The 72089-nt window shown below is 39.0% G+C and overlaps 1 protein-coding gene and 1 long non-coding RNA gene across 2 annotated transcripts in view; both read right to left on the reverse strand.

Moving 5' to 3' along the window:
- LOC146628234 (uncharacterized) overlaps positions 1-900 on the reverse strand; it is a 2428-nt gene extending 1528 nt beyond the window's left edge. Inside the window, exon 1 of the long non-coding RNA XR_014906336.1 lies at positions 601-900. This is a non-coding gene — a long non-coding RNA (uncharacterized LOC146628234). The remainder of the gene's footprint in view (positions 1-600) is intronic.
- A 33405-nt stretch (positions 901-34305) lies between these two features.
- lingo1a (leucine rich repeat and Ig domain containing 1a) lies at positions 34306-36168 on the reverse strand. Its single transcript, XM_085357665.1, has one exon. The coding sequence runs from the start codon at positions 36151-36153 to the stop codon at positions 34306-34308; it is 1848 nt and encodes a 615-aa protein (XP_085213791.1). The 5' UTR covers positions 36154-36168.
- Positions 36169-72089: the final 35921 nt, after the last annotated feature.

Below are 72089 nucleotides of genomic sequence, written 5' to 3' on the forward strand. Positions count from 1 at the left end.
GTCCTAGCTAGCCTGCATTGGCTGCCCATAAAGTACCGTATTCAATTTAAAATATTACTCCTTACTTTCAAAACTATTAATAAATTAGCGCCAAGTTATCTTAGTGAACTTCTCAAACCACATACTCCTGCTAGAACACTCAGATCTGCCACTCAACTACTTCTGACCCAACCCAGATCTCGACTGAAGTCCCGGGGTGACCGTGCGTTTGCTCTGGCTGCCCCGGTACTGTGGAATACCCTTCCTCTCGACCTCCGCGCATCTGACTCCATTGCACTGTTCAAATCACGATTAAAAACCCACTTATTCAATCTTGCCTTTCCCTCTAGTTAATATTTCTTTTATGATTTTATATCATGCACTTCTATGCTCATTTAAATTCTTGTTTGCTCTGTACCTGTTGCTTTCCTATGTATTAGTGACAGTTATCTGTTTGCATATTTAGTACTTGCTTTGGTCCTATTTCTATTATCCTCCTCCTATACTCTATTTTACTTGTTAAGCACCTTGGCATACCCTTGGTTTTTAAGTGTGCTTTATAAATAAAGTTTATTATTATTATTATTATTAACTCGTTAGAGGTTAATTTCTCCAGCTTACCGATAACAAAAGTTTTAGTCCGTCTGCTCTGTTCGGCTGTAGAAGCAAGAGACTGAAAACTTGGGAGCTGGTACTAAGGAGGGACAAGAGCTGCCTAGAGCTTCACCGATTGGCTGACATGTGAGGAGTGGAGTAAAACAATAGGCTCTCATCAGAGCTCATCAACCCTCTGAGAAACTTAACCCTTGTTTGACCAGAGCATATCATATATAATCTGCATCCCTTCTATGTTTAAATAATTATTTTGATCTCATTTCACTTTCATTAACCGGGACAGTAAGAACAGAACAATGAACATTAAATGTTTTAATTTTTCTTCTCTTTCTGTTTGAGATGATTTTAGGAACTGGGTTACACTGAGAACTGCAGTGACACATGTTAGGCGTTAGTGTGGCTGGTGGGACAACAATTTCATCCAAGGCTGTGGGTTTACCTACAAGAGCCATGTGGAGATTCATTTTTATCAGCTGAAGAAAATGAGAGTGGTGGGTGGTCAGAGTATGATGGCAAAGTGAGGACTGGGAATGTATTTCTTTAAACATCGCCTTGACACGGTGCATATGATAGATGTAGAGTCTTGCATTCTGGAAAACATGGGGGCTGCAGAGTGCGTAATGTGTTTTGTGTGTGAGAAGTAATGGAGCTAAAACAATGATGAATTCAAGCTTCCGATCTATATTTTCTTCATCTGTTTGCACTGGAATCTATACATTCCTTATGTATACTTTCCATTTCCTGGAAAGAATAAAGTACATTTTTAAATGGGTGTAACTATGTTATTGACAGTCGACTTGTTCTCTTCACAGGAAGATATCAATATTCATTTCCATGTCCCTGCACCTTGCTGCTGGCAGAACCATGCTTAGGGCTCATTTGTGACTCTGAGGGCTAATGACACAGGTTGCTGTGATACTGAGAAAATGCCTGCTGGCCACAAACGAAGAGTGATGGAGCTTATACAAAGGTATCTGACTCTCCCACGTGAATCCATTAATTCTGAAATATATGTATTTTAACATATTTTAAGATTTTTCTTGCCATTCTTTGTAAATGTCCCCTACATATTAACTCATTCACTGCCATTGACGTCTATAGCCGTCAATTGCAGTGAATGAGTTAATTTCTTTTCATCTGACACATTTGCTGGAAAGCTAGCAAAACATTTGCTCATATGAAATGTGTAAATCAAACATTTTCTGTTTGTTTTCCTCTTCCAGCTGCAAAGTGCAGAGCACCTACTGAGAATGAAAATTAAACCTCTCATTAATCTAGTAATAAGAAAAAAAGAATAATGTAGGATTTGCTATTGTTGCACTGGGACATCGGCTGGAAATATTACAATAAAAATGGTAAATAACACTGTTTGTTATGCCTTTTGTTTAAGATGCAATAGATGCAATATTATGTAAGCATAAAAAGTCCTAAAAAATAATAATAAGTAACTGAAATGGCAAAAAGTAATTTGACAGTTACTAAATTTTTAGGATGTGTGGTTTTTTTTAGTCCATGAAAGTCCTTATAGTTAAGTGACTTCAAACAAGCTGGTATATAGATGAAGCTGATGCACTCTTCATAGGTTTATTTTGATAAAGAGTGGTGATTGTACAAGACATGTTGCAAATATAATGAGCAAAAGTCTCTCCATGTGGGCTGCATAGCAATAAGCATGTGTGTTTGGTTTGTCTATGATCAAGGCACGTGTTCATGATCAGAAAACACTTGAAGAAGAACATATTAACCAGAGCACCCACATTTAGCAAAGTGCGCCTGCTTTGGAAATGTAATGTCAGAATTATATGATCAATATCATTAAAAGGAAAAAACATTTGATCCTCAATTCTAATTGTTTCAAAATACATTTTGGGGACATTATACCCTAACTGGATTTTATGAAACTGGGTTGGTGTTGGCAGTCAGCCCATGAAGACATCCGACTTTTATCTTTTTGTCTCCTGACCTTGAAAAAGCCATATTAGGTGAGCTCTTTGAAATAGCTTTTGGAGAGTGGCATTAAACTCCCCTCCCTCGCCACCCTAGAAAAGCGCTGGTCTGATCCCCTTGTGTTATCCAGCGGAAGGCAGATAGTGACTCCCTGACAACATTGAGACTCAATTGCCTGTGCTTATTATCCTTTGGCATAGAAACATCTCACGTCTTGGTTGCTGCACACGCTGACCTCTATTCCATCACTTAACTGCTGATGATAAGATGGAGAAGGCTGGAGCTGACTTATTCATGTTCAACCAATCGAAGGTGAATACACAGCATGTTGGAGATCCCGGGTCAATCATGTTGACATGTGTCAGTTGTTCAATGAATTTAAACCGTATTGGTGAAGGTTAGTTCTACATATTAAAGTGGCAACATCTTTTTCACATCTGTTTCAGTAGAAAATTTGCATTATGGGAGACAAATGCTCTTTGTCGATGACAAAGGCTTTTTTTTATATTGTTAAGCACTTTTACATTGATAATAAATCTACCTATACCTTTGGAATAATGACTACGTGTACAATTAAACATTCAGTATTCTGGAGTAAAGGTTAGAGGTGTAAGGTTTGTTGAGGCAACGATGTACAGTAAATAATCTACCTGTAAACCAGTCATTCTTATCAGGGTAGCCTTTAAATACAGAGTGTAAAACAGTCTCACATATTAATTTTGAGATTGTTTACACTGTGAAACCATATGGCAAACCAGATTTCAAGTACAGTGGTCCCTCGCTATAACGCGGTTCACCTTTCGCGGCCTCGGATTTTTGTTTTGTGCAATTTTGCATGATTTTTTTTAAAAAGTTTAATTTAATTTTTTATTTTACAGTGCATTGTGTTCTGCGTCCTGATTGGCTGTAGACCATTGTCAATCAATCTTGTGCCATGTCTCTTGTCCAGTACAGAATGCATTCAGCTTGTCAAATTTACACTCAACAAAAATATAAATGCAACACCTTTGTTACTGCTCCCATTCCCCATGGGATGGACGTAGAGACCTAAAATTCATTCCAGATACACAATATAACCATCCCTCCCAAACAGTGGTCACAAATCAGTCCAAATGTGTGGTAGTGGGCACATCTGCCATATTGAGATAATCCATCCCACCTCACAGGTGTGCCACATCAGGATGCTGATCTGACATCATGAGTAGTGCACAGGTGTACCTCAGACTGCCCACAACAAAAGGCCACCCAGGAATGTGCAGTTTTGTCTCACAGCAAAATGCCACAGATGCCACAAGCAATGAGGGAGCGTGCAATTGGCATGCTGACAGCAGGAATCTCAACCAGATCTGTCGCCCGTGCATTGAATGTTCATTTCTCAACCATAAGCCGTCTCCACAGGCGTTTCAGAGAATATGGCAGCACATCCAACCGACCTCACAACCGCAGACCTCGTGTAACCACACCAGCCCAGGACCTCCACATCCAGCAGGTTCACCTCCAAGATCGTCTGAGACCAGCCACCCAGACAGCTGCTGGAACAATTGGTTTGCACAACCAAACAATTTCTGCACAAACTGTCAGAAACCGTCTCAGGGACGCTCAACTGCATGCCCGTCGTCCTCATCGGGGTCTTGACCTGACTCCAGCTCGTCGCCGTAACAGACTTGTGTGGGCAAATGCTCACATTCGATGGCGTCTGGCACGTTGGAGAGGTGTGCGCTTCACGGATGAATCATGGTTCACATTGTTCAGGGCAGATGGCAGCTGAGAATGTCCCAGTTCTTGCATGGCCAGCATACTCACCGGACATGTCACCCATTGAGCATGTTCGGGATGTGCTTGACCGGCGTATACGACAGCGTGTACCAGTTCCCACGAATATCCAACAACCTCGCACAGCCATTGAAGTGGAGTGGACCAACATTCCACAGGCCACAATTGACAATCTGATAGACTCCATGCGACGATGTGTTGCACTGCATGAGGCAAATGGTGGTCACACCAGATACTGACCGGTTCTGGGTCCCCAGACCCCCAATAGCGCAAAAAACTGCACATTCCAGGGTGGCCTTTTGTTGTGGGCAGTCTGAGGTACACCTGTGCACTACTCATGATGTCAGATCAGCATCCTGATGTGGCACACCTGTGAGGTGGGATGGATTATCTCAATATGGCAGATGTGCCCACTACCACACATTTGGACTGATTTGTGACCACTGTTTGAGAGGGATGGTTATATTGTGTATCTGGACTGAATTTTAGGTCTCTACGTCCATCCCATGGGGAATGGGAGCAGTAACAAAGGTGTTGCGTTTATATTTTTGTTGAGTGTACATAAATCTTCAATCGCCTCAGTTGAGGTCAGTGTTCATGATTCAGAAGAAAGAAACTTGGCAAAAATGGCATTTATGGGAGTGTCCCAAGGAGAAAACTGCTGCTAAGCATTTAAGTGAGACAAATATGCAAAGAACTAAGAAATCAAGAGAAAGCCAAATACTTTTTTAACACCACTGTACATATAATTCCTTCTGCCAGTAAAAGACATAATAACCACCAATGTTCTGCTCCCCCATAATGGAAAATGTTGCCTTTTGCTAACACTGAATACCACTGCAGTCTAATTGTAGTCATACAATTCTGTCTTGCCATTTAGCAGAAACATGTTCACTGGGTACCAGCTTGCTTTTTCAGTGCTTTACTTGAAGCAGTAGCACAAGCCAAAGAAAAGAACGGGTTTCAGAGTAGAACAGTGACTTTGTCACATTTTATGTGAAGGCTTCTAAGGAGGTGAGTAAGGACAGATATCGGCAACCTCCGCTATCAAAAGAGCCATTTTTGAACAATTTTTACCAAAATACTTGCCTGAGAATATTCGACTCTTGCAAGAATAATCATAAGAAGAATAAAAAAAAAACTTCACAGTAATTGTGATTAATTACACGCGTAGCCCAATAGTTTTAAAACTAAATATCTGCCAAACTGAATAGCTTCAGTTTCAGGAACGGGGGAAATGGGAGTCAGCGGGGGAGCTGAGTAAAGGGAACCATCTCCTGGGTCTGGGTGTGGATTGCCCCTCTGGGGATGTTAGTGCCCAGACCCATATATTACATGGGGAGTGTGAGTCTGTGTACAGCATTCATCTCTGTGTGTCTCAATGTTGGGCAAGTGTGTGAATATTGCATATGTGTGCATGGGGGTGGGAATGCATGTTTGTGTCTGTGTGTGTTTGTTTGTCTATGTCCATGTGTCAGGTCAGGTCTTAGACGCCACCTCTCTTAGAAGAGATCTCAGGCTCTCTTCCCACCACACTCCCTGCCAGTGGGTGGTGCCCCCACCTGCCGTTGTAATGGTGGTTCTCGATGTCTGGGGCTGGGTGCTCGGGTGTGTAGTGGCTCACTCCTGGAGGCTGCTTGGGAGGGACTGGCTCCCCTAGTTCTGTCGGGCCCTTGCTCTGCAGGGGAGTCCTCAGGTCTCAGGGCCCAGGGCTCGGTCTGCTCTCGCATAGCCGGCTGCGAGCGGAGCCTGTGGGTTTTGAACCGTGGCCGCTGGGGAACCACCATCCTGGGGTCTCCTCGACTCTTTTCTAGGTGGGTACCACCATTGCCCTGCAGTGCCTCTCCTGGGGCTGTCATGCTCTAGGGGACCACTGGATGTCTGTGGCCCGGGTCTACTCCATGCCTTCTTCATATCCTGGGGGGCTCTTCACACCTAAATGAAAACCTTATGAACACAAATGCGCTCACACACACAGGTGTGCACATAAATATTCACACAGTTGTCCAGACAGGTACTCACAAATGGACACTTTCTTGTTCGACTGCTGCCTTTAAAGATGTGTCATGTATCAATAATACCGTGTGATGCTCAGTAACATTTAATATTTATTATTTACTGTTGCTTATGCTTATGTTGGTTGTTGCTATTGTCTCCCTGCTGGGTTTTTTTTTTTTTTTTGCTTGTTTTTTAATTCACCCCAAACTTCTCATTCTTTCTTCTTTACGGTCCCCTGGTCTTGTCTTTTCTGATTGTAATAAAAATAATATAATAAATAATAAAATAATAAAAAATAAAATAAAAATAATAATAATAATAATAAAAAAATCCTTAAAAATCTAATAAATTATGACTATCAAGTGGACCAGTATATCAAATGCCATAATGGTCTACTGGGGAAAGTTAATCTGTTGGGCATTTTCTTGGCCTTCAGACAACAAATCTGATTGCTACACTGCTGTCCTTACCTGGATGATTGGGCATGTATCAAGACATTAGAGAAATGATAAATAGTTTATGGTCACATTTATCTTTCTTTCTTTCTTTCTTTCTTTCTTTCTTTTTTTATACCGCAGCTCTTTTGCACTTGGGTTTAAGGCTTAAACCCAAGTGCAAAGCTAATACAAATACATGTATTTTCCCTCTAAAACAGTTCCCACACTGCTAGTGTTGGTGTTGTGCATGTGTGTGTGCGCTTATGTGTTTATGTTGGAGGTCTGCTGTAATAAAATTGTAATCCTCTCCTCCTTATTGCCACCTAACTATAGTGCAATTGGAGAAATCTTTCAAGGTGTTATATTGCAGACACTAAAGAATAACCAGAGTTGCGAGGGCTGTTACTCAGGCTGCATAAAGTTCACCATTTGCACCATAAAGCTTTATTCACAAAGTGAGCCAGCAGAAATTTCAGTCCAAATCCTGAGGGAACTACTAAGAATGGAGCTCAGAATCCAATCAGAGGAAGGAGAGAACTAAGTGAACTGATCGCGCTCTACCTGTTCAGTCCTTGTACATTATTGACAGTGCACTATGCTGTATCGTAATCCAGTCAAAGAGAAAAGAAAATGTAATTTTGGTCCACAGCGTCTTGGTAAACAATCCAGTAGCTTTAGCAAAATAATTCATTTCCCAGGTGGGAATTTCTTTGTTGTTCTGGTCCATTCAAAACAAATAGTTTGCGCTCAATAGAAATGTCCATGCACATTTAATATCGTTCTGTTATTTATTTTGGGTTAGGCAGTCTACCTGGATTCACTTTTCTAAAAAAAAAAGGTCTTAAGGGTTTTTTTTTTGTTTTTTTGGCAGTTAACATCCATTTCTCATTGGCCTGACAGTTTAGCATGAACAGTAAGGTAACATGACTAATATAATAATTTATATTAGTCTCTTATGGCAACAGTGACAATAGAGTTGAATACAGTTTCATTTCAACTATGTTGTCTTTGAGATACCATATGCAACTGCTCATGTTTCTAATTCTATTTATAGACTTAAATAAGAGAAAAATGCTCGACCAAGGATTAAACAGAAAGATAATCTCATCTAACAACGCGCATCATAGAGAGGCTTTACTAATAATCCACAGACTCCAAAGTCTTATGTAGCTCTTTTGCTCCAGCTAGCTTTGTGAGCTTCATATTTTCATGTAATAAAAAAAACCCCAATACTCATATTCAAAATGGATCCTCGAATACATGAGATTTATTTCACTATCTCAGGAAATATGTTTTCCTTTAAATGACTGTTGGCTCGACTATCTGGTTTCGCTTCACAAGAGCCTAATGTTGATAAATGATGCTGTCTTGTCAAGGTGGTTTATTTATGGTTAGACTACTGTGCCTGTTGTGTGCTCAGCTCAGTGATTTGATGGTTTGACCCACCTCCACCATCTTACATTTCAGCTCTCCTACTCATTCTGTGTCTGCTTGCCAGAAGCAACTCTGCCTGCCTCAATAACATACTAATAACTTCTTTGTACCTTTGCTGAACTTCTGTGTAGAATAATTGATTATCTTCATGACATTTTACTGACGTTTTGGGTTTTTTTATAATATTGAAGCAAATAAAATATAGAGAAGTGAGGAATGGAATAGGCGGGTCAATAGTAGACTGTAAATACCTCAGTCATTTTATTCTCTTTCTGAACCCCCAACAAAAACTGCAGGAAGCCCTTCCTCCAACTTGAGCCCTCCCTTTGTGCATAGTGTTTATTAAATCATAGCGCACATGGATGCTTTATTAAATGAGAAAATATTGAAATTCAGACATTCCTCTCCAGTTCAGTTTGTTCTCACACTCCTCTGCTCTTAAATTGATTTCACGCTCTATGGCTATATGCATGGGAAATAATGTGCAGCATTATTAACCAGGAGAAGGGGAGGAGAAAATCACAGGGGAGGACAGGAGGCTCTGACTAAGTATTTGGGCCCCAAATAAATGCTGCCAGTCTGTCATCTAAAGCTGAATCCAAATCTAAACTAGGTATTCAGCCCAAATTAGCATTGTTCACTTGATGCCATACTTCTCCTCAGAACTGAACTATCAGGGCTTGGTGTTTGTTTTGGGATGGCTTTGTTGGCCTTCTTAGCCTTTTGTGCCTGCCCCCGTCTGGACCAAATTGATTTTTAGTCCTCTCTCTGAAGATGCAATTGCTCGGGAAAGTCATTATAATAATGGTAAATTACACGAGCACAATTGTGCTGCCAGCTCATATTCATTTTCCGCAGTCCTAGCTACTGCAAGCTCTGTGCATCTACAATTAGTTCAAGTCATGCACACTTTTTGGTGCTCAGAGAAAATACTCAATAGTAATTGTGTAACTGTCCTTAAAGCCTACACTGCACGCTCCATTTCCTAGTTTTGTAAGATAAACATATTGGATCATTTTAAAACTAAAACAATTAAAAAGTCTTTTCAATAGTCACTAATAACACATTCTGTACTCCTTGAACTATTTTATTTTGCTAAACCGAGGAAAAAATACAGTTTTTTTAAATGTATAAACAGATTCCTTATTTAGTATGTACCATAGTGTATGTAGTTATTAATGCTAACAGACTGTTATTGTTCTGGTTCTTATTGTTCACCTCAGAAATGTTGCTGCTAAATATCTAACTCTAGTGTCTTTTTGCGTCATTTTTAGTCATTTGAGAAGTGTGATTGGTCACTCCAGAGAACACACCTCCACCAGTGGCGGTGTGCTTTACACCACTACATCTGATTTTTTGCATTGAGCTTGGTGATATAGGCCTTGGGTGCAACTGCTCGGCCACTGAAACCAATTCCATGAAGCTCACTGTGCATTGTTCTTGACCTAACCTGAAGACCACAAGTGTGTAGCAACTTGGGCGAAGTGGGCTTGTTACACAGGTGATATCTTATTATGGTATCACGCTGGAATTCACTGAGCTCCTAAAATGTTTATAGAAAAAGTCTGTGTGCCTATGTGCTTGATGTTATACACCTGTGGCCATGGAAGGCAGAAATAAATGGTAAATGGCCTGTATTTGTATAGCGCTTTACTAGTCCCTAAGGACCCCAAAGCGCTTTACACATCCAGTCATCCACCCATTCACACACTGGTGATGGCAAGCTACATTGTAGCCGCAGCCACCCTGGGGCACGCTGACAGAGGTGAGGCTGCCGAACACTGGCGCCACCGGGCCCTCTGACCACTACCAGTAGGCAATGGGTGAAGTGTCTTGCCCAAGGACACAACGACCGAGACTGTCCAAGCTGGGGCTCGAACCAGCAACCTTCCGATTACAAGGCGAACTCCCAACTCTTGAGCCACGATCGCCCCCAAAAATGGAAAGCATAAGGATTGGACCTATTGGTCCAGCACATCCCACAGATGCTCAATTGGATCAAGATCTGGTAAGCTATGTACATAAATAGCTTACATGTATGTACATAGCTTACTGGATCTTGATCCAATTGAGCATCTGTGGGATGTGCTGAACCAACACGTCCAATCCGTGGAGGCCCCACCTCGCAACGTACTGGACTTAAAGACTCTGTTGCTCACGTCTTGGTGCCAGATACCACAGCACACCTTGAAGGTTTGAGTGGAGTCCATGCCTTGATGAGCCAGGAATGTTTTGGCAGCTAAAGCAAGACCAACACAATATTAGACAGGTGGTTAGTGTATTTCCACATGGTTTTTTTTTTTAAAGATTCCTGAATCAGCAACGACTCCACAGTACATAAACTAATCCATCTGTCAAGGCCCTTCTGCTTTTGATTCAGTTCACATATCTCTGCCTGTCAATCTGTCAATCTTTGATGCACTGTTGGCTCTAAATAATTTTTCACAACAGTGAACAGAACATAAACTGAAAGATGGAAAGCGTGAGTAATGAAGAAGAATAACGGACACGATGTGGTCAGCCACAAATAAACGGCAAATAAACAAAATAATAAAATAAATAAACACACACCAAACCTTACAAGCTGGCTCGTGATGACACAGAAAGTGCTTTTTAATCTAATAGAGAGCTTTTGAGCAGTGAATTAATGCGTGTATGGAGTGGAGGTAGTAATCCTCAGTCTGGCATAAGCTGGTGCTCTGAGTCCTCCTACGCCGCTACAGGGTGACACAGAGTTCTCTCCGCAAATTCTCTTTCACTCTTTGGCTTGTTAGCCATGTATGAGAATATTTGTAAACAGTACTGAGCGGACCCACTGTGTCTGGTCAAATGCTACATAATATTTGTTGAACTCTTCATTGGCCTCTCCAGTATTTGACCATGTGTCATCTTCACTGCTAACACTGCTTCTTTAAAGAATAGATCTTGTGGTAAATTTGTGAGCAAATGGACTCAGTTTAGTGAACTGACCTTAAAACACCATGATATTGCATGCCTTGCTCAATGGCATGTTGATAATGATAGTTTGTGTAATGCTAGATGCTCTGCAGACACTAGCTCACATATTTGGCATGCATCACTGTCACCACCCGCGTCATCATATAAATGTTTCACCTAACATACTCTCAGTTGCACATTTCCGTTTGCCTAGATTCCAATCTGAGGAAGTGGAATTCCATGTTTTTCTTCTTTTCAGTTTTTTTAAACACGGTAATTTCCATCACTGAGTGACTCACTCTGTCCAGGACGCATGGCGGCTGAGGACAGAGTCACAGAATATCTCTCAGGGGAATTGGAGATTGCTTTGGAGGGTACTGAGTGACTCTCCAGAGCCAGCGACTGCATTCTTGCACCGATGCAGATATCTCAGCTGCTTTGCTCAATGCTCTCCTGTGTCTTGCTGTTCTCTCACTTTGTCAAACTGTTGCATCCCAGGAGACAAGCAAAGTCTGCCTTTGCAGACTCTACCCTATTCTAATATACTCTCTTATTTCACAAAAAGGAAGAAGCAAAAAAAAAGGTCATTTCCAATAATAACACAAACAATCAAACAAACAAAATTATCATTAATTTGAAACTGCTTTACATTGTTCTTAAACGAAGAACAAAGATACCATGTCAGTCATCTTGTCTGTGCAATGTGTACCCATACAGTTGATGGACACAACAAACTAACTAAACCTTTAAATATTTATGGGTGCACATCTAAATGGTACCCGTGAGTCAAAGCAAACAAAAAACATGCAAACTTTTTATTGCTGGATTGCAGTAAAATGCCATTCCACAAGTTACTGCGCTTGTAAATCAAATACACAGACTCAGTCTTATAAGCCAATGTGTATTCTTTTGGTACTACAGTCTTTGAACTGCTTCATTTAACTTAATCGAATGACCTATTTACTTGTCTCTTCAGTACCAGAACCAGTATTACAACAACAGTGCAGCTGTTTGCAGTTTTAATCACACTGTTGTTTTCAGGTAAGTGCTCACCTAAGTTTATTTGTATGTAATGCATGTGCACTATGTCAAATTTATTTATTGCTTCTTTTTTGCACATATTTAAACTACAGACAGCAGGACCTGCATGGGGATCAATACATTTTAGCAGTAAATATGCACACATTTCAAAGACAGACAATATTGCAACTGAATGTTTTAAGTGTCCTGTTTTCAATAATCTTCTATGTAAATCTCAAATTAATCCATCTTTTGCTCGTTTCCAGAGGCAATAGTTTTTATCACATCCAATTTCACATCTTATCCACCGTTTCACAGAAATTAGTGACAGATAAGGTGTCTCAGATCACTCAGTAGGCTGAGAAACACACACCTTTCCAGTAACATGTAAAAATATTGCCTCAAGCCAGATTCATGAGAAAATTTCAGTGTTTTCATGCTTCTTGGTGAGAAAAGAATGGTAGCACCTAGAAAGACCAAGAAATGGTGAATCTCTTTGAAAGTTATTACAATGCACAGAAAGCATGCATAGCTTATTATCTGACAAACGTTTCAGCTTTGAACTATGGTTTCAGCTTTGAACTATGGTTTCAGCAACAGCGATTGAGGAAAGACTGTTAAATATTTAAGATATGTTTCTTTTTTGAAATGAGGATAAACACAGTTATTGACTGGAGTTGAGGTTTCAGTGGTACAGAGAAACTGTGCTGTACCGTACTGATCACATCATACCAAAGAAAATGTTTTGTCAGATCCTACAGATAAGTAGTGTTTACTTCTTTGGATTCAAAGAAGGGACTCATGTTTATACATGTATTTGCTTTTTAAGACTGAAAACACCATGCCTCTCACACCTAAGCAGACACACATAGAAGAGATATCTTCGTACAAGGTGCCAAGTGGGAATAAACCACTGGTATATTAGTAATAGGGAAAAGAAAGAGGTCATGCTAAATATACACTACAATTTTTTAGATTTTTGTGTACACAACATGTAGCATATAGGAGATTTTTGTCTTCTAGCCTTCACCACTCTGTGTAAAATAATTTCTTTGTCTTTGTCCTAGCTGAAAGACAATTGTCTCATTATAGATTAGATTACTCAGATGCCCACAATCTTTTAACCCTCCGGTTATAAGCTATAAGCTAGTCTACTATGTAGAGACTGTGGCCAATTACTTGTTATTTTAGTCATAAATCCATGTTCATGTTAAATCCATGTTAAATCCAAAACAAATTTCCCACGTGTGGGACTAATAAAGGTTATCTTATCTTATCTTATCTTATCTTGTTGGTGATTTTTAGGGCTACTTGAGCAGAAAGCAGAAAGACAGGATTTTCTTAGAACGAGTCAAAGAAAACTGAAGTAAAGGTGAACTACTAGTACCAAAATTGCATATCATAAAGTAGTTTTTCATAACTAACCATACCTAATTTTATTCATGATAAAGATTTTTAATATATCGTAGTTTTAAATCCATTTTCTCTGCCTGTCCTGTTCTGAGCCACAAGGGAACCAGAACCTATCCTGGATGTCGTAAGGCAAAATGCAGGATAAACCCTGGACAGTTCAACAGACTGCTGCAGTAATTAACACAGAGAGACAGGCAATCATTCTTGAGACAGCCATTCTAGAAATACCAATTAACTGAACCCATGCATATCTGTGGGAGGAAGCTGGAATACCCAGAGACAACACAGGAAGGTCCCAGTAGGCCAGTGGATTCAAACCAGGAATCCACTTCTGAGACAACAGTGCTAAGCACCACATCACTCTGATATTCAGGTTTTTGTTTTGTTTTTTAAATTACAGTTAATATATATAAAAGGTATTATCTCACATTTCCGTTCATATTTTTCTGTTGTATAAAGTCCAAAAGCTAAAATGACAGTTGAGCATGTTATGATGGCGTACATATTTGAACATGTGCAGTCAAAATATGAGCCGCATCTTCGTGTTTATCATACATTCTGGGTGTTCAGTTTCTGCTGAAACTAATTAATTGTTGGAATGAAGAAAGCCATATGCACAGTCTGAAGGGTTATTGCAGTGTTGTGTTATGGTGTTGGACAGGTTTGCATGTTGACTTGTTTGGCTGATGTATCAAACATGTATTTCTCTGACGGGGCTAAAGCAACTGAGATTTTTGAACGCTTTGCTTAATTAAGCATCAACTCATATTCAGTTTAGATCAGTTTCACTAACATAGCATTTTTTCAGTTAATCCTACTGAGGGGCAGATGGTCAGATGATTGGTGAGCTGAATGAGTCCAGACACAAACTAAGCAGAGGCACATTTCAAATCAGTGTTAGCCAAGATCACAATAAAAGATCATGTATGGAAAGCAGTATATTCCTTCAAAACATAATGCCTTAATACCAGTGTTGGGACTAACGCGTTATTAAGTAACGCGTTACAGTAACTACGTTATTATTGTGGTAACGAGCACGGTAACTAGTTATTATGCCAAAACCGGGAACGCGTTACTCGTTACTGGGATTTAGATAGGCTCGTTATTCGTTACTTCGTGTGGTGGCTATCGCGGTCGGAGCGGATGAAACCAGGACATGTCCTTACTGAATCATCAGAGCTGTGATGGAGAAACAGGTTTACCTTTTAGGTGACATGAATGAGTTGAAGGGAAGTTATGAACTGTTTCTGAGAGACAAATAACACCAGGATCCTTTTCTAAGTAGCTGACAGCTGGTAACTGTGCAGGGGCGGGTCTAGCAAAGTGTTGCCAGGGGGGCATGTAGGGAATTAAAAGGGAAAGGGGGGCACAAGGAAATACTTTCTTATTCTCATTTAAAATGTCTCACTTTTAAAAAAATAATTATCTGCGTCTTACAACAAACGATTGATAGATTGATACATATATACCATCAGAACAGTGTACATCACTGTCACAACAGCCTTTGTTTTCATTCAAAGGCTTTATGATTTTTCCTATAATGGTGGGCCAGTCTCTAGTCAAAATACCCGGGCTAATTTTCTGTCCCAGTCCAGCCCTGTATGCAGCTCATCTGCAGTCTGGTGTTACCTACATCTTCCTATTCAGAAGGCAGAATTTCCGAGTTCTGAGTACAATCGAAAGCACCACGACTGCAGTTTTTGTGTTGGATGTAAAAAGCGAGGATAGAATGGCTAGGATAGAATCAGGCGTGGGATTTCTCTCGTAGAAATGTGCACATTATTTTTTCCTTTCTATTGGTAGGTGGCACAGTGCACTTGTGGCAAGTAAGCAAGCTAGAAGACTGGCAATCTTGCTGGGTATCCAGTTACGGAAGCAAAACATTAACAAGAGAATTCTGAGTTAAACCAAAGTTACTTTCCCTAGTAACTAGTTACTCTGAAAGTAACGAGTAACTTGAAGTAACTGAGTTACTTTTGATAGAAGTAACTAGTAATGTAAAGTTACTAATTTAAAGTAACTTACCCAACACTGCTTAATACACTGTTGTTAGACAGGCTGATTAATTTGCGTTGACTATTCAGAACCTCCAGAAATCAGAGAAACAGAGATTTGATAGATATGATGAATACACCCCTATTAAAATAATTAGCCATTTGCCAGCATGCCAAAAATCAAACCAGTTGTATTTTGAGTTGACCTTTTGTTGTAAATTCAGCTTCTTTGGCTTTGCTGTTGGCACTATTTGTCAAACACAAATAAACAGAAAAGTCTAAATTTGATGCAAACCTTTTTAATTTGACTGAGAGAGTAAACTCATACAGCCCCACCCTCTTTATTTTATCTCCTGTTCTCAACTCAGATCTCTCAATATGCAATACATACTTTACATACATTGTCACTGTACAGATCTCTTGTATGTATGTGTATATATATATATATATATGTATTTTATGACTATTGTTCCTTTTATTAATTGTGTTTTTTGTAAGGTGACCTTGGGTTTCTGAAAGGCGCCCTCAAATAAAATGTATTATTATTATTATTATTATTATATGTACCACCGGCAGATAGGGGAGGCCGATATCCAGAAATCCAGTGGCTGGACAAAGCTGGACTGAAGGACAGCACAAAGGCACTAATCATGGCAGCACAAGAACAAGAGGCTGGGGTCTATCACACCAGGCAAGACCCCAGGTCCAGGCTGTGTAAAGATGCCCCTGAGACAATCCAGCACATAACAGCAGGGTGCAAGATGCTACCAGGCAGGGCATACAGGGAACGCCATAACCAAGTGGCCGGCATAGTGTACAGGAACATCTGTGCCGAATATGGCCTGGAAGTTCCGAGGTCAAAATGGTAGATGCCCCCAAGGGTGGTGGAGAATGACCGAGCTAAGATCCTGTGGGACTTCCAGATACAGACGGACAAAATGGTGCTGGCTAACCAACCGGACATAGTGGTGGTAGATAAACAGAAGAAGACGGCCGTAGTGATCGATGTAGCGGTTCCGAATGACAGCAATATCAGGAAAAAGGAACACGAGAAGCTGGAGAAATACATAGGGCTCAGAGAAGAGCTCGAGAGGATGTGGAGGGTGAAGGTGACGGTGGTCCCCGTGGTAATCGGAGCACTAGGTGCGGTGACTCCCAAGCTATCCCGGGAATAACATCGGAGATCTCTGTCCAGAAGAGCGCAGTCCTGGGAACAGCGAAGATACTGCGCAGGACCCTCAAGCTCCCAGGCATCTGGTAGAGGACCCGAGCTTGAAGGATAAACCGCCCGCAGGGGCGTGCTGGGTGTTTTTTTTGTTTTGTTTTTTTATATATATATATATGATGATACAGCCACTGGCTTTATAATGTCTCATGACACCCAGTTCTTACTTTCTTTATATTAAAGTCAGGTTTGAGGCTCTGGTAAAACATAGGTCAATTGCTTTTCAAAGTAGGAAAATGAAAATATGAAATATGTACAACACATTGATGCTTGTTCTAGGGCAGATCAAGGTTATTTATGCGCTGTCTTTCTGTGGCTGTGCTTGCATCTATGCTGTAGTTGAATTTACAAATCTGCATAAACATGAACTGAAGAGCCAATCTTTATGAATGCTAAGTTTGTCTGTGAAGGTTCTCAGTCATCCAGGTCATCATAGTCAAAGGAGCTTGCAAAGAAAAGCGTCTGGACTTCTTTAAGTTACTTGAAGACGTTTCACCTCTCATCCGAGAAGCTTCTTCAGTTCTAAGGTCAAATGGTGGAGAGTCCCAGATATAAACCTAGTGGGAGTAACCCCCCACAGAGGGACAAAAGGACCCCCTGATGATCCTCTAATCGCCTGAGCCAAGGTGGGCGTGGGTCCCAATCAGCCAGAGTTTCGGGTGTGTTCATTGTGAAACCTGGCCCCACCTTATCATGCGAATTCCTGAAGTCAGATGGCCCAGGATGTGAGTGGGCGTTAAGGCTTCTGGGAAGGGATCTCATGCTAAGTTTGCAATGTCATCTTAATAAATGCTTTGTAAGACAAAAAAATGCAACAGTTGCAACAGTAACACTATGCTGTATGAATGCTGTTTCACCTAATATATATTTTCAGTTTTAACTTTACATGTGATGTATTGTACAGCTTTCAAAATTAATGCCGTCATTTACACTTGTATTTATATTTGTTTATTTACTAATTGCAGCTGTGACAAAACTTATCATGTGACAAAACAAGAGAAATGAAATGATCGACACTATTATCTAGCATGAAGTCCTAAACATACAAAGGTAACAGAAAAATATGTAGCTTATTCTGAGTTAATTAGCAACCTCAGAACCAAGAGTGATGAGGTTGCATCACTCTGGAAAGCTGAGTGAATGTTGACCCCAGCCCAGCAGTCAGACCCTGAATGTGGGACCGTACCCTGCTTTGTTTTGTTAAATGGTAGTCGATGTCATTTTACAGAAAGCGCAAAAGTAATGTAAAGAGTATTATAATAAATTATTTTCTTCTGAGAGTAATCAATAATAATAATACATTAAATTTTTTGAGTAATGACCCCAAAACTGAGTACAACAAATTGGTTAAATATCTCTAACATATGCACTAATGTAATGTCTTTGATATGGTGACTTTCAAAGCCAAGCCAATGAGAACCAAATGAGAATCCGTAAGGAATCTAATTGATAAGTGATAACCATAATGTAATTGGAATTGCTAAATTCTTATCAATTCCCATCCCTATTTATGGCTGCTTTCTTGAACTTGGGCAGGAACAGGATTTTTTTTACCTTTCTGGTTTTAATTTGTTTGTTTTTCTTTGGTTTTTTAGTTTTCCTTTTTACCATCCATCGAACTTTTGCTGCTTGTCCAGGTTGCTGGGGCAGCAGTCTAGATGGATGACATAATCCCTCCATCATGTCCTGGATCTTCTGTGGGACCTCCTGCCAGTTGGACATGCCCAAAACACCTCACTTAGGAGGGGCCCAAGAGGGAAAACTAATCACCTCAGTTGACTCCTGGATGTGGGAAACTCTAAGCCCCTTCTGAGTGACCCTATCTCTAAGGGAGAGTTCAGGCACCCTTTGGAAGAAGCTCATTTCTTTTGCTTTTATCTGCAACATTATTCTTTTGGTCACTACCCACAGCTTGTGGTCACAGGAGTAAGAGAAAAGGAGATTGACAAACTGACAATTTTGCTTTCGGACTCAGCTCTCTCTTTACCACATCAAAGCGCTTGTCCACATTACTGCAGATACTGCACCAGCCTATTCATCAATCCCACATCCCCATACATGTGAACAAGACCCCAAGGTCCTTAAAGCCTTCCACTTGGGGCAGCAACTCATTTCCAAAGGAGTGGACACGCAACCCTATTATGATTGAGAACCACTGCATCTTGATGCTAATGTTAGTTCTCATTGTTGCTTCACACTAAACTGCAAACGTCACCAGTGCAATCTGGAGGTCAAGCCGACCGAATCACATCATCTGCAAAAAACAGAAATGGGTCTTCCCCAAGTGCCATGTATGCCCTGCCTGCTAACATCTTGCACCCTGCTGTTATGTGCTGGATTTTCTCAGGGGCATCTTTACACAGCCTGCACCTGGGATCTTGTCTGGTGTGGTAGACTACAGCTTGTTCCTGTGCTGCCATGATTAGTGCCTCCGCTCTATCTTTCAGTCCAGCTTTGTCCAGCCACTGGTAGGATTTCTGGATGCTTGCCACTTCCTATATCTGCTGATGGTACATACCGAATTGAGGTGAAACCCTCCATGCATGGTCAGGAGCTTCCTTGTCTTGATGTCAGTGGCTTCCATCTGCTGCTTTGGCCAGCCTATTATCCCAGCAGGGTACCTGATCCCGGGAAGGGCGTGGGTGTTGATAGCCTGGATCTTGTTCTTACCGTTCAGCTGACTCCTCAGGATTTGCCTGACCCTCTGCCGATACTTGGTGTTTGCTTTCCTAGCAACCTCTTCATGGTTCCCATTTGCCTGTGCCAGGTACTTGTAGCTGTCCTGAATATCTGTAATGTTGCCTTCTGCTAGTGTGATCCCCTCAGCTCTGTCTACCTAGCCAGTCTTGTCAATGATCTCACTGTGGGGTTCAGGCCTATGCAGAACAGCAGTGGGGACAGAGAATCTCCTTTTTAGATCCCACACTTGATGGTGACTTGTGCTATGGGCTTGAAGTTGGCCTCTGCTTTTTTAACACTATGTGACATAATAGACATTTAACTAAATTATTTCACTTATCTAGGTATGTTTGTTTCAATGTTTTTAGCATTTTTAGTTTTTAAACACTTGTTACTGTGTTACTCATTCTTCCATTTACTTTACATTTACAGTATCTTATTTTGGAAAACTTTTTAGGGCACAAGCACAATTAATTGGATAGTCCTACATCATTTTATTTGGCCTCAACTTCAGAGCAAATGCATTTACCTTGCAAAGATTAGTTTTGAATGACGCTTATATAACACATAGCCAAAGCAATCAGACCTTTCCCCATAGCTTCCTGCAACTCATTTCTTTGAGCAAGTTTAATTATCTTTAATAGCAAAGTCGGCCTCTGCATATCTGGTAAGAAACAAGGTCCATACCTCATAAATTCATTATACTGCTGGGCCTGGGTAGGAGGTAGTGCTTAAGGCAAGTAAGCTGCCTGTGTCACTTATAGAAAAGCACAGAATGAAGTTAGCTGTGGTATTTTGTTTTGATTGGACTGCAAAGAAAATTATAAATTGAGACAGAAATACTTAATTGTAATCAACCTGTATAATAACCATTCACACCCTGAGGGATGGACGTGTTTTTAGATATATCCTGATTTGATTAGATTTTTTCCTTAACTGTATTTGTGACTATGCGACTGTCATGAAGCATCTCTGTCTTTGTAATCACAAATATCTTGCATGCACCAATAGAGATTGACAGACCACGTGACTTTCGCGCATTGCATGCCGGTAACTCGTGGCAAAACAATCCAAGTACCTGCATCAAATGCAAGCATTTGCAGCACCGCAAAACGTTCATTCTTCGGTTCCAATAAATTCTTGCTTTTTCTTTGCCGCACAAAAAGGTATGTACAAAACGAAGGAGAACAATGCCGGTCCGTACAAAGACAGACTTGATGAAAATTCAAAGAAAAGATACGAGGAAAAAAATCAAACCAGTGAAAGGGTCAGACCCTTACAAGCACACAGAGGAACAAAATACGTTAGTGTGCTGCCCAACTTTCACCACGCTCATATTTATAATCATACGGTTCTTGGAGTGAGTGCATACACTCGTGAAGTTTAGTAACTTCAGGTCACTGCAACAAGCCCAGGTACAGTTTACCGATGGATGGGTACAGGACCTTGAAATGCACCGTGTAGAAAGTAAAGACCATCGTACATATCATAAGTTTACCAGTCTCACAAATCGTCTTCATAAATACACATTCGTTAACAGTTTATTAATAGGACCTTTGAGCTCAACGGTAATTAATTAGTAGTAGAAATAATTTCTGGTACGCATCACAGAAATGTAGCAGTGACAATAATATTGTATGCTGTAATCGCACTGGGCAATTAGTGATACAAAACAACTGTTTTATCCTGTGAATAAAAGTATATGTTTTTGTCAATGTACCATAATAACAGAAGCGAAACACAATATTGTGTCAGGACAATTCACTATTTATGCACAATAAACAAAGGAGCATAGCGCGACAATTTCTGTTCAGCGCCAGACTTGCTTGTAACCTATATCACCAATTATGTTAAGAAAAATGACGCATTAACTACAACAGCAGACTGACCTTTGTGGAAATGCTTGGAGCAGACTAACCTGTGAGCTGGAGTGTTCTGGGACGTTATATTTTGTCTTTGAATGGCTGCAATCCAGTCGCGTCTTTGTTACTTTGGAAACATGGCTCGAACAATTTCTCTTCAACGACGTAATCCGAAAACAACCGATCTCTTTACCCGTCGGCTTCCCGTGGCTGTCATGCGACCGGCTATTGCAGTTAATAATACAACAGCTTCTTGCCAGTTTTTGTGTTTCTTTTTATCGCTGTATAACTGATTTCAATTGAAAGCCTGCGTGCGCTAGTACCTCTTGCCACGAGTTCCCAGAATTCTTTGCGGTTTTACCCCTGAGTGACGTCACATTTTCAATCTCTATAGTACTAACTATAGTGTTGGTTACTTTTTTTAAAAACTATATCTCAGTCTGCTCCTGTTTCAGTAGTACCAGCCTGTGTTTCATTGTACCTTCAAGCTCTCAGTTAATAATGCTTTCTTGGTTTCAGAAATCCTACAGCACCCAGTGTCTTGAGTTGCTCTTTAATGTGTCAAGAAACATGTTTTCTGGTAAATTCATCCCAGGGCCATTTGGTCTCTGTGGTGGCATAGGTCACAGATCCTGCCAGAACAAGCAATATGGGATTAGGAAAGAGTGTCTTCGTTAATGGCTGGCTCCATTGTTCCAGACTGCTAAGTCTAAGATAAGCAGTTAGCAGGTAGATATTCAGATCTACTGTCTCCAGGCTGAATTTGTTTCGCTTAAACTTCCAGTTCAGGATGCTCACATCATTTAAGCCAGTCGTTCCCAAACTTTTTTTGCTGGGCCCCCCTTTGTTTTACAAGAAAAATGTACAAAATATCAGCCTGATATTATATGTATCCCACTGTAACGTTACTGTATAAAGAGCTAACATCTCCAAGATGTCAGGAGTAGTTATTTATTACAAATGTTTGTGAACTAAAAGTCAAGAATGTGGGATACTGTTTGTCTGTGATTTGGAGAATCCTGCGCGTGCTCCCGACACAGGGAAAACCAATTCTGCAGGGGAGACCTACCTTGGCACTTGTGCAGGTGAGCCAAAGGGAAGATATGCTTCACCATATTTTCTAGTCTTTGGCTTGGAAGGAAGTTGGTTTGGAAACATATTTGGTGATGCTTCATCTCCTGCTTTGCATTTGTGTGGGAGCCCCATCAAAAACCTGTCCATTATGCCAGCAGTGTCCAAGCTTTCTTTTTTTTTCTTTTTTTTTTCATACCGCGCCCCCCCTGCAATGACTCTGCGGGCCCCACACTTTGGGAACCTCTGATTTAAGCAGACAAAAATGAAAATTCTAAAGCATTTTTTATCATCAGTAACCTCAACACTAAAAAAATACTTCATTTCCCATATAGTGCTCCTAAATTGCACCAATCCTTCAAACACAAGCCCATACTCCCATCAGTACACAAACAACAACAAAGCCTAAAGAGGCCCCAAAGGATCCTCAAGAGTAGTTTAGCTGGCTTTGAACAATGTATGTACATTTTATTTACCCCACAGAAATGAATAAAACGACTATTGTAACCCAGTTCCTAAAATCATCTTAAACAAAAAAAGAAGAAAAAGTAAAACATTTGATGTTCATTGTTTCTGTTCTTACTGTCCTTGTTTAATGTAAGTAACTTGTTGTCGTAGAGGACAGAGTGAAACCGGAAGGTTTACTGAGCTGTGGCTTCACGTAAACACTAAGCATCCACTCGACAGCGGTAAGCTAAATGTGGCTAATTAGACACGTGATGTACCGAGTGCGGTTACAGTTGTGGGGTGTCTCTAAAACGCACTGTTGTTATGCTAGTTATATCGTTAACCAAGTCATTAACCTGTGAAAGCTGTATATGTTTAAAGCAGCTGAAAATAAGTTTTATGGTAATTGTAAGCAGACTATATGTTGCTTCCTGATACTGTTCTAATGTCATTATAATGTCATATACTCAGTATTGAACACTTGGAGGTAATTTTTAGTATATTTCCACTTCTACTAATAGGCCTATGGTACAAGCTGGATTAAGCACATCTATTGTAATACTCCTATCTGTAGACTGAGTCCTTTTGTTTACATGTTATTGAAACCGCACCTAGTGCTCCGGTTACCACGGGGACCACCGTTACCTTCACCCTCCACATCCTCTCGAGCTCACACACTGGTGGAGGCAAGCTACAGTTGTAGCCACAGCTGCCCTGGGGCAGACTGACAGAAGCGAGGCTGCCATATCGCGCCATCGGCCCTTCTGGCCAACACCAGTAGGCGGTAGGTGAAGTGTCTTGCCCAAGGACACAACGACTGAGACTGTCCGAGCCGGGGCACATTTTTATTTTTATTCAATTTTTTTTTTTTTTTTGCTACTTTGGGGAAAAAAAATTATACTTGAAGTTCTGTTAAAACCTGTTGTAATTCAGTGTTGGTTACAACATCACTAAAGTACTTTTAAGCCACACAACTGTGTTTGTCTGGTTTCTCTGCCAATCATGTACCAGAGCTCTAAGAGTCGTTCTTAATCTTCTGATACTAGCCCAAAATTCTCATTACCTTGGTTATTATCCATTGGTACTGTGTATAACTCCACGTAAGTGCTACATGATCTTTCTCTTTATATCAGCAAAAAGGAAAAAATATGACATGACGGGAGGCCTTTCTTATATATAGTGTATTGTGTGACAAGACTTTATGTAATCATGTAGTCTGTAATTTCAGGTGACAATACTAGGTGGTTCCTTGAACCTCATGTCATTTATAACGTGGTCCACGCTTAAACAAAAGTTTCTTGAGACAGAAATTATTCCAAGGATGACCGCTAGATTACCATCTGTAGGCAGATCACAGCACAGATCAAGTCAGTGAAACCACTAAATCAAGAGCCACAAAGCTCATCTGTGAACAAAGGGAGAATGAATAAAAAAAAAATATGCATCTTTGTTCAAATGTGAGAAAACTTCATATCCGATCCACAATTTTGTGTGCATGATACATGAACCTATTAAATTTTAACAAAAAAAGGACCTAAATGTGAGTGCAGCTTACTAATATTGTCCTTTTTAAAGATGCAAACTCTGCAGAGAATCAATTATGTGAAATAGAAAAAAAGCAGCAATTCACTCTGTGAATGAAGGCGACGCGCCACAGAGAGATTTGCATTGTGCTTGTCCAACTTGCAGAACCAACCTGCCAGAGATGATTTTGTGTTTCCTTAGAAGGAAGTACTGTCTGTAATACAAATGAACATCTTTGGTGCAGAGTTGTAACCTTTTTGTACTTAATGTGTTTTGACATTATGTATTATCTATATAAAGTATAAAAAGGGATAGTCAGGGAAATGAAGAAAGTAGACAGACTACTGAGGGATTGCATGTATAACAAACAGAGACATGGCAAAAGTAAAGGAAAAGGCTTACAGTAAGTTGCAAATGTGATTGCACATTAAGGAAGGAGAAAAGGACTTGTATTGATTAACCGCGCTGAGAGATCGAGCTGGAAAGGATGTGCAGTAGGTTAGAGTGGTTAAGAGTAGAGATGGAAATGTGCTGACAAGTGATGAGAGTGTGGTGAGAAGATGGAAGAAGTACTTTAAGGAGCTGAAAAATGTGAATCTACAAAGTCCAAATCTCAACCTGATTAAAATGCTGTGGCGGGACCTGAAGAAAGCTGTTGATTAGCAAATGTCCGCAAACCACAAACCTCAATAAAGTGAAACAACATTGTAAAAAAAGAGTGGGCCAAAATTCCTCTAGTGATGTGAGAGACGTCCATAAAATGACTACTTTAAGTTTGTCTTGCTATAAATGGTTCTGCAAGCTACTGAGGTCTATTTCTTTTTTCACACAGTGCTTCTGCATTTTTGGCTAACTTTTATTTATGGAATATGTCATATATTTTTGTTTGTTTGAGGTAAGGACTAGCTATTTATTCTGTCCTGATATATAAAACCTAGGCACTGACAGAGGCTCTGCTTTGTTTTAACATATGATAACTCATATACCTTCAATAAGGGTGAAATTGGTATGGTTTTGATAACAATATTACTACTGCCACTTCTACTACTACTATTACTAATAATAATTCAGTTTCATAGTCATATAATGACTGAAAGCCATAAAAAAGACAAAGAAAAATATTTCAGAGAACTCTGTATTATTTTATAAGACAACTGAGGCATCTCTGGAGGTTTCCTCTATGGTGTAATTTGAGAGAAACAGGATTTTCTCACCCTCATCTTCTTCCTTGTCACCCCTTTTAAATAACTGAAAGCTGAGCAAAGCTGGGCAATTCTGTCCCACTGAATAAGAGAAAATTCTTTTGTGCACTCCTGCAGTGAGACTGCTAAAAAAGCCAAAACAGCTTAGATTTGTAATATCTTTGCAGCTGTGTGGTGCCTTGCCATTGTTGTATTGATCATCCCCAGGGCTTTGCAAAGAGAGAAAGTCATTGCTGAGACATTCAACTTGTTTGTGTTATCCACCCTTTTTTCTCTGAGGGATTTGGGTCATAGAGAACAACTGGATTGATCACAGCTCCCTTTGTATTGTCAAGTACGCCTGAACATTTCTCTATGAGAATTTTAAGATATGAATTGGCCTTTTAAAGTTACCCTGTCATACAGTTATTACCTCTGGAGATAATTAGTAACTGTTCTAGGAAATTGCTTTATTTGATAATGCACACTCCATGTAATAATAATACCGCTGTCAAAAATAAGTGATTCTGAATAGATCAGCTCATTTGAGAATGACCTGTAATTAACATCAATGTATATGGAGTCCTTTCCTTTCTACATCGATGCCTATATGCACCTCTAATACAGGGAGCACACTTTATCATAATGATGACACAATTTTGAACACAACCCATCATTATTTTAATTCATAGTTGAATATGAGGCATTTGCAAAGCATGCCACTGAGTGGGAACAGCTGTGCTGAGGGAATTGTTTGTTTGTAGAACACAAGCCACGTGCATTTCATGCACTTCTATCAAGTGTTCATGAACTGTTTGGCTCAGAACTGTAATATACAAATCAGTCTGTCTATTAAAATTTTAAATGTTTGATATGCCCCAATGAGCTTCCAAGTGCTAGCAGCTTCATATTGTAGATGACAGTTCCAAACTATCTAAAAAATTTGAACTTGTTCAGAACCTGGATCCTGGTTCCTTGAGCAAAGGCAAGATACTTGGAACATCACCAAGATGTACTTTGTTAATTGTTGTTCTTCCTGTCTTCTCTGGGATTGCACTACATATGGGAACATTAGTTAGTGAACAAGTGAAAGTCAGTCAATAACATTAGCTGATTAACTAAATGCTAAAGAGACTGAAAGAACAGTTAGCTATAGAATGCATACATAATGCTGTTTTAGTCTGCTTTAAATAAATTACAATTATTATTATTATCATTTCTTAAACAGGACTTTCATATACAAACTCATTGATTTATAGCTCAATGAAATTAATTTGTTGTTAATTAAGCTTCAAATTCAAGTCAAAATATAAATGGTAAATGGCCTGTATAGCGCTTTTTTCTAGTCCCTAAGGACCCCAAAGCGCTTTACACAACCTGTCATCCACCCATTCACACACACACACTGGTGATGGCAAGCTACAATGTAGCCACAGCCACCCTGGGGCGCACTGACAGAGGCGAGGCTGCCGGACACTGGCGCCACCGGGCCCTCTGACCACCACCAGTAGGCAACGGGTGAAGTGTCTTGCCCAAGGACACAACGACCGAGACTGTCCAAGCCGGGGCTCGAACCGGCAACCTTCCGATTACAAGGCGAACTCCCAACTCTTGAGCCACGATCGCCCCTGAAAGGCTCACCCCTTTGATTCGACATGTTTATATTAGCCTACAGGTCATTATCATTTTATGCCTAAAACTATAATGCACTATAATGCCTGAGGTAACAAAAATGGACTCTGAGCTGAACTATAGGGATGAAAACATACTATATTTTGGAGATAAAGGTAAACATATTTTGAATTAAACACCATAATTTCCCACCAGTATTCTTGTAATCTGCCTCTTAAAAGCTTTAAGACCAGTAGATGTATTGCCAGTTCCATATGATTATACAAGACCTACCAAATATCTCATATTTATTTTATTTCACTCCTCCTACAAATCTTTCTTGTGGTCCTTATGTTCAAAATGTTGAACCTTCAACATGAATGAAATAACATATAGCAGGGCCTCTGAAAAACTACAGACAGGCAAAAACACAATATCAGAAAACAGATGGAGAAAATAATGAAAGATGAAACCCGCACTCACCTGCAGATATCTTGAAACAATGCTGACAAATGGGAGTAGCAGCCTGGCTATGCTGTTTCATCAGATCACATCGTCTATCTCACAACAGCACCTGCCTCAGCTACCCCATCAAATTTCTGCAACCTGCTGTCCTTGAGGCAAGTAGGCAGAAGCCAAATTATTTGCAGAATAGCTACCCACTTCAAGGTGAAACAGCAGCTGAGATCTCAATTATTTCACAGCGGCATATTCAGGACTTGTGCAGGGGAATTGGAAATGGAACACAATTATAGGATGGATTGGCCCCTTACCGTCTTACCTATTTACCTGCATAATAATTGCCCAAATCACTGTGGTAATGCATTTGCCTATAAACAATCAGCTGCCCCATAAAGTGAGGACAAATGATAGGCTCAGTAGAGAAATTTCCTTTCATTGGGTTTATTTTAGCAGGTTGCCAAAGACCTGGTTTTAATGGCAGACAGATGCAGTCTTTTTGCTGTCACATTTCTTTGAACTGGGAACTCATGACTCTTTCATGGGGTTGTTAAATAAATAAGAAGGCTAGATTGAGTCGCCTACAGAGATGTGGGTTGTGGCATATGGTCCAGGCCAAAATGGGCCTCAACAGATTGCACTTTTTGGATGCCATCTTTGTCCATGTTTCATAGCCACAAGCTGGCCACAACAGTAAAACAATAGCAAAGCAGCCTTTTAAAGAACGCAGTGGGAAGTGTGTGTGTATGTATGTGTGTTTGGGGGGTGGGGTGGGGGGGAGCCAGTGTTTTTAACATAGCAGGGCTCAGGGTGGTGTTTACTATGACTATGCAGAACTCTACTAAACATCAAAGCAACAGCTAAGTCTCCTCATGGGAGCCGCACCACACATAAACCCCTGAACTCAGAAGGATCAAAGACTCACCCACTATTCAACTAAAGGCATATTAAACAAATATGAAAATTCTTAATATTTTGTTAGAAGTATAAATAGACAGGCCTCCACTTGGAACACACTTTTTACGATGATCATCTTATAATTACTGAGGATATTCAGAGAAAATGTTATGGGACTTAAGCTGCCTCTTTGTTTTTTGCTAGATTCTCTGCTTTCTGTAGTACTCTCTTTCTAATTTTATCTACCACTCTGTATTTGCACTTATAAAAGCTTTCATGTCTAATTTCGAAACAATTCTGGAAATTATAAGGAAAAAAGTCACCATATATTACATATACTGGAATCCATATATTGCTGAAAAAGGACATTTCTGCTTTGACAGAATTCCATTAAAATGAGACAAGAGACTCTTACCTTGTTCCCTTAGAAGAGCCAGGAAATGGTTGGCCTTGGTTCTTTTCAAATACCTATGTATAGACTTCATGTTCACATTAAAAGTACAAACCTTTATCTGGCAAAAAAAAAAAAGATTGCTGGCGATGCCTATTAAATAATCATTATTATGATGATTCAACTGATTCAACTATGATCATTCAACAGAATAGCATGGCTCTGGTGGGGAAGAAAACTGCACATGAAGCTGAGGGACACCTGGGTTCTGGAACCATTTTCCTGGTTAAGGCCTGGACTCTTTTCCACTCTGGAGTTTGCACTTGTGCATTGACTGACAGCTCAGCGTACCTTCTTTGAGCCTTCTTGGAGTCACTGGTTGGAAAACTGAATTTTGCCCCCAGCAGGAGACTCCTTTATCCTGCTGGAAAATTTCAATGACAGTGAAACTGGAGGATCATGAAGGGGCTGAACAGAATATGAGCCCGAGTGGAGTTTTGTAATTGGACTTCTGCGCTCACCACAGACTGTCCATAACAATAAGATCCATGGACATATGTCTTCGACACTTGAGTGCAGAAAGGGACCGAAGAGTCAATCCCTATCCCCATCTGGTGTAAAACTTGCCCCATCTGGAGGCAAGTTTTACACATGACCCTGAGCCTCTTAAGGGTTATTCTGAGAACCTGTGCCATTTCATTTGTAAATGCAGTTTCTACTTTCTCAACTTCGTACACTTTTTTCTATGTACATTATACAGGATTAAATATAAAAATCATATATGTTCCTGAAGCATTCAGGTCTTCTGAGTAAAGGCACCTTATAAGGTAAAATTGTAGACCCTCTAAAAATATGTTTTCATTTAAAGAACATATTCCAAAAATTAGAGCTAGCATTAGCAAATAAACATACCTTTGTGATTTATCATCATTGATACGTTTTTCCTGATAACCAACCGTGGCCAAGCTGTGAAATCTAGAGGAGGCTGCAGTGTGAAAAAGGTCGTAATAGCTGCTTTAGCACCTTAGCAAAGAAAGCCCCAATGATGAAGACTGGATGTCAGCTTTAATTTAAAAAAAGTACGATAAACAGACTGAGACACTACCAGTTCTCTAAAATTAGTATCTATGAAAAATGACGTGGTTAACTGAAATAAATTAAATAAATAAATAAACGCATGAAAAAATACAAAACTTTCTATTTTCCAGAGTCACCACCTTCATTTTTCATTAATGCTTTTAATCTGTAGATATATAGAGTTGCCCATGTCACACAGTGTTCAAGACTTTTAGAAATATATTCATACTTTTTTTTTTTCTAAATCAAAATGTTGGCCTTTGCTTCTGAGCTTTTTAAAATCGATTTAATTAGAGGCGCGGACCTATATTATTTGCCAATAATATAGTTGTTTATGCAGTGACATTTTTTCATAGTGTTTTACTTCTTTGCTAAAAGAATGGTCCTATAAAGTTCCTCCATTTCTAGGGACAGTTAGCTAATAGGGAACACTTTGATGATGACTACAGAAGAAGTAATATATTTCAGTTCTTCAATTCATTCATATGTTTGAAAATGGTGCTATTTGTCAATGCTGTTAACCAACGGATAACCAACGAAGATCTATTTACTGTTTTGCTAGCTTTAACTCTGTTTTGCTAGCTTTGCCTCAAGTTATGGTAGTGTTTTATTTTAAGCCTGGTTATTTCACATACTATACTTTCACTCAATGTAAAAAAACTGTGTATATTTTAAGCATATGTTTAAATGATTAGAGGGTTCAAGAGACTTATTACTACAATATAACATTTGTAACACTGTTGGGTACGTCGTCCTTAAAATTATTATTCAGTTTATTCATTATTAATTTAATTTGATTTAAATACATTTTAAGATGTAACCTTTTTCCATTTTAAATCAAATTAAAAGTACAGTGGTTGTCCCATGTGTACTTTGTTAATTATTGAATTGGAATATTTTATGAAATATCACATATAGGATTTAGAATCGATTTTAATCAGGACTGTGTATGGTTTGACTGAGAGTGACTGAAATAGATTCAGAAATAGGTATAATATAGAAACACATATAATAAGAGATGTTTTCATCCTTTGATATGAATATGAGAGACAGCGACCTGCCATGAGTTTAGATTCCACATCAACATAAAAATCTCAAATGACTTGCTTTTTATTTTAGGCATCTGAAGCTTCTACTTTCTGATAGAAGTGCAGCCAACAGCAAATTCCCACTTTTGTTTGCTTACATGCTGTGTTTCCCAGATGTTGTTAAGAGCGTGGATTTGGATGAGTGCAAGGAAGACCCAGAGGTGTGTCTATATTTTCATGCTCAGTTGAGGAAAGACAACTTGTCGCATGGTGTCAGAATCCATCAGCCTGTTCCTGACCTAGAATTTTAAGCACAGATCTAATATCTGAGGAATGAAAACAATGGATGTCTCCATTACTCCCTGGAGCTCTTGGGCCTCAAGAATAGCTTCTTTCCTCTTCTATTCTGCCTGTCTGTTTTTGAGTCAGAAGATAAATGAGCATGCTTTGATACAGCTTGAGGAAAAAAAGAATGTCAAAAGTCCCCACGGAGTCCTAAAAGGCAGCAAAGATATGGAATAAAAGGGAATGGGACAGAGATTCAAACTCACTGAAGGACAGAAGTATTTTATGAAACCAGGCTGTCCTAGTCGTATCCTTGGTCATTTCCCATAATCGTCAAAGGGCAACCTAATTTGCTACTGTTTTTCTAAGACATATCACAGAATAATAGTGTTACTCAAAGTGAAACAGCCAGTATTTGGTTATATTTCGAAGTTCCCTAGCTGATGACTTTGTCTCTTTTAAAATTACAATTGTGCAGAGTAAATTAAAAATATTTCCAATATGCAACACAGTGCCAGTGAACCTTTACTAATGGTGGTTAATAAATGTTTAGAAGCTAGGCAAATGAACAATTGGACTACAATTTTCCCTGTAAACAAGTAATTAGCACTGAAATATATGATATTAAATTTCCCTTCAGTCTGAATCATCATGTAATGAGCTATTCAATTGAAAAAAATCAAACATTAAGTTCCTCATTTGGCCACTGATACACATATACTTGGTAAACAGAAGTTTAGAAAATTATGCTAAATTAAAAAATGAAAAAAAAAAAAAGAATCTGGTAGCTTGTAAATGAAATAATTAATGGAAATTGTGGCAATTTTACATAAGTGATGAGGAGCTTCAGCACCTGAAAAGTCATCAGTACATATATCTGAGCTGAATCTACCGATACATAGCTATGACATATATATTATTTCTATAAGAAAAAACAATTGAAACTTTAAAACCAAGATAAAAGCATCACTTTTTTTTTTACAAAAGTCCATAGATTGTTTAATACAACATACCATATTCTCAACAATTCAACATCAACAAAATTTTGTTAATTAAAAAAAAAATCTGCATATTACCTTTATTGCACAGAACAATTTGAATGTATTTTCCATAGATTTCTTTTTTAGTATATATATTTTTTTGTAAAAAGTTGGCTTGGACTACATGGTCAGTATAGTCCATGGTCAAAATCAAAAAAAGGAATAACATATACCAAAATCAGAACTTCCCAAACCACTTAGGAAGGAAAAAAAAAAAAGGCTAGGTACAGTTGCCACACTTTGAACAAAGAGAGCATTCATAATCAGCAAGAGGGAGAACCATGAGCCATATCCAGCGTTTTTTTTTTGTTTTGTTTTGTTTTGTTTTTTTCTCCTTTATGCAAAACGGATTACACCAAAGCTGCTTCAGATTGCTCCATGGGTGAAACCATCTGTGTCACTTCAACCATCTGCATATTCAGTTCTTACTTCCAGCCATTACTGTGATGTAATATGCAATGTCATCCATCATAGATAACTTGGCCTTTATCCTCACATGTTTTCAAAGCCCGGCTGTACAACAGTGTGTACTTGAAAAGGTAACTTTTGATTTTATTTGCAGAACCAAGTGGGAGCATAATATGCTGCAGTTTTTCCCCCTGACAAATAAATGCACATTTCTAGGAAAAAACGAACATATAAATGATTCTGGAAGGTAATTTTTCCATGGCTTTGCTGGGGGAGGCAGTATTGTCATGAATAAAGCATTAATTTCATTAAATTTAAAAAAAAATCAAGAAAGAAATGACAGAAATGTTCTTACAGCTTGAGGAGCACATCATATCCAAAGCGTGAGCACCGCAAGTTTTATTCCATCTAATCATGTTGAGCACAAACTAATACTATTACATAAGTTTTTTTGAAATGCTATTTAAAAGCTTAGGAGTAAGTACTTAAGTGCCAGAGTCAACCATTCTTTTGGATGGCAAAACTGCTGTGGATAGGTGCATCTATTGTGAGAACAGAGCATGGTTTCAAACACTTTTCTCATTTCCTTTTTGTGTCAGGTCCTTAATCTATCTGTGAGCACTGTCTGGGTAACATCTGAAAATGGACTGAGTGGCCTGGTGCTAAGTACTCACTTCAAACCATTATGTAAAAATGTTTAATACTCACATTTAACATGATTTTATGCATTTTTTTGCATTAATTATTTATGTGAATATTGTCGGTGTAAAAATGCAATTTTTCTTATATACCTTTTGGCTGTTTTTTAGCTGATTTTTTAGATCGGTAAAAATGGACCGATTGCCAAAAATTTGCACCAAATTACTGCTGTAATCATCATTGCGTTAACAGGGTTATAATCTGATTTTACAGACTGTTAATTGTTTTTTCTTGGTTATGAATTGGGTGCTGTGAAATTAAGATAACATTTTACAGATGTTAGTAACAGTTTTGTCTCTCGAAGAATTTGCTGTGTTTTTTTCATAATATGACACAATAAATTTCCTGAATCACAGAAAAACCATGGAAAAGAAAAAAAGGAGGCACAGGAGTATTCACAATGATATACAGTGATGAAGATGTACTTGAATTGGCCAGTGTTTAAGGTGCTCAACAACCCATACAAATATCATTCATAAGAGAACACCTAACTTCAGAATAAAGCAAACACGAAATAAAAAAAATACGCACAAAAAACAGAGACGGCCAAAATATGATCTGCCCCTCGCATTCTAGCTTTTAAAATGTTTTATTTTTATTTTTGTGATATAATTATCTCATTAGAAATCCACAGGAATAAGAACTGCCTATGACAAATCTGATTTTCAATTAATGCCCCCACAGGCCTTGTGGAAACCACAGATGCCATGTAACACTGGGTGTGGTTTCATTCCTTGTCCATCAGTCAGGAGAAAGAACATTTTACTCTATGTTAACAGACCAGGATCCACAGGTTTGTAAGAGAGGAAAGGAAATGTCTTCTTTACCATTTGTCTTATTTTAAAGTTCAAAATTAATAAATTCCACAGCTCTGTTAGATCATTTTCATGTTAAATTTGCGAGGAGCATCCACTGTGGTGCTGCTCATGCCAGCGTCTGATTTCCGTGGCACATACTCAATCTCAATGTTGTGTTTAGTGTTGCCTTTACCTCTGCTCCAGAGGAACAGCAGTACCAGGCAAAAGAGGACGACACCAAGAAAGGAGATGAATCCCATTGTAGTTGCAATAATCAATGTCTTTATGTCGAATGGGAAAGGGGCATTGACTCTTGTATCATTAGCTCCAGTTTCTGTCGGCTGGTTGGATATGAAAGCAAATGTTTTGTTGGGCTGGTGTGGCCAGTCAGGCGAATAGCTATGAATATGAAGGTGTGCAAGAGAGGTGTCATTTCCACCTGCGTTGCTAGCTATACACACATATGTACCGTTGTCTTGAATCTGGGCATAGCGCACTTCGAGAGTACCATCTGGCAACACAGACAGCCTTCCAATCATCTTGGTGGTGATAAACTTTTTCTGTGGAGATCGCCACATTATCACTGGAGCGGGATCCCCATCTGCTTGGCAAGCAAAATGAACAATGGCTCCCTCGTCAACAAATTTTTGCTGAGGTTTGCGATCCCTAATCCTAGACTTGCGACACGTGAAGTAGTTTGGCTGCAGAACATCTGGGAAGTCTTTGAACTCTTTGCCTTGGACGAACTCAGGGGAGGCACAGGTGGGCTGCTGCCTGTTGAAGTTCAGTCTCCAGCGCCGGCGGAAAACCCACAATAGTCGACAGTCACAGGCCAAGGGATTATCATACAATGCCAGGGTTTCCAGGTTGCCAACTGAATGGAAAGCAGACTCCTCTAAAGTACTAAGCGAGTTCCCAGACACATTTAGTATTTTCAGGTAGTTTAGACCTCGGAAAGAGTAGGGTTCAATCATTGCCAGTCTGCCTCCCACAAGGTGAAATTCCAGCAGACGCAGCAGATCATGGAGCTTATTTCCTTCAATGGTATGGATAGGGTTGTATGAAAGATTGAGAAAGCGCAAATAAACCAAGTGCTGCAAGGCTACATAAGGAATTGTGGTCAGGTTGGCATTTGCAATCGTCAGGTAGGTGAGATTTAATCCATACAAGCAATTTGGGGTCATCGTATCCAAATATGGCCAATTTGCTATTTCCAATATTTTTAACCGATAGAGCCGTTTAAAAGAATAATCCCGTATGACATTGATATTGAGGTGACGCAGCCTGAGAGTGATTAAACTGTGGAGGTGGGTAAAAGCCTCTGTTGGCACAGAAGACAAGTTGCACTTCTCAAGACTCAGGTGCTCAAGACTACTTAGGCCATGAAAAGCTCGATGGGAGATGAAAACCAGATCATTATCACCCACTTCTAAAGAGCGGAGGTTATACAAATCCTGGAACATGTAGTCCAACAGGATGACAATCTTGTTCTCACTTATGTCCAGCTGTGTAAGATTGCTCAGACCTGTGAACACACCGAGCTGGATGAGCTTTAGCTTGTTGCTACGTAGCCCCAATATTCGCAAGCCATAAAGGTTGTTGAATGCTCCAGGCTCAATAGTGGAGATTGTGTTTTCACTCAGTTCCAGGTGTTCAAGGTTGGGACAGTTGGCAAACTCATCTGGGTTAATGGTTCTGATACGGTTCTTGCTGAGGTCCAGCAGTCTTGTTTCTGCAGGAATGCCTTCAGGAACTGTTATGAGTCTCTTGCGGTGGCACATCACCGATCGCTCTTGAACATTGCAATCACACCGGGATGGACAGCCTGTTGTGGATCCAGACAGAACGGTGCTCAGCATCAGAATCAGAATAGGCTGCCAGAAAGCCACCAGGTAGCTGTGCCCAGTCGCTTCCCTGCCCACCATCTTATCGGTTACCTAGAGAGACGCAGATACATAGCAAAATGTTCATGATGATCTGTTCAGTTAAAAGACAAATACAGTGCAAATTGTGAAAAACTGAAACATATGAGCTAAAACAATAGTTTTAACAGTCTTGAGCAATGAGTTGATTTGTCATCATGCAGTTTAATGATAAAATTCTACTATTTTACATTATATGTGGGAGATGTTCAGAACAGGAGTCTGAATTAATAGCTCTCAGAACAATTCTCTTTGGTTATTATGTGCATTTTCTGGCAGTTGGCAAGTTCAACAACTGCATGTGCTAAAAGGACAACATTCTGATGCGACACAAATGCTAACAGAACAGAGAAGAGTAGAGAGAGTGTGTCCTGCTGCAATATTCATGAACAGACTAAAGATGAATAGAGGTTACAAGGAATAAGGTATGTGCATGCAATTATAAATTCTGCATCTTGAACTTGCCAGTGCAGAGTTTCAAAAGGTATTTTAAATCCGAGCAGCTCCTGTAAATACACAGTCGTCCATGAGACCTTGTTATATGAATAAAAATACTGATCCAAGGAAGAAAATCAAAGGCAAAATCATTCTAGTAATCTACATACATCTTTCACTACTGTATACCCTCTTGGTGTACGCTGTGGAGTCCTGAACATATCTACACTAAACCTTACAAATAATCAATCAGTCAATGCTGTCTCCGTGACATAAAGCAAAGAGACGTGTCTAGTGGAATTAACAACATATTTCTGTAATCCAAGTCATGCTGTGTTGTAACAACTTTTTCTGAGCACATCCGTGGTTTAGTGTGGTATTTTGAAGTCTTTTTCTTCCTATTACTTAAAATGTAAATTTGCTGTGTGAGGGTGGAGCAACAGTAACAAAATGATACAATCAAAGATAAAAATGGTGGCAACTATGACGTATGTGCTATGGATGACAGTTGCTCACAGTTAAAATATAGACCATCAGTGAATTAGAAATGGAGAGATACATATGTACAAGACAGGAAACAAAACCTGTTTGATTTGATTCCACTGGTTAGCGTGAGTCTATCCTTTCTAACAGCAATGAAATGATCCATTTGTGTCATAGCAGAACACCCATTTACAAACAAACAAAAAAAGAGCATGTGATCAGCATTAATGCTACAACAATTTTGAACTATATTACCACACAAGGAGTTGGATGAAAATAAGAGGTAAAAAATGTAAAGAAAAAACAGGCTGAAAATTTTTTTTTCACATATAATTTGCACTCCTCTTTAGACATGTCCCTGGGAAATGCCTGTCAATGTGTGATCACTGTTGTCACAATACAGTGAATATTCCCAGTGGTATGTAGTTTTATCTCTTCTTCTAAATTAGTCTTTAGGATCCCCAGCACCTCATCTGGTATAGCATGCGACTCAGATGCCAAGGCTAAGTTCTCACTACATTAACCCATCCTGGTCTCTGTATTGCGTGTCATTCCCCGTCTCTGTCTCCCAATCTTTCTGTCTCTCTGTGAGGCACACAAAAGCCACCAAAAAAGAAAAAAGTCAATTTCTGAGTGGTTATGTGATTGTTCTTCCAGATGCCCAGGAGGTCTGTGAAGATGGATAATGCACCTTTATATTTCAGCAGATTCAGTGGACCACAATACATTTGACAGATTGATAGTGTAGAAAGAAAAAATCAGTGATATCCAGCTTGACAGTTAATTATGGGGTAACCTGTTACTACTATTGTGGCCACCAGCCACTGATAATTTTTACCCCAGTGAGCCCATAGTCAACTGGACAGTAGAATCATGAAAAAATGGGTTAGATTTACTTTGCTCAATTTCATTTTATTCGCTCTGAGGTCAAAGTTCAGATTGGGGATTTGATGATACCATCTGTAATCAAGTGATGCCAGAAACAGTTGAGAATTTGTCTGAATTCAGAGACCTGCACCGGAACCTGCTGTGCTTCATGCTGCCTCTGGATATACTTAATATTTCTTGTTCCTTAATGTACACTGATTAAGTAAGTGGCCTGTGAGTGACATAGTGTGTCATAGGACATCGCAAGAAGTCTATGAAAAGTGAAAAAAAAAATGGCCTCATGACAGGCTCAGACTCTATCTGTTGGCCTACATTGTGGGGATATATCACATATTGGCTATCACTCAATGAGATGCTATTATGCCCAGCCCTAATGCCACTGACACGTTAACACAATCATAGAAATATTCAAAGTATAATCCCCTGTTGGTAAAGCTCCTTGACTACAACTTCAGCAGGTTGTGGATTGCAGTAAGGCTTCCGAACAAGTCCCTGCACTCTTCTATACATCCCAACAGTGCACGTGATTGGGCAATATTAATAAGAAATTTGAATATTTAAGTAAAGTTTTTGATGAAATTGCATTTTTATGACTTAGATGCATCTAAGTCATTTGCAGCACAATTTACAATTTATAGCACACGGCTTCAGCAGCAAATATGCAATGAAACATGAAAAGATATGGACACATTAAGATGAAGAATGCTATCCATGGGTAAACATTTGCAGCTCTGTTTTGTTAATGATCTGGTGTTATCATCCCCTCACAGGCATGTATTCTGAATGTGTTCTTCATTCGAATCAGCACTCCAGTGAGCTCCCACAGAATTACATTAATTGAGGTGAAGTGAGAGGGGGTGTGCTGCTCAAAAGAATGAATATGTAAGAGAAATAAGACAGTGGGGCTCAATAAATGAGGACTCACTGGTCCAAGACCAGTAATAACTAGATCAATGAATAGAGAGATTAATGCCTTTATGCCAGGATCCGCTGGGATGCTGAAGATGTTGCTTCATACGTAAAGTAGATGGTGCCCTGTTACAATGGAGTAGGTGTAGGCAGTTCAGTGTAGCATTAAAACACGGTCCAAGTCGCTATAATTAAGTAAAGTTTAATATGACATTTTATGGTTTTGATATAGAGCCCAATTTTAAAATAATTTTCAAAACCCAAGAAAGAGCAGGTAGATGAAGGAAAGATGGTCTTCAGATTCTCGACACACTGAAGCTAACAGTACAGCACTACAATCATAACACAGTAACCGAAACATTCAGCCAGTTCATGTAAAAAAAGGTTCACGTTAAACTTTAACATCTGCACTGTAGCAAGCTAGAAATTATTTTCTTTTCCATATCTTATCATTCCTTTTTTAACAATTAGCACATTCGAGAATATGCATGTATCAGTGTCATTAAGTCCTAATCATCACAGAGTAATCCGAGTCACATTTTAGTTTACCTGTCAGAAGATATCACTTCTGAGCCTTGTTAAATACCATTGTTAAATACCTTTAAGCTTCCTGGAAATCCGTAAGATGATGCTGACCTTATCTGTAGCACAAAGTGTTAAAAGCCTTTAAAGCCCATTCCTCTGCAAACCGCTTAGTCAGCTGCCCGTCTAATCCTTAATGGCCAGACCAAGGACTGGAATCTTACTTCACCACCTATTTACTCTTCTTTAACATGCCCTCACACTCTTGTCCCCAGTGTTTACAATTTCATATGATGCCTATTAGTGGTATCAAGCATAAGTAATTCCAGTCATATTTTCTTTGTATAATTTGCAAATTTATATTTTTGTGTAAGTTGACAAAAGTGTTTTATTCTCTTTCTGCTATCACTTTAATCACTTCTAAGATGCTTATTGGCTTTCTAACTGCAAGTAGCATTGCAGGTATTAAAGCATAAACTAAAAGTGACACCATGACTAAATGCAAGTTTTTTTTTACCTTTAGCAAGTGGTAGTAAGATCTGTCTCACACTGTCCTGGATGAATTTGAACAAAATTGTTAACCTTGTGTCATTGAGAAGCTACGCTGCCTGCTGGCACTGTTGGCTGGGTTTGAACCTGTGATATGGCAGGGCTTAAATGTAAGCTGACGCCCGACAGATGGACAGTAAAGCCCTAATCCAGGTGAAGAAGCTGGTTGGTGCATCGAGGTGCAGAATTCCAACAGTGGCCAGCTGTTGTTCTGACAAAACTCTGCCGTAAAACCTGTAGACATGTCCCTCCTGAACTTCACCTCTCAAAGGGGTCATTATTGCTTCTGCGCAGTGTTCTGTTCATTGATGTCTCATTCTGTAGTACAGCAACAAATAGGAAACTGGGAAAGAATTACAAGTACATTCTGCATATGTAGGGAATGACAGGAATTTCTGATGTTGAGTCTGCCTTTACTGATAAAAAAAAAAAAAAAGATGCAAACAAAACTACTTTCTAATTAAAAGAAAAAGCCACTTACACAAAGCCTGTCAGGAGACCAAACTTACACCAAAGGAAAAAACAAAACAAAAAAAACAAACAAAAAAAAAAATACTGGGGATGGGTTTATACATTAAAAGTTGATTACTTGGACCAGTCATATTGAAAGGGATTGTTTTGTTGTTCCAGCTCGTAAAAGATGTTTTTTTTTTCCTTTTAATAAGACAATCAACAGGGCAATTAGAAAGATATTAACTCAGTTTTATAATAAATAGTGAATTCTTATTGTTTTGACATATTTTTAAAAATCATTTTATAAAACCCTTACTTTTAGCTCTACTTTAGAGATGTTGCCCTATAGTCATAGTAAAAGATTTTGATGATAGTAGACAGTTGCCAATGTAAAGAAAATACAATTATAGTTGGATAGATAATATTATTTGGGTTTGGTTCAACTGATTAGCTTATTGTTAAACTAGAAGGGATATCTATTTCAAATTCAACAGCATGCTTTCAGGAACTGTAAGCTCTAAAATAAAAACAGTGTAGCCAATAATAATAATAGCTAATGATTCTGGTCAAATTTTTTTAAATCATGTTTCATTAAACATTAGTTTATCGAGGCCCATAGCTGGGGCTGTTGTGTATTTTCTTTTTTCTTTGTTGGGTGTTTGGTGTGCAATTTAGGGATCGTGATGTTCTATCATTATTAAACTATTCAGCTTGCCAGCTCTCTGCAGAGAATCGTGATTTTTTTTTGTTCTTTCTTTTTAAGGAGATAAAGTGTATTTTGGAAAGACTCAAATAAGACTCACTAATGAGAGCTCACATGTTTTTCACAGCATCCAAAACAATTACCGTAATAAAAGGAAACGAGCCAAACTTAAGCCTAGAGGAATTACACAAAAAGGTCTAAAAAAAATCATTTTCTAATTAAAAGCATACTTATAATGATGTCAATTATCTGAATTTGGCAAATTATTTCATCATATATTTTGTTAAGACTGACAAACAAAACAGAAAAATCTAATAAATGCGGTGAAGCTGACAAAAACAAGAACGTAGGCTATTTTTCACTCAGCAACTTCACTTGGATATGTCTGTTGTTTAATAGTTATCCTGTTTAGAGCTTAGTTAAACTATCATGTGAAAAAACATGTGTAGGCCTTTAGGAAGAAGTCATTAGCAATTTGGATATGAGAGCTATTTAAATCAGCCCTGACAGTTAGAAGACGATCCTGATATAATATTGATGAACTGATAATGTAAAGCGTGATGTGCTATTTATAACTAATATCACAGTTCAGACTGCCCAGCAACACTTCAAAATGAATAAAAGGGAAACTGATTATAAAAACTTACTTATTAGTGAAAAAATAGCTCAGTGGATATCATTCCAACTCTATCCATGTCTTTTTCCCCCCATCACGGGGCGACCGTGGCGCTGGGGGTTGGGAAGCGCATCTGTTGGCCAGAGGGGCCGATGGCGCGATATGGCAGTCTTGCTTCTGTCAGTCTGTCCCAGGGCAGCTGTGGCTACAACTGTAGCTTGCCTCCACCAGTGTGTGAATGTGAGAGTGAATGAATGGTGGCATTGTAAAGCGCTTTGGGTGCCTTGAAAAGCGCTATATAAATCCATTATTATTATTTATTTTATTTGACCTCCAAACACTGAGCGTAGAATGAAACACAATAAATAACAACTTGGGTTGTGTGTTTGTGTGTGTTTAACTTTTCAAATGGTTAGCCAATTAGACAAGTGTACAGCAAAGATGTGGCAACCACTTAACATAGCCTTTATCACTTTGTTAGCTAATGTTGTGGACCCCATTTTGAGTCTTGATTTCTTTTGCTGACAGAGACTCTAGGGCTCGAAGCAACTAAGTCAGGGTCGCACACATCTACACGTGGGCTCTTCTCCCAGCAACACAGGAGAAGCCAACACCCCGAGCTCCAGAAGCCAAACTGAAAACAATGCAGACATTGCAATAAAAGTAGAAGAAGCACTAACTGCTGAAGGTCACAAGGCTTTAGGTTTCATACAGAATACTGATTTCATATGAGTGTTTTAGTGTTGGAGCTGAACCTGGCCTGTTCTACTTTGTGTAGTTTGGAAGACTGAGAGCAAGTCTGCACTAACAAGGCCCCGTGAGGTACTTGAGAAAGTCTGTTTGAAGCAATGGGCCAGAACCATTTTTTTTTTCCACAGTCAGCAGAACTTGATATATCGCTGTATACAATTTTTGGATAAACACTATTTGTTTCAATTGGGGGTAAATAGTTTACAAACTTAAATCTGATGCTCATACATAAGTCAATCAATTGTTTTATCGATTATGGATACATGATTAATACACGAGTAACCATGTGGTTCATTACATCATGTTAAAATAAACTGAGAGACTAACAATGAAGGCAACAACAGCAATAAAATAATAATGATAATCAGCAGAAATAGTATTAGTACAGTGAGAGTATAGCTCAAGCCAGCTGTACCAATGTAAATGCACATGTAGGAAGTTTAACCTAGTGCCCAAAATGGAATAGGAGGCAGGAAATTGAGCTAGATAAGAAGAAGAAAAAGAACATAAAAGGAAAAAAAAGAAAATGGATGAGTTATTGTTGTTATTATTGAAATTTTAGCTCATATGTGAGGGCAAATAATAACCACTGAATGTAGCATTAGCAGACAAACTGAATTTGTATTAAAGTTTTTCTTGATCAACTTTTGCATTGGTTTAGTAAACAAAATAGTGCTCGAGGCAATTAAGTTTCACGGATAATATCCCAAAAGGTCTTCTGTTTGATTTGCTGAATGAAAAACATGCTGTGAGTTTTTGCAAAATAGGGTAAACATGCACTGAGTAGTATGAGCTCAAACTGACCAATTGAGATAACCTGTAGTTTAGGTGCACTTTGTCTGTTATGGACTAATTTGCTCTTCTTATCCAGAAACAAAGAAACTGTTTCCTTGGCTACTGATGAGCAAAAAACACTGAAATCTCACCAATATTCTTGTAATGAATTTGCAGGATGATGTGCAAAAAACAAATGAGCTTAGGCGAATAAACAGGTCTCCCAATGCTCATCAGACGCCATGAAAACATTTGGTTATGTAATCATCCATCCATCCAATTTTAATTGAAAGGAAACTTCATATCCTGAATATTCTTTCTTTAGAGTTCGTCATTTGTTTGTTGTTATTATGCACAAAGTTTTATTTTGAATATTAATGTTTCGTTACAGTGCATTCATCCAAAGGTTTGAGATGTAAAAGGTAAAGTTTTCAAAAATAAAGCTGTAAAAATATATATAATTTTTTATATATACTTTTTAGATATACACCAGTTGATCGATAACAGCAAGCTGAAGGACATTTAGAATTGGAAACAAACAAAATCCCTGTCAGCTCAATCACATATCCTGCCAGAACATCCAAACCTATTTGAATAATCCACATTTTTGCTCTGAATTAATCATTCTTGAGTGATGGGTTAATATTATGCAGCTGAATCAAGCCCTTACCTCTTCTATGGCGCATAAGCATTTGCCAAGACATAGTGTATGATTTAATTTGAGAATGACAGTACTTATGCAAATCAAAACTGTCCTCAAGTAGTGCTATGGGGGAAGAATCGTTATTTAGAAGGTGAAGATGTTAAAATTGTAAAATTCAACATAAGGACCCTACTGAATAGCTTCCGAAATTTATTCAAGGTTAGAGGGAGGGTAAATGAACGATTTGCGAGGGGGATGAACATATTGCTCTTCTCACTAAATTTGTGAGTGAATAATTTTTTCCCTCAGATGAAGTGAGCAGATTTGGCAGTTACCCTCAGAGTGTGTTGCGGGTGGGGGTAATCTGTTTGTTGGTGAGCTCCTTTGCAGGCTTATGGAACAACTAGTATATCAACTTCCCCAAATACGTAGCCTTAATAGCCTCGAATAGACTGAAAACTGCACTGGTTCTTCAATTAAAGAAGTCAACATGGAAACATGCCTTCATCTCGTAATGAATAATTAAGGGCATATTTTATCAGCTGCTAGGAAGTATGACGGGCACAGTGTGGAGAGGCTCTCGGCTATATTGACTTTAATTGTGACTGGCATCTGAAGGCTTTCTTCCCAGTGTGGCGAAGAAAATGTCCCTTTTGCTTAGCTGTGCCTGCAGCTCACAATAACGGCTTTTAAAGGGAAACGAGCTGTAATTAGTGGATAGAGAGTTGACCCTCATGCATAAAATCCCCAACTAATGCACCGGGATCAGACTTTAGAGGGTACTGTTGTTGCACAATGTAGTAGGGAATGGCCTATATTAGTGAAGCTCCAACCACACAGGAGTTGTTTACAAAACCCATTATTGTGTGTCAGGACTTTTGTTTTTACAACTTGCAGTCACCAGGAAATATATGTCAAGTTGAGATGAACTTAGCAGTATTAAAAAAGATTATGATATTGCCAACACAATTTGCACAGTGTGCTTAATCAGACTTACTGTGTAATAGAGGGTTGGGTAGGAAGGAAGACGCCATAAATCTTTGTAACTGCTTGACGTGAGTTGAGATGACAGAAGATTTTAATCAATAAAGCATACATTAGTGTTTGCTGATGGATTGCAATTGCTTAACATAAATACTCAAATATGTTCAAAGTACTTCATCCATGTCTAATTTCCAAAACTGCCTTAATTTTCTGTTCTCACAGTCTCAGTGTAGCTCCAACTATTTCCAGCAGGGATTAGAGTGGGGGCAAAAAAGCACCGTACTTTGAGATAGTTCCCAATGCCTAAGATTTCTTTTTATGTATTGGCAAGGTGGAGCTGACTGATGATCTCTTTGGTTCTCCAATATCTTTATCGTGTCATTGTTAAATATCCAAAATAATACATAATCTTATCAACTTTCATCTATAATGAAATGTAGGAAAAGTATATCGAAAGTCTTTGTATTTTCTATCTCAAATACTACAGGGGTATCTCATCTCTAAATTACAAAATACCATCATAAAGGTGACCTTTAAAATCCATATTTTAATAAAACCTTTCCATAAGTGCTAGTACAGTGGTAGAAGTCAAAATCAGAAGCTTTTTCCAGAAAATCTAATCTTTTAAAGCGGTTGCAATATCTCCCTCTGGAAATTTCCAAGCGTCTACAAGAATATATCATTGAAATGGTGTTGAAAAACCGACATAATCCTATACTTGTGTCTTCAACTTGGGAGCAGCACCTGCACAAAGACACAAAATTTAAAAGTGCATGATACAACTAGATGAAACAACACGTGGATTTGGAATGTACCACTGTTGGCCATGGCAGTGGTGGATATAATGGGGCTTTAAAGTCTCATGTTTCTTTTCTATAATTTGTATTTATTCTAACTAAAAAAGGAATTATTATTGAATTCCTGCTACTATAGCAACCGCTATTCAATAACGTATAACTCGAGCAACAAACAGACAAAAGCAATAATCACAGAATCTGTCACCCACGGCTTCCATCTAGTTCCAGTATTTACATTTCACATTCGCCATCATATTTGTGATATGATTCAACAAAAATAGGTAATAAGCTGTTTCCCCGTCCTCAACCCTGGCTCAGGTTTTTTTTTTTTTTTTCATTTTTGGAATGGCTTAGTTCTTTTAGATCTTCATTTCTGTATAGCATCATGAAGAAGAGGATTTCATTGACTTGAGACCTAGTGTGTTCATTTGGAAAGTCCTAAAGTACAAGATTGTAGATACAATTTGACCTTCAATGGAAACACTAAAAAATAAAACAAACAAAAAAAAACAGATTTTTTTTTACTTTTACACAATTCTTGATTAATGGCTGTCAAATGCACCAACTGCCTGTGCAAAATAACTTCATTTTCCTCATTTGGGATTTATTTCCTATAATGGCAAGGGCTCAGACAAAACACTGACTCACAAGCGCTTTATCAAAAAACAGAAGTACGGTATAAGAACTGTGACAGTCAGTTATTTCAATGCTCTCATGCAGACTGTGTTTATGCGGCATGACAAAAATGGTATTTTTTCACCTTTCCCACAGCAGTATGGGAAAAGTCAAATGGTAGATTTAACCTCCCAAAATAGTGACAGATCTGCACAGTGCAGTTTCCCTATTAACAGTTTCTTTATATGGGAAAGGAATTCTGGCATTTGTTTTAATGAGTGTTGGTGCAGACTTTCATCTGGTCATTTTCAGTACTAAACTTTAATGAGCAGGAACTCAGAGCAACAGCGTATTTGATATTCATTAAGTACTGTTTTTGCACTGGAAACCAGTGACTCTGGATCAGTGCTTTGAATCAGAGGTGGGACCAAGTCATTGTTTTGCAAGTCTCAAGTAAGTCTCAAGTCTTTATCCTCAAGTCTCAAGTCAAGTCTCAAGTAATGTCAGGCAAGTCAGAGTCGAGTCTCAAGTCACTGGTGTAAAAGTCCGAGTCAAGTCACAAGTCTGAAACTTTGAATTTCAAGTCCTTTCGAGTCTTTAAAAAAAACAAACGAAAAAATAATGTTGCAGTTATGCTAAATGTAAATATTAGACCATGTAATTTTAAAATCTGTGTTTTTCTCAACACATACAAAATAGTGAACTTAGAAAATATACACAAATTGTGAAATTGCACCTCTTTAAAATGCAGCTCAATTAAACTTAGCTCCAAGAATAATTTTCACCGACAGTTCTGAGATAAGCTGCATGTTATTCTTGGATGCGGTTGTAGGACCAGCTTTAAAATCGCATGACAAAAATATCATACACATTAAAAAAAACTGTATCACCAACGTAGCCTGGAAAACATTTGCTAGTTAGATGAAGTCAGCTATCTCATCTTAGCATATTTATATGCATATTTATAATTATACGGTTCTTGGAGTGAGTGCATACACTCATGAAGTTTAGTAACTTCCGGTCACTGCAACAAGCCCAGGTACAGTTTACCGACGGATGGGTGCAGGACCTTGAAATGCACCGTGTAGAACGAAAGACCATCGTACGTATCATAAGTTTACCAGTCTCACAAATCGTCTTCATAAATACACATTCCTTAACCGTTTATTAATATAACCTTTGAGCTCAACGGTAATTAATTAGTAGTGGAAATAATTTCTGGTACGCGTTACAGAAATGTAGCAGTGACAATAATATTGTATGCTGTAATCGTACTGGACAATTAGTGATACAAAAAACCTGTTTTATCCTGTGAATAAAAGTATGTGTTTTTGTCAGTGTACCATAATAACAGAAGCGAAACGCAATATTGTGTCAGGATAATTTACTATTTATGCACAATAAATAAAGGAGCATAGCGCGACAATTTCTGTTCAGCGCCAGACTTGCTTGTAACCTATATCACCAATTATGTTAAGAAAAATGACGCATTAACTACAACAGCAGACTGACCTTTGTGTAAATGCTTGGAGCAGACTAACCTGTGAGCTGGAGTGTTCTGGGACGTTATATTTGATCTTTGAATGGCTGCAATCCAGTCGCCTCTTTGTTACTTCGGAAACATGGCTCGAACAATTTCTCTTCCACGACGTAATCCGATAACAACCGATCTCTTTACCCGTCGGCTTCCCGTGGCTGTCATGCGACCGGCTATTGCAGTTAATAATACAACGGCTTCTTGACATTTTTGTGTTTCTTTTTATCGCTGTGTGACTGATTTTAATTGAAAGCCTGCGTGCGCTAGTACCGCTTGCCACGAGTTCCCAGAATCCTTTGCGGTTCTACCCGTGAATGACGTCACATTTTCAATCTCTATATAATATGCATGTTAAATTTTATATTTGGGGTGAAATATCAAGTCTCTTCAAGTAAACCGGTTCAAGTCCAATTCAAGTCCCAAGTCATTGGTGTAAAAGTCCAAGTCAAGTCACAAGTCTTAGAACATTTTTTCAAGTCAAGTCTAAAGTCATAAAATTAATGACTCGAGTCTGACTCGAGTCCAAGTCATGTGACTCGAGTCCACACCTCTGCTTTGAATAAAACAAATCATTTGATTCTCTATGCAGACAAAGCAAACTCTAGATGGCTCTAAATTAATTGTCAAAAGGCTACAGCTGATTAGACCAACAATGCAGCTTTCTCCTGATAAATACACCTGACATCTTATACACTGCCCTGAAAACACCTTTATTCTTACAGTTTTACCATAAAATAAACCATAAAATGTTAAGCTCCATTTTATTATTCCTTTGTTACATTGCTATTAATCTGATCCCTTCACCACAGATGGGACGGATGTTAACATATACTTGTTAAGGTAGAGCTTTCTATCCTGATAACCCATACTCTGTGGAGCAAAGGCAAAAAAAGGAAAAACATCAACAGTGAGAAAGACACACAATGGGGAGTTTATTTGCTATTTCTAGCACCATGAAAAAGAACCTATGCCATACCAGTGGGAGAACCTTGTTCACATAAGATAAATGATTTAGCCTACTGTAATTAGTGACCATGAATGGATGGCTATCAATTGAACAGCTAAAATGGTATTAGATCATTTATCTATTTTTATACGTGCAAAATGATTCACCAGTCGTTCAGTCTTCAGTCTTTTACCAGCAAACGCACACAATGAACTAGCCTCTCCCTAAAATAACAAAACAAAAACCACACAGTTTCATTTATCTCTAATTTAAAATCTATGCAACACTTAATTCTATTTTCCTCTTGTTTTGAGATGATGGCTCAACGCACATTCATTTTAAAGAACGCAGAGGTGGATGGGCTTGTTTGTATCAGTTGACATGAAACTACACATGAACTTTAAAGCTAATAGTAGCAATTCACTGCATTATTTGGGAAAAGAAACTCTATTTAGATGGCCACAGCTACAATGTTGGTCTGTTTTCTCTCTAGCCACAATCCACGAAGGATTGAACAGGTCTGGTCATCCCCACAGTGGCTTCAGAGCAGAGATAGGGGAGCTTAATCCATGTCCTCTGAGAGATTGCCCAGAAAGATGAAGCCTTAATTAGCCAGATAAAACCTCACATAATGACGCTATTGATATAGACTGAGAAATGAGGTCTAAGCTGAAACCCTCTCCCCCAAATAAAACAAAGACTATTGTGCATAAGATGGTTGAGATGGGCTGGGAAGACACTTTGTAAAGTGACTGCGGTGGATGGAAAAAGGGGGCAGATCGCTCTCACTCTCAACTCCAGCAGGGGAGCATTGTCTCATCTCTCTGAACAATCCACCTGCTCCAAATTCTCTCATAAGAAGCTTAGAGAAAAATGCTGACCTTCATATAAACAAAGATTATGTGGAGGAAAACAACAACAGTTTGGAGTACTTAAGCAATAGCACTCTGGGGAGGTTCAAGCAATTAAAGGCAAAATTACTCATCTGAGCTGTCCTTGTATCCTCCCATTCCATATCTTTGCTTTTGTGTAGTAAGACGAGGTCATAGAGATAGTGAAAAGAAAGAGAATCACATCTCTATTCTTCTGCTAATCCTAGGGGTACTAGAGGGAACAAAATCTTACTTTCAGAAAGACAATCTAGGTATTTCACATGCTATACATGGATCAATGACAAGGTGACCCAGTACAGTAATAGCAGATGGCTTTAAGGTTGGCAAAGACACTGCAAACCTCTTCAATGCTTGTTCTTCGAAGAAGTTACAGACATTAGCACCAGATTCCTTTCGTTTTCTTATTATTAAATAATAACTCCTACAACTGACTTAAATTTGTAGAATTTCATGTACACTATACGTAGATTAATATATCTTAACACTAGGAAAAGAAAGCCTCATTATATTTGAGTGCAACTGATATCAAAGCACATCCAGCCTCAATCTGTAGAGTTAGGAGGTGAGATCCCTTCTGCCACTCATGCCTTAATTAATGAGAATGGCTGTCTGTTTTCTTTGTTTCCCTGCAAAGAGCAGTGCCTATGTTGAAGCACGCTGACAGGCAGACGCTTGTGGACACACGTTTTAGAATTTCATCTTTGTACTCTTGTCATGTTATTCTTGTCGTGATGTAACTTGTATGCCATTTACAGAGGACATGTAATTGCTGAAATGAAGCCAACTGTGCTGTAAAATCCTGTTTTTTGGGTTTTTTTTTATTCACTTTATATGTTCAATCTGGATTGAGAAACACATTTTTATTTACAGAACCAGCTGAAGGGATCAGATAAGATGAGCCATTACTTAACCAATAAGCATTTTCCCGCTGTGGAAAAAAAAAATCCACAGCAGATTTTAATGACATGTTAATTCACTATTTGAAACGGAAACGGTCTCATAACCAGTTAACTGTACTGGACATTTCTCATATACATAATTTTACTTTTCACTGTATTTCCACTTATTATTAGTGTTAAAATGTGTTTGACAAAAACAAACTGTAGAAAGTTGTTACAATGCTGTTTTACAGGCAAAATAAATAATCAGTCATTCAAAAAGTTGATTCATCTATAACCAAATTAACTTTTAGTCATCTGATTAACTTGACAGAACCTCTGATGATGACTTTTTTGTCTGTCACAGGTAAAGGGAACACTAGCTTCTTTAATTTTTAGAGCCTGTTATAATTTATTTTATTTTTTTAACCTTCTGCCCACTTTTCAAGGTCTTTAAACCTACGTAACTTCATTACCGTTTGTGTTAGAGACAAAATTCAAGTGGTTTTTGAAAGCTGAAAAGATGAGTGGCATACATGATAATTGGGTGACAAAGGGTTTTAATGTTCTAATCTCAAAAGTAAGAATTATGTGAGATGAAAATGATCCCGTCTATTTCTCGAATGTATTTGAATTTTATTCATTTTCTCATCAAAATCATTTCTGCTCACCTTTTGCACTGTTTTCTAAGTCAGTTATGAGATGTGTGGGTTAAATTGTCTGGACCATCCTCTCACACCACATCAGTGCTCCTCAGACCTGATCTCTTTCCCCTCCTAATTCCCACAGGTTCCCAAACTACTTTGCACTTCTGTGGCAGCGCAACACACGCCGGCATCCGACAAGGTCAAATGCCATTTCATTTTCTCATCTTTGATCGCTGCACGGCTCTTTCATCAGTCTCACCCTCCCCATCCACCCGCATGCTACCGTCACCATTTTGCCAGTTAAACTGACCTTTCTTCTCTCCCTCAGTTTTGAAGAATGGCAGAAACTGGAATTAAAATACATGCTCCAGATGTAAAATATTATCAAAACCATAAAGCTTGTGAGAGTGTCTTTATTTAAAGAAAATAATAATGATGTCTAGGGAAAAAGAATTAAAAATAAAACAAGTCCACCTTGAAAATCCTGGATTTCTCTCTTGTATCATTTTTAGACTTCCGGCATGTTTAGGCTTAAAGGACTAAAAGGAAACAGCTGCTGAACTGTCTGTCACATCAGAATACGGTGTTAAAATGCCAAACTGCAACATTTATATGCGTTTTTCCTGCTAAAGATAGACTTTCAGTATCCTACATGTCAACTGACTTCGGGGTCTGATTGAAAAAGATTTAAACGTGAATGCAAAGTCTCAGAATTTCTACGAGATGCGAGACAGCACCGTGCAGGAGTCTAACTGTAGGTGGGATTATTACTGCCTCTTCGTGTCTAGCAAAACAACATCTCTTCATGCCACTCAGTCTGGTCGATAACCTGAAATCTGACCTCTTGTTTCCTCCCTGCACTTTCCCTATCCTCCTTCAACAATATTAGCAGTTCGTTGTTACATTGTTCGGTTATTCTCTCTCTCTCTCGCTCTCTGTTAACAGCCAGAGGGTAAAAGAAAGTCGTAGTGAGGAAGGGAAACGGAGAGACAAACCAGACTGAGAGAGCTTTTAGGGAAGTTAAACTGAAAGAGTAAGATGGAGGTAGAGCACCAAAGAGATGAACGAGGGGAGCTTTTAGGGAACTAAAAGCTGCTCCCCCTTATACCTCAAAGCAAGGCCCCTGTTTTCTTGAATCACATGATGAATGGGAACAGACTGTCAATGGATAAAAAGCAGCTTCACTGATCTCACGAAAGGGAGGGATAATGGACTTGAAGCACATTAAAATACTTGAATTATCTTGAGTCACTTTAATCCATGTGTCATGGAGGATAACCTCTCTATACTTTGGCACTAAGGTGTCACTTTCTTAATGAATCCTAATGGGATTAGTGGCTTTTAATGGCGATTTTAACTTGTCAAGGCCCATCAAATACAAAGAAAAACAATGCAAAATCAGAAACACCTTATTCAGAGCTCACTATCTCAATGTAAAGTAGCTTTGAAAAATATGGCAACATTTTCCAACCAGCCAGTTCAACAACCAGTTAACCAGAACTAACCTATTAGATTGTATTGTATCTACTCTATTTCCATGTCAAAATGCACAATACCGACAGTTTAAAGGCTTCAATTATCAGATAAAGGGAAAACCTTTACTACACAATATTGTTGGTAAAAAGATAACAGCACATGGCTCTTTCTTAGCACAAGCTCTGGCATAGTTTATGAACTCATACACATGTACTCTGTCATACAATACCAGGGTCTGCATGGCACTACATCTGTCAGTCAAACCTGGTGAATTAGTGTTTGTGTACAACTCTCAACACTTCACAACAAAAAGGAAGGAGGCACCACCACCACATGTTGCTATACTGCAATTATGCTTTGAGTTAAATCCAGTTTTTCAGCTAAAAACTACACACAAAACAATCCTTAAAAAACACCCTTAAAAAACCAACAATGAACTCTGCCAATCACTGATTACCATTTGCCCAACCATAATGTAAAAGAAGATCTGTATTGTTGTTTAAATGAGCTCAGCACTAGCCAAAATATTCTTTTTTTGAAGACGTGACTTTTACGCTACTACATCAATTTGAAATCACAGGAGACATGTAGCAGGTTGGGTGCAAATGACAACTCCGTTTCTAAGTACTTCCTCAGTCAGCCTACTAGACAGAGGGAAGAGAGTCGAGAGTACTAGCACTGCACCTAAACACCGGACTCTGAACTCTGAATCTCAATGGGCTATTTTAACAGCCATTACATCAGGGAGGTGGGGCACAAACACAAATCTTGTTCCCACTTATGAAAAATATCATATGCTCCATTCAAGTGAGGCTGTGAAAGTGGAGCTGCTGTTGTATCACAATTGTGTTTCAAATTGCCATCAAATAGCACTGTTTGAATTGCTGCTTTGAATAGAAAGATGCAACATATTGTAATTTTGCCTCACAATAGTAATCATCAGCGCTGCTACACCATTTATTCAAACTCCAGCCATGAATGCATGTGACATTATCAAATGGGTCAATAATATCCATTGTCTACAACTGGAAAAGAAGGGAAGACGGCTTAAACGACGGACAGGGAATTTACATGTCAAAAACATCACATTTTCGATGATCCCGGTTCAGTGTGTTTTGTGGCCTGCTGATACACCTAAAATGTAACCATTATTCTCCATAAAAGTATATATAGTGCGCAGCGTAGCTATACACTAGATCACCTGTTTGCCATATGACTATAAGCTGTAAATAAGTGAAACTATGGAGTACGTTTTCAATGGCTGAGGCTACCTTGACTGACTTCTGATCGGGTGTTTTCACCCCAAAGTCCCATCTGAAGCTGTCAGTCTTAGGCCATCAGCTCACTCAGTCAACATAATTTAGAGCCCACTAACAGTTTAGGAGAGTGGCATTTACACGCAGTCATCCAAGAGGTGAGTGTTTAAGCCTTCTTGGCAACAGAGTTTCATTACTCTTTCATCATTCATGACTCCACTCCACAGGGTTGGTAAAAATCCTTAGCAAATACAAACCTTTGACCAATAGCTTCATCTGGCATCAATAAAGGCTAAATTGTTATTGAAATCCAAATTTTTAATAAAAGTTGATGGTAGGCATGCAATCAATTTTGACTGCTTGTTGCCATTCAAAATCCCACCTCTTTGTGAAGACCTTGATCTCGCACACAAGCACAAAATGGTTCTCTGAAAGCCCCTTTGGAGAATTTCCCTAAAGCCATTTTTCACACCGCTGTGAAGTAGATCAGAATTAGCTGCACTTGTCTGATTTTTTTTTTCAAACGCGAATTCTTTAAATGTTAATGAACCCCACAGGCTAATGTAAATGCATGACATTTACAAATGCCTCTGACATGCCTCTAACAAGACTGTACACTACAATGACATTTTAAGGACATCTAAGGAGTAAGCAGTGGGCAGAAATCTAAAACAGCCTGAATTTGATAGGTATCTGCCCCCCTCCATTCTAAACCTCTCCCACCTGACTAACACGGGCACAAACATGTGCTTCATGCACTCTGGAAATAAGTAAATCCTGACTTCAGACTTAAAAAAAAATTAAAACCCCAGTCTTTTCAGATACTTTGCTTTTATGCTACTTTACTGTATGTAGAACTGCACAAACCACACCCCTGCATTCCCTCTCGGGTCACTTGAAATACAGTATGCAAACAAAATGCAATATCCAATTTTTTGGGGGTGTTTTTTCTCAGACGACAAAAATATGTTGCTTATCCGAGTTTTAAAGCATCCATTGGCTGCTTATTTGCATTAATTTTCTCTTTAGTTTCCTGCTTTTGATTGCAATGAGCCATGAAAGATATGTCATGCAGTTAAATATTAATGTAAAAGCCAAGTCACAGCAGGATGTGAATATTGTCTGTTAGAATTCACACATCAAGACTTGAAACCCGTGCATTTCTGCATATTAAGTGTATGGTAGTTGCAGCTTTGTGACAGGTATCTGTGATGTGACAAATAAATGGTTTCCATTCTGGTGTAAATTCTGGATTAGTGTGCACAATAATCACGTTAATGTTTCTACCATCGCAGGATTAAGGGCAATGCAATTAGAATTACAAATGTGAAATCAGATGCGACACAGTGAAAGCCATTTTCACTAAAATGGTAAATGGCCTGTATTTGTATAGCGCTTTACTAGTCCCTAAGGACCCCAAAGCGCTTTACACAACCAGTCATCCACCCACTCACACACTGGTGATGGCAAGCTACATTGTAGCTACAGCCACCCTGGGGTGCACTGACAGAGGCGCGGCTGGCCCGACAGTGGCACCACCGGGCCCTCCGACCACCTCCAGTAAGCAACGGGTGAAGTGTCTTGCCCAAGGACACAACTACCGAGACTGGCCAAGCCTGGACTCAAACCGGCAACCTTCCGATTACAAGGCAAACTCCCAACTCTTGAGCCACGATCGCTATGCTGCCCTCACCACACGTGACCATGTGAAGCTAGACAGCTAGCGAACAAAATAGACGAGATCTTCCACACAAGGCTTGCTTTTCTTGCTTTTAATGAAGATCCTTTAAAGCCTTATCTCTCTCAAGGCTTCTCCTTGCTATTTCTTATTTGTAACTGAAATACACAGAAAGTGAAAATAAATTGCTAGCTAATACACATCCTAATGACAAACTTAAAGATTAGCCTAGCTTAACACGTGCGTTACATTAGCATAGCAGTTCACTCCAGGTAAACACATATAAAAGTTGTTTCTTAACACATTAATATTCACAAAGACGAACGTTTCCCAAGGTACAAGCGTGTACATGAACTCGTTCACTCTTTTAATACGGAGAAAACACGTCAAAGATATGCGAATGAACCGAGCGCTCCCTCGCTCCCGTTTCCGCACATACAATACGAAGATCGCTTGTGATAACGATGTCTCACTCTGAGCAAATTTCGAATCCATACATTTTAACTGTTGTTAGCATGAATCACTTAGAATATTTCTTAACTTTGAACTTATTTATCACTTTGCTTATGTAACTTAATCAGACTATGCACTAACTACTGACCTTTGACCAAAAGGCATAACAATCGCCCTATCGTGGTAAACTTGAGGGCACAGCAAGGGCCACATATCCTCAAATATCTTTAAACAGCGAATCATTTACAGTAAGAATTATAGAAATTCAGAATAAATTAACAGATATTCTAAAGAACGTTTTTTATAGTAACGTAACACATTAAACATGTGCTTCTTTATCTTTTTGGAGTTTTTTAACAAACCCTGACACTGCACCACCACAAGACCAGTAAATATATAATATGTGCACAACTGCAAAGAAACACAAACACAGAGTGTAACACATAAAAGTAGTTTAAATCTGCAATGAGACACAGCCCCTACATGGCAGACAGCTGCTACATTATAAAAAAAATTACACTGCATTTCATAAGTTGCGTTTGACTTGGGCAGGTTAGCCTTATGGGAAAGAAAAGAAATAGATTGCTGTTGACACTGTTGAGGAGCTGTTTCCAGCACCTCTGCTATGCTGTCTGGGACACTTTCCCAATTGATGGAAATACTTACATGAAAGTGATTGCACTGCTGGAACTACAAAAGCGAGAATAAAAATGCTCATGAGTTTTTGACAGCACATATAGCTGTTCCTTCTCCTTACCCACTTCTAAAGATATCAGCCAAGGACAAAAGTGACATGTGAACAAGATGCTTCCTCCTCCCATCAAATAGCCACTATGATCCCACTACAGATCTTTTATAACCACACCACCCAGCCTCGGGCAAAAAGTGGAACGACAGCCGGGGGCTTATAAAAACAACGTAATTGCAGTCTCATGTGAAAAGTCTCAGCGCTGCCATCCTAGCATTATGTGGGCACCATGGCCTCACAACTGGGAGCTAATAAACACCTTGTCAATGCAGTAGGTGTTAGCTTTACACCCAGGATGAGTGTCTCCAGGATACATGTTAACACATCATAAATCCACTCACTATTGGTCACTTAGTGTGTTGTGAGAAAGCAAGCCTGTGATCAGTCATCATACACTAACATCATGGTCCACACCATCACCACCCACTTTGTCTTGACTGCTTCTCTGTCCCAGTCTGCTGTCTATGATGAGGCTGATCTCTACCATGAATGAATAATGCTGCACACATATTTCAGTCTGATCTCATTAGTTTACTGTTCCATTCTCTGTCTATATCTGGTTACATTTCAAGCATGGGCTACTAAGACATAACCATTCTTCACTGAAATATAATGGTGTTACGAGGATCAAGATTTTCCTGTGATATCTGATACTCTGTATTATACTGCCCGCTATGTAGAGATTTAGCTTATTGCAAACATTGATCAGCACGTTGTAATTCAATACTGCATGCCAACAGCAGCATGCATTTGTAGGCCAGAATGGAGAGGAGCGTTTTCTACATGTGTGTCGTAGCCTACTGTACTGTAGGGCAAAGAGGTTAATCCTACTGAAAAAATGTAGATAGTCAAGGTCAGTGGCTGCACATTTGTTTAATGAAGGCAGCCGGGGCGTCTGGACAAAGCGGATCACACACTTCAGGAGCCTCTTAACTGCTGCAAAGCAGCTATGATTGAGTCAGCAGTGTGCCAATCATCAATGAAAACAAAAAACAGTAAAACATGACAGAAATAGGGCTTTAAGCCTGGGGATGAAATTAACAACCACAGGGCAGGATTAAAAAAAAACAAACAGAAAAACACTTACTGTAATGGGGTCACTCTAAAGTCATTACTGAGTCCAAGAAGCAAACAAAGGTACCTTGATAGGGAGAGCACATCGGACCATCCAACCAAAGCCCCCCACTCACCCACACACATACAGGTGCCACACCCTTGTGGCTGTGTGATATCTCAGTGTACCCCCTATCTATCACGTTAGATTGTGCGCCCAGATAATGCCAGAGAAGCTGTGCTGCTGCTGTTGCTGCTGATGGAACGACTGGAGGCTGCTCCTGTTCGAGCTGGCTGTCCGCTCCTTCCGGCTATTTATAACCAATAGAGCTACAGCACTTTATGAATGTCTGCAGGCACAGCATCACAGAGTCTTCTTATGCTCTGCCTCAACAGCTTTTGTGAGAATTATATGCATATAACAGTACACACATTATAATAGGCTGTCCTGCACAATAAAGCGGGAAGACATTCAGGGGCCGCTGTCACATTCCCTAAAAATGCAGCCTCTAATAACAAACAACAGATGGAGTGTGGCACCATAAACGCACAAGTTTCATCTTGTGGACTGCTTCGTCGCAATTGGTGCTATATATAGATCCCACGTCTGTAGTCTAGTTGAAAACAAAGAGTCCCAAGTCGTTTCACAAAAAAGAAAAAAACAAATGCACCACCACACCGCTGCAGAAGCCTGCTTGCTTTTTATACGCTGCCCATTTAACAGATAGCCATCTTTGCAGATGAATAAAATGGCATAGGAGGGAGGATCACGACTGCCTCACACTTCAACACAATGACAAATGTTATCTCAGCAGAGCCTATACGTGGTCAAATAAAGGCTAGATGAAGATAACATTTTGCAATTCACTCACCTCCCTACACACACACACAGACACAGTCCATGTTCTGCCTCTCTCTCTCACGAACACAAACACACACACACGCACACATTCGCGGGACAATTAAATTTGATTAATGCTTTAAGCTTTCGTCCTCTCCGACGAGCACACGCACACGCAGAAATGAGCAGAAAAGCAGATTTAAAATGTGCACCGATAACAAAACTCTAAATGAATTTGGAATGTGTCTTTATTGGATGTTCTGATACCTGCAGAGGACGCGCCTAATCACACTCAAGTCCCCGTTTGCTTTTCTGTCCTGTCAACAAATTCTGTCCTTATCATTTGGGACTTGCAGGAATATATGTGTATATGTATATTGTTGATTTGACATCGGAAAGCGCTCCTTGGAGTTACAAATAAACCTCTCTTATGAACTGATGTCGCCACTAGCGCACTAGAATTCACATATTTGATGGATGTTTTCTTCAAAGTAGCCAGGGGGAGACCAGGGTTTGGCTGCATACTATCCACCTCTCTAAAATCTTGGCCTCACCCCACATTAAACCGCAGTGACATAAGCACGGAAACCGAAATGTATCTGCATTATTTTATTTATTTATTGATTGATTGATTTTAAAAACAGTTTTTCCTAAATTATTTTATTTTATTTCACTGGCTTTATTAACCAAATACTCACCTGCTGTAGCCCTCACTGCTTCCAAGCATCCTTTCGCATTTCTTCCCGACGGCAACTCCCAGCCACCAACACTTAAACTGAGACGCACTATCTCAAGTCCATCTCCTTGATAGATAGCTTTAAAAGATGACAAGGGAGAACAGACACCAGGCAGCCGTTTCCTGCTGATTTCCAACGACTTTCTCCAAAACGGCACTGCTGCAGTTCTGAGACGATAGCAGTAGTTAAAACAGATAACCCACACAAACGCGCACATACAGCGCGATCCTCCCTTGGTAATGGGGCTCCTTGTGAGCCCGAACTCGTCCGATGAGAATAAAGGAGGAATGCAAATGGCAGGTAGAGAACAACTCCCACGCACTGCTCCCGATCCAAGCGCACAGCTCCCTGATGCAGTCTCTCCACAGCACACTCTCGGTACTGTGTGACTGGCTGTCGTCAGTGGCACAGGCAATCCGATTGCTGGAGGGAGGGACGGAGATGATCAGCGGAACGCACTCTGCCCGGTGTCCTACTCAAGTGTGTGTGGTAAAGCTGTGTGTTTGCCTGGGCGTGTGTGCCGTGTTCTATCACGTCACATACGCAATTCGTCCATTTAGTGGTATATTCATTTAGACCCCACGCGTTTTGTTAACCTTCCTTATATGTCCAGATATGTCTTTCCAGATTTCAGCCTCTCCTCTGGCGCGCACAGAAACGTTGACGCACACGGGCACATGGGACATAAAGCAGCAATATATTCTGAGGGTAAACTGAACCTAATTTGTCCGCGACACCTTTGTAACGTGCAAATGCTTCACCGAAACGTCATGGAAAATACGGTTATATATAATTATATATGTGTCTGAGAAAGAAGTGGAAACCAAAAGGGAACGTGAGACGAGGAAGGAAGGGAGTCTATGAGAAAGTAGCAGTTCCCTTTTTAAAGGCCTGATGGCACTGTGGGCTTCGGGTACTGCAGTCAAACATACACAGGCATTCACAACACACTGCTTCTTCCATGAGGCAGTCTGTGCAGTATGCTCCCTAATACATACCTGATATTTTACCTCCTGTGATTTTTAAACGGAGTCTATGGACAATCACTTAGAGATGGTAGGTGATTTAAAACTGGAAAATAAAATTACAACCCCAATCAAAAAAAGGGTTGCTGTGTAAAAACGCAGTGATTTCTTGTAATCACATTTTTCACAACAAAACATAGAAAAAATAGATATTTAAGCTGAGACTTTTTACTGTGTCACTGAAAAATAGGTATTTATGAATTTGATGTCGCCACACTTTCTGAGTAAAAAAGTGGGACAGAGCAACAAAAGGCTGGAAAAGGAAGTGGTAGAAGGAAGGAAGAGCAACTTAGAGAGTTTCTCAGAAGGAAAGATGGGCAGAGGCTTATTAATCTGGAAAAAAAAAACTGCATCTACAAATAGCGGAGCCATTTCAGAGTAACCTTCCTCATAATGAAATTGCTAAGACTCTGAATATTTCATTCTCTGCAGTAACACAATATCAAAAAAATCAGGAGAATCGCTGTGTGCAAAGGACAAGGCCAAAAAACCCCAATACTGGACACTCATGGGTTTCAGACCCTCTGGTAGCACTGCATTAAATACAGGCATGATTCTGACATGGAAACCATTGCTTTGACTGGGGAACACTTCCAGAAGTCACTGTCTGTAAACACTGTCCAGGATCCAGGATAAGAAATCTATCATACAAAAAAAACATATGCTAACATGATCCAGAGCAACTTATGCTCCCTTTTAGATGATGTACTTTTCATGGATGGTCTTGCATTCAGTAAGACGTTGCTAAACCACATACTGCAGCTATTACAACTTCATGGCTTTAGCTGGTCTGCCTGCAGTCCAGGCTATTCACCAACTGAAAATATTTTGCACATGAAATGAAAGATATGAAAAGGAAACACACTGCTGAACACCTAGAATCCTATATAAGAGAAGACTGGGACAACATTCCTCTACCAAAACTCCAGCAGTTGGTCTCCTCAGTTCCCAGATGTTTAGAGTGTGTCATTACAAAAAGAGGGGATGCTACAGTAGTAAGCCCTGTGTCAACTTTTTTTTCTATTGCTGTCATGAAATTTAAAATGAGCTAAAAATTTTCACAAAATAACGAAATATCTCAGTTTAAACATTTGGTATGTTTCTATGTTCGACTGCAAAATCGGACTTATTCACCATAGACATCTGTAAGTTTACATGGTGCTTGCACTGTCTGCCATGACATGTTCCATTTATGAATCCTTACTTTGCTGTTAGGTGTAACCCTTACCAATGACCCATTTTAAAAAATTATATATATATCATTAAAAACTTTTATCAATGTCATAAACAATAGGACCTTAACTCACTGATTGGTGAAAACTTGCAAAGCACTGTGCCCATGAGTTAATGAATGGTCTTAAATGTAAACCAAAAACCAAAACAATGGATTTTACATTGTTTCAGGAAAAACACACACATATTTATGTGCATATAATACAAACACAATTATGAGTGTTTAATTCATTTTCAGAAATAGAGTCACATTAATCTTGTCTAACCTCGAGTGGCCATAAAGTTGAACATTAGCATGTTTGTTAGCATGGCAAAAATAAATTGTTGAAATTTAGATTTTTCAGCAATTTTCTCAATTTTCTAGTTTTTCTCAATTTTGTGCTCATGATGAAACTTATTCATGCGTTCAGTATAGAAGATCTGTAACCACCCATTTAGCCACTTCCTTGATGTCCACCTGCTAGTCTATTCTTTACTGCACTTCCCACGCTGTCAAAGTCAATGCTGACATCATTACTCAAGACCAATCATTCTCTTGCCCACCTTCAGTGAGCCAATCAGCTCCAACCCATGTGCTTTAAATCTCAGTGCTCTTCTGTCTTCCAGTCTGTCATTTGTACAGCCACCTCCTCCCCATCTCTGCCTCACCCTGCTCAATCAGAACCCATCCAAGTCCCCATCTTCACCAGCACCAGCGTCTATCATTGCTGGGATTCTGTTCTGCCATAATGAGTCTTGGCAAATAAATGAGACCAAATACATTAATTAATTTCTGTATCACAGAAAATCATGTTCCATTCTTACAAACGATCTCTTGAACTACCTGTTATCTTTGAGTACTGGATGCTGGTGTTAAATGATTTGGTTGGTTTCGTATCACTGATGAACATACTAGGAAGGCACTAACTTATTTTTTTTGTGATTAGCTGAGGTGTAATTACAGTAAAAAATAGAATATTTTGTAACTGAAATATGATTTTGATGGTGTTTACGTCTGTGTACATTAACTGCAAAAGGTCTTTAAAGTAAGCTATAAAATGAAGTTATTCCTATTTTGAAGAGTTTTAGGACTTAGATTTTAACTTCGATTTCAAAAACTATAATGTACCCTATATTATCTGCTTACACTATGACAAAGTCACACAAAATATTTGTCCAGCAGTCTTGAAATCTGTCACTTTTGCATGCCTAAAGCAACTCTGCACAGGAACTTAAGCCATTCTGGCACCACAGCTACTTGTCAATGTCTTCAGCAGCAGATCACGCATGGCCAAGGTACCCTTGCAATGAGTAGAAGGAATTTTGCCAGTATTTTAGAGTTATTTCCACGCTGCCTGGCTATAAAACCATTCTGTTAGACAGGGGCTTTTTCTTTCCAGATCACTACCCTAGAACTGACAGTATATTTCCCTATAGATATAAAGTTAAAAATAAACAATTGTAATACGTTTTGTGTACTGGTGCTTGACATGTTTCATCAATATATATTACTCATCAGCTGATCGATATGAGTAAAATAAAATTAATAAGTAAATGCACGATTATACTCAGATTTGCAGTACTAGTCAAACATGCTCACTGTGTTATTAGATGAATAAAACTCAGAGAAAATTAGATTCCAAAAGGGAACATTTGACTGTGACATGATGCACCTCATAGGCGGGAGGAGAGAGGCGAAGTTCGTAGACCTCATTCTTCTCTACTTCGTCTCCATCCTCTCTGCCCTGCTAAGAGCTGCAAACAACAACAGAGGTAACAATGGATACCTAGTGACGCCACAGACTTTGAAAGGATCCCATCAATAATTAATTTGTTCAGCTGTGTTCCTCAACACTGGCACACATGCTTGTCCTTAATCTTCTCTTATACTTGGTGTGAGGGGTTTCTGTCAGGTGGATAATCATGACACTGCAAGATGAATGACTCTGTGATTAGATGATAAAATAACCATTTTCTTGTTATGCTACAATCGTTCTTGATAGGTGAGTGGCTTTGTATAGCAAGTTTCAAGGTTGTCATTCTTGCTGGGTAACTATTGATAAGGCTGGCCCCCCAATGAATTCTGATACCGATACAGTCTTTGGCATCATTTTAAGAGTCACTATTTCAACAGAAATAAAGAAATATATTTTTGAGAATGAATCATGAATTGTGTCTGCAAGCTAGAATAACTTTCACTCTGACTTAATTTATGTTGCCAAATTAAATTCTGGTGTTCAGAATCTTTTTTCCTTCACAGTAGGAGACAAATGAAAACTTGGGAATGAAATCTTAACTGTTTTCAACATCAAGTGAAAACTGAATTCACCAGTTGCCGACAGCCTTTTATTTTTGTTGTTTTTGTTTGTTTTTCAGTCTTTGGTCCCTTTGGTATTTCTTTTTTCAAAAGGCAGATTGACTCTTATTATGAGTTGCAGCTAACCATTTAGCGTGTGATCATATATCCATTCAGCAACAACAGATAAATATTAAGATGCCAACAAGTAGTTGAATCTTTCACTGCTGCGCAATTGTCTGTTGGGAAACCTTCATGCATCTGGATGCTACAGACCAAGCACACCCACATGGTGATGGCATTCCCCAATGACAGTGGCCTCTCTTAGCTGGACATTGCCTCATTTCACAAGAGCTGTTCAAAAAAGACTCAAGAAACAGGACAAAGAGCCCATGGTATTGATCTAGACTCCAGACTCTCACTTTGTAACCCACAGGATCAAAATGATCCACTGCCAGCTTTCCCTGCCAGCCATGGGACGCCCATGGTGGTTTTTAAAGTTGTGGCTGATTTGTGTATTTACATGTGTATTCACCTGGTGGGCTGCCAAGGTACTGCAGGAATAATAACAAAAACTCAGGTTGAAATTACAACTTGGTACAGTTATATATTTATCTAAATATATTTGTTTATTTACTGTTGGCTGTGCGACAGACTGGCCATCTGTCCAGGGTGTATCCCACCTCCTGCCCTATGGTAGCTGGGATAGACTCCAGCTTCCCTCTACCCAGAGACTGGGATAAATGGAAGAGACTGTGAGGGTTGGTTTGTAAATTAAAACTGATAATAGGAGGTTAGTTTGTTATATTACTCATGGTCCTCATTTACTGCAGTGGCAGGTAAACTTAATATCAGAGCAAAACGTGCAATAGACATGTTGGTCCGCTGTGTCCATTTCACGCTTTGCCTCTCCAAAATCTGAAATGGAGATGCGTGAAGAAGTTGCATTACCAGCAGGGCGAGATAATATATTTTAAGACACGAAGTCGGTGGTGAGCAAAAAACGTACTAAGGATATTTCCGGGTCCTTAATTGTCAGAATCGATTAAGCTAGGGGGCTAATATGTATTTACGTGTAAATGTGACAGTAATGTCTGCTAAATGCTTTCCTGTGATTATTTTCATGTAAAATAGCTCCCTTTGCTGCAATGTTTTGGAGACCAAAGTGTGAAATTGACACGGTGGACGGGCGTTTCTGTTGTTACACACTTTGTCGTGATATTGGGTTGGCAGGTGGGTCACACATTGGCCTCAACGCTTGACTGAGTAGTATTAGCAATTGATCATGTTTTTAAAAAATGAAATTTTCAAGGAAATGCAGTGCTTTATCTTGTATTTTGATTCGAGTGAAGATGTAATATTGGGTGGGTCCCAAGGGAATTTTCTGGTTTTTAAATGTGCTGCAGCACTCTTGACTTTGGGAACAAGCTGGGTTTATTTATTCATACAACAGCAGTCTCACAAAGTGGCTTTATTTTATAGCACATTAGTATATGATACGCCCGTGAAATACAAAAATAGTTAGAAAGATGGAGTTTTTATTTTTTAAAGATCTTTAGGAGTATTGCTTATTTTCCTTTGTGTTACAAATCTGCATTTGCTGGTTGTTTTCTATTTTTAAAACTTTACAACCGTGCAAAAAATACTTGGGTATAGCAGGAATCTGTGGTTTGGGCAGAAACCCTTTGCACATTTGCTGTGTGCCACAAAATGCAGCAGCCAGAAACTCTTTGGGGGGGATATGTTAGGCAAGCATTGGTCCTGGCTGGGACCAAATTTGACATCTCATAACACTTACTTGCTCCAAAGTAATATCGATTTCTTTTCCAGAAAAGAAACAACAACAATATAAAGCTAAAAAAAAACCCAGAACCCAGACACAGCACAGCAAAACTCAACAGCAAGAAAAACCTCTTGAAACAAAGTAAACAGGACTTACAAACCTATAAACTTTCCTTCTCTGTTTTCCATCAAACTTTGTTGGCTGTTAAGTTGGTCAAAGTAAAGAAGCATAAATATTTCTTTCTTGCCCTGTTTTTCTTTCTGTCTTTTTGCGGCACTTACCTAAAATCCATCTCTTTACTCACTATTCTTCTAATCCTTACAAATGGCAACACACTCCCCACTGTCACTCAAACGTCCTCACACATAAATAATAGGCACATACATCGACTCACTCATTGTCTCTCAGTCTCACACTCACACTCATTTGCCCTGACTTGTGTTATTGTACTGCTATGTAAAATGGCTGGTGCAGTGAAAATGGAAAGCAGTGAGGTTGGAAGGGAAAAGTCCCTCAATGGGCTTTGAATTGCCAAGGTCCTGAATAAGCATTGTAATATGGGCTTGCAGGCAGCAACCAAATATGCAAAGAATTGGATTTGGCATTACTGACATCTAGTTTTACCCTCGCAAATGCGCAACCTACAGAAATACAAAATCATAATTTAGCGGTAATGCACACTATTAACAAGCTTTAACAATGTAAAGGATATTGTTCTGGGACTGCGTGTGGTTTAGGGAGTGATTGCTTTGGTTTTGTAGCATGACATCCTCAGATATAGAACTATGTTCATAACAAATAATTGAAACTCATAATGTTGCAAGAGTTTCAATCCAACATGAAAATGACAGCCATCAAGATCATGAAATCTGTTTGAGATGACAGCAGTACACCAAAGGAATATGTAATGGTCATAAAAATGATGACATATTCACATTGATAAGTCAACTAATGAACAGCTCAGCACCCATAATCATTGCTGAACACATTTCTGAACCTTGTTATAGTAGCTTTGACACAATTGCTCCCACAGATGTACTAAGTGGAAAAGCATACAGCAAGAAGGGATCCTGGATACTAACTCTAAGGCTAGTGTTTCTTTGGGCTTACTAGCACAGACCATACTGATATCAGAGGTATTATCTGGCCTATCATAGTAATGAAGAATAAATACTGTGGCAACTTGGACCTAGATCTGGACCTAGACCTAGCCCAGTGGTCATATGAGCAATACTTTGTCTTCAGTGGTTTATATTTCCCACAAAACAATTGGCAGGCTGCTGCTCTCTCACCGCTACTCAGGCTCAGTGCAGTGCAAGAAAGACTGCAAAGAAAAATGATGCTCCCATGCCACTTGCACACACTGCTTTGGGCAGACTATCATTCCCATTAAACTAATAACAGTTAGCTTCTTATCTCACAGTGTCTTGGCAAAGTCACTTCCACCCTTGAACACATTGCCTTTGAATGCTGGGGCTTAATCTATCACTGAGGCCCAAATGAGACCGCATAATCCTCTGCAATTTTTTGTTCTTGTATTTCACATTATCACTGATTTCTACTGCATTTTTTATAAACTTTTTTTTATTTTCTTCCATTTTGGAACAATGATGCTGTCCTTCAGTTTCATAAGCAGACAGAATGTTCAATCAAGAAAAAATAGCTGATGTCAGAAGCTAGTACATGAGTGGGTTTATTCTTTTGTTGAACCAATTTTCATTATCAAATTACCATTTGAAACTATTCAGATAGTGGAAATATTTAAAGTTTAATGTAAAATGTGACAGTGTCAATGCTCCCATCCACAACCTTATACAACACTTGATTCTGGAGAATCAGTGCACAGGTGTTTCGATGCTTTAGAGGCAAATGAAAGTCCAACAGGTCCCAGGTCAGTTCATATTCTCTCTTGGCATTTAGGACTTTGGTAAAGATCAATTTTCTTTGTTTTACCTTTAAATAATGCAGCCCACAGAAAGACTAATTTAAACAACACCACTAACAGAATATAATAAGAACTTTCTCAGCAATGAACAACAAAACAGTTTGACCTGGAAATATTCATATTATTGAAAGCTCAATTATGTTTTTTTTACTTTTCTTTTTGCAAACAGGATAACATTGCTAACATGAATGAAAGCTACAATGATCTCACTCGTTTTTTTTTTATGTTAAAGTTCAAACTATCTTCACTCATTAAGAAGTGTCAGCCTTAACAAACCAATTCAGCACCACTGCTGCTAAATTTGATCAATAATACCATTAACAATAGCTGTCAGTTTGCTGGGTGTGGTTGAGCTCATGCTGAATAAAAAGACAGAACGTAAAGAGAATTAAAGAATATTATTTCTTGCTATCACCTTAAGAGTCAAAAGAATATACTTTGGATTAAGACTCATTTAATTTACTGAGGTACTATAAATAAATCCAGCCAGAAGAAAAAAAATCAACAATGTTGTTTTTTAAATAAATGACTTTTTTTTTTTTAGTTTTTTAAAGTAAATTTAAGAGTGAAAGCATTTTCTGTCTTGCCGACTTTGACTTATACCCACTGTCATTTCTTGGACAAAGGTCAAAGACCTTTTCTGATTTGTGTTAGTCTCTCTGGTGGGGGTTACCTTCTTCTTGGTGTCTCTCTGTGGGCCTTCATCTATCTGATGTTTCTAGTTCGGCGTGTACTCCACTGTCCTTGATGCTCAGTTCTGGTTTACAGATCATATGATCATTGCATCTCTGCTGCCTTCTTTTCTTGTTCAGCAGGTAATTGGTGACTCTCCTGTCTAAGACAGCTATAGCTGAACTCATCTGATCAACCAATGCTGCAGATTTTTCTAATGCAGATTTTTACAAAGATATTACCCAATAATATTGGGTAATATTATTCGCTAGTTTTCATTAATCTGCAGGAGCTTTGTCACTTTGTATATTCTTCTCTTACATCTTTTGAGACAATAGTGTTTGATCTAATACTGTGTAAACAGGACTGAATGTCTTTCTTTTTGTATTTGCTTCATGATCCAGTTAGTGACCAGCATGGCAGTCCTTTTGTCTCTTGTGTTTATGGTGGTGACTATCCTTTAAAAAAGATCGGACAGAATGCAAATATTACAAACACTTCATTCTACAGTGCCTTACATAAAACATAGTTACATGGCTAACATACAGAGAAATACCGTACTTGTTTGACAAGCTTCGGAACAAAATGAGCAAAAAGTGTGACCTCACCTGTTAATTTGTGTTTAAAAAAAGGTTTTAGGATGCATACTTTTTGGAATATAGTCAGTATTTAAATAAACAAATATACACGTAAATAACTCCAAAATGTAAGGAAACGATCCTATGAACCTCTTAATGGCGGCTGTACAATTTAGTGGTCAACCACTGTAGTTGCTCTTTTATCTTGTAGAACGAGCCGTTTGGGTTTTCATTTTGCCAACAAGACAAATGTGACAAATGTGTTTCCCTATAGACAAGCTATTACAAGCAGTGGTTTGGCCTCAGACCCCTGCAGATATTCTGCTCATGGCCTCTGAAACAATGGCTCTGTTTTTATTTATTTTTTCATCTGCAGGGCACCATCCATTGCCAGGGCTACTCGCTTGTCATCTTGGCATACAGACAATGGCTTCCGGACACAAGAGCTCCTTGTAAAAGATGTTGCCACCCCTCGGTCTCTGTGCAGTACAGACACACATAAAAATCCCAGCAAACACTTGGACACATAAACACAGGCACACACAAAGCTAATCTAGGACTGAATCGAATCGTATCCCTTTGTTTTTGAGATGGTAACTGAAGGTGAGGGAGTGGTATTGGGAGATTGGGAGTAGGATACACTGGTAATCACTATTTCAAATAATTTCACTATCCCCCCACCGCCCATACACTCCTCACTAACACTGCACTATTCCAAAGGGCAGGGAGAGATTTCAATCTCTTTACAGCTGCCACCATGACTTTAGTAAATTGTTGACAGCCAAATCCATGTCGATCTGCTGAGTGATTGCATGCTGCAAAAGGTCTAATCTCATTTTCTCTGCAGCTCACACTGGCTGTAAACGAACAGACATTAAGTTGAAGTTAAGTTAAAACGTTCGATCATAGAAGCCACGCCTAGTTAAGAGTATTATGGAAAATCAATCATCAATAAGCCTTCAAAGCTGTTTGGTACAATAAGACTATGAAATGTTAAACTGTCCATTGTGAAAACTGTATCTGATACAAACAGTGTATGGCCTTATAGTATACACTTCACAGAGGATGTAGATGGCCTGTGTTATTAGACTTTGCTGATGTCAAACACATAAAAATGCTCAAAGAAGCTCAGCGCCTCTGGCTAGTTTTTCCATGGCATGCAATCTTAACGCTATTCATGCATTTAACAGTGTCACTAAAAGACATGAGTCATGAAAAAAATATAAGCCGATGTATACGAGCTGCGTAATTTAAAAACAGGCCTAGAACAAAGTATTTCATACAAAAGTCAAACTGGTTAACAAAAAGTGTTCAATATTATTGCTAATATTGAATCCATGTGTTCAAGGAAGTACTTAAACACTAACTGCTCTAGACAAATAAATAGATTAAATTTGACCACAAGTGTGTTTCAACAACACTTTCAACCTGTGAACATATGCAAAATTTACTACTATCTACTATCTACTCAGCCTCCTTTTTACAGCTTAGATTTACTTCACACAAATTCACTCTCTATCTATTCATCCAGTATTCATCAGTCGGTCCAGGCAATCTTCTCATCTAATATATTCTAAAAACACTCTGAATCCACTGGTTTATAAATGCCATCATTTTATTTTAAAATATTTGTCACATTGGTATCATAGCCAAGTCAAATTTTCACCCTCACCTAGAATATTTTGTTGCAACATGTCTGTCTTTAACACACCAACCAATGGTTTGTGATCTACTGCACATTAGAGCGCCACCCGGGCAACGAAAACCTGTTTCTGTTAAAGAGAGCATGAGAACATGTTCATGCCAAGCAACTAAAAGGCAGCTTGCTTTTTAATTCCTCACACATTTCAGGGTCAGCCTCGTCAGGCGATTTCCTTTGCCTGTGAAGGCCTCTGGACAAAGGTGGAAAATGAGAGGAAAAAAATACTGATGAGGAATGTGGCAGTTACTCTGGACAACCAATCGCAAACCAACACTCACTCCAAGCTCTCACAAGCCATGAAAAACAATACAGCATATGAAGTATCTGGCTGCTTATATAAAAAGTGAAGATTTGGGGTATTTTGATGAATCAAATGCCCAACAACAATACCCCAAGGACATCATGGAAGAGTGTCATAAAGTCCTATCAAAAGATGATGTTAAAGACTGGGAAAAAGTGATGCTAGAGAGAAATCACACAAAGTTAGATGGTTTTAACAAAGGACTGAACAAGATTTCTATTGTACACTACTGTATATAAACAAAGGTATCAGATGATAAAGGTGTTTAGGGCCTAGCCATGCACTCTGCCTTTACAAACATTTGTAAAAGAATGGTTTGTTCTAAAGGGCCATAGGAGTCAAGTCAGTTGATGCAAATTCTTCCATTTAAAATATTCCATGATCAGCTGTAATTTGCATTACTGAAAAGTAAAAGAGTTTAGGAACCATAGCAACTCAGCCACAAAGTGGCAGACCACATAATGTTACCCAACTGGGGTTGCTGAGGCGCATAGTTCATAAAAGGCACCAAAGCCCTACCTATTCAGGAACGACAGAGTACCAAACCTAAAAAAACGTTGTGCCAGGAGCTTCGTGTGTTGGGCTTCCATGGCCAGAAGCTCCTGTAGGTGTAATGTGTAGGTGGCCGTGGACTTTTATCTATATAGTGCAGATGCAAAATCAGTAGGGAACAGGCCAAGACAATGAATTGAGAATGAGTCATAGCAGTAGTTTCCTCTTATGAGGTAATGTGTATGCAAAAACTGGCATTCCACATAAGCGCATATGTTGTTTGAAGAACAGTAACAGTTTGCCTAAACTAGTGAGGCTGATCTGACAGCTTTATGGCTGGACACATATGGAGAGTAACTTCAAAAGAAATACATATTCACTATTTACGCAAGGACATACCAAATGAAATGACAGCAATGCAAAGCATCTCACATTCAGCAGGAAATTCTCACAGTGCTGCGGTCAGCTAAATGCTGCTCCATATTTTTAGACTGTGCTCCTACTGTGAGCAGAACAGAACAGATGACTGTGATTGTACACTTTGTTACAACACAGAGGGAGAAGCGCAGAGATTAGAAAGCATTTTCTGGAATTCGCAGAGATAACCGATTGCACGCATCCTTGCACGAATGATGTCACTGGGAACATTAGTGGACAGGATGTTGACAT

The sequence above is a fragment of the Diplotaxodon limnothrissa genome, linkage group LG7 (assembly GCF_057381915.1).
Source record: "Diplotaxodon limnothrissa isolate DT_005_m linkage group LG7, D_limnothrissa_male_GT1.1, whole genome shotgun sequence".
Taxonomy (NCBI): Eukaryota; Metazoa; Chordata; class Actinopteri; order Cichliformes; family Cichlidae; genus Diplotaxodon; species Diplotaxodon limnothrissa.

What these genes read in the sequence shown, in the direction of transcription:
- lingo1a (XM_085357665.1), bottom strand. Translation starts at nt 36,153, where the DNA reads ATGGTGGGCAGGGAAGCGACTGGGCACAGCTACCTGGTGGCTTTCTGG.